This window comes from Nyctereutes procyonoides, unplaced genomic scaffold (assembly GCF_905146905.1).
Source record: "Nyctereutes procyonoides isolate TBG_1078 unplaced genomic scaffold, NYPRO_anot_genome, whole genome shotgun sequence".
Taxonomy (NCBI): domain Eukaryota; kingdom Metazoa; phylum Chordata; class Mammalia; order Carnivora; family Canidae; genus Nyctereutes; species Nyctereutes procyonoides.
The window spans coordinates 30,261,941-30,322,888 of record NW_026575046.1 but is presented as its reverse complement, the minus strand read 5'-3'; the positions used below and the strand labels follow the sequence as shown (position 1 = coordinate 30,322,888).

Sequence of the window (60,948 nt, the reverse complement as noted above, 5' to 3'; positions counted from 1 at the left end):
CTCAATCGCAAACCAGTCCTGTGATCCTGTGCCCAGTTCTGAGGCTGGACCTGAAGAGCACCACGGCAACTTTGAGCATTGCTAGAGGGCAGCCGGGAGGGGTGGGATTGAGGGCTCACAACTATGTCCAGCATGGAAGGGCAACTGGAATTCACCAGACAATGGTAAAGGAGCTGTGAGCCTGCTCACTTGGAGGGCCATGGAGGGAGGTCGGGCCGGCACAGCTGCACCATCACATGGGGTTTATCAGGGCCTAACAGAGAAGGCCAATGTATCTTCCAAAAACTGGAGTAATGCTCTGGAGGGGACATGTGAGGTCTTGGGGGGAAGACTTAGGCCATGGCTAGAACCTCAAAATGAGCTTCCCAGGTGAAGAAGAGCAGAGCCCAAGGCCTTGGGGAGGAAGAACATTCTCTTTTGGACTGAAGATTATGGAGATTCTGAAAGATAAGAGTAGAGAAAAATGAAGTATATAAAGTTTTGAGATATGGAGTGATTTGCCCAAGGCCAGTGGCTAGTTTTGTATAGAACAGGTGGCCCATCCTGAAATCCCATGGTGAATGGGTAAATGCCAGCCTATGAGGGCATCTGGGCCCAGGTGCTAGACAACAACCCATACTTCAGTGTCTAAAGACATACTTTAGAAGACCTCTAAAGGTCTTCTGATAGCTCTGTCTTGAGGAGAGGCACAGAAGGTCTCACCAAGTAAAGAGCAAGAACTTTCTCAAGGTCCTCGCTGGGAAAAGACAAGCCTTTAGAATTTTCTCAAGATCCCTCAACAAATCTATAGGGTGAAACCAAGGAAAGTGCTTGGTTAGACTGATAGAAAACAAAAAGTAAATGCAGTGAGTCAACTCCTTAGAGGATAGACATCATGCTCTACTAAAGGAAATCACACTGAATTTAGTAATCAGCTAATTCCAGATACAATATTAGTCCCACAGCCAGGTACTGGGAGATCAAGTCTGATCCGAACAATGCCTCCAATAGCTCATGATCTAGGGAGTGGCCAAGTAGTCACAGATGTCTAGCATAAGCAGAGATGAGGCTAACTGGAGAAGAGATGTTATTGCTCTTGAGAAAGGAGCCATAAATTATGACTGACATAGCCAGGGAAGGTTCTAACGAGCAGCCATCTGAGCTGGATCTTGAAATTGAGCTTTCGGCTTAGCACAGAGGGAAGGGCCAGGCAGGCTAAGGGAAAAGCTCAGAGTGAAGGCCTAGAGGTTTAAAGTATTTGGGCAGTGGTGGGTAGTCCCAATATGTTGGGGTTGGAATGTGGCGGGGGCGGTGGGGGGGACTAGGGCCCCATTCAGACTAGGGCCTGGAAATGTTCTATGTCCACTGAGGGGTGTGAGTGATGGAGTTAGTGGCAGAGAGGCAGATCTCAGGGGCAGTATGAAGTTTGGAGTCAGACAGACCTACTCCACCACTTAGGAAATGTATGATCTTGGTTAAGTTATTGAGCCGTTTACGCCTCAGTCTGCAAAGTGGGGATATTACCAGCATCTTCCCTCACTGAACATTGAGTACTAGAAGAGATAATATAGGTGACATGTTTAGCGTAGTGGCATAGTAAAGGCTCAAAAGTTGTTATATATTTTATCACTACTATTAAAAATGCAGATCGTTTTGTAGTATCCATAACCATACACTTACCCTTGGTTCAATGGCCAAGATAAAAAAAAAAAAAAAAACCATCACTCCAGCTAGGGATAAGGAGGAGCTAAATGTATTATGGCTGTAGTTCTCAATAGGAGAGGGGGTGATTCCCCCCACCTAGCCCCCCACACAAGGGTACCTCTGGCAATGTCTGGAGACACTTTTGATTGCTACAACTGGCATTTAGTGGCTAGAGGCCAGGGATGTTGCTAAACATCCTACAATGCGCAGGGCATTCTCCACAGCAAAGAATTATTCACCCCCAAAAGTACATAATACCTAAGTTGAGAAACTGTTCTAAGGAAACATATGTGGGCTTTATGCAGTACTATAGCAGCTGGGAACCTGGGCTAAGGGAGAAGTATACTTTTTTTTTTTTTTTTTTTTTGTCTTCTGAACAGAGAAGTCTGGGACTCTAACCCAGATTCTTTTTTTATTTTTTTAATTTTTTTATTGGTGTTCAATTTGCCAACATATAGAATAACACCCAGCGCTCATCCCATCAAGTGTCCCCCTCAGTGCCCGCCACCCAGTCACCCCCACCCCCCCGCCCACCTCCCCTTCCACCGCCCCTAGTTCGTTTCCCAGAGTTAGGAGTCTCTCATGTTCTGTCTCCCTTTCTGATATTTCCCACTCATTTTTTCTCCTTTCCCCTTTATTCCCTTTCACTTTTTTTTATATTCCACAAATTATGAGACCATATAATGTTTGTCTTTCTCCGATTGACTTATTTCACTCACCATAATACCCTCCAGTTCCATCCACGTCGAAGCAAATGGTGGGTATTTGTCGTTTCTAATGGCTGAGTAATATTCCATTGTATACATAAACCACATCTTCTTTATCCATTCATCTTTCGATGGGCACCAAGGCTCCTTCCACAGTTTGGCTATTGTGGACATGGCTGCTATAAACATCGGGGTGCAGGTGTCCCGGCATTTCATTGCATCTGTATCTTTGGGGTAAATCCCCAGCAGTGCAATTGCTGGGTCGTAGGGCAGATCCATTTTTAACTCTGAGGAACCTCCACACAGTTTTCCAGAGTGGCTGCAACAGTTCACATTCCCAGGGAGAAGTATACTTATGCCAATAATAGCAGTTATGGCATGTGGTTTTGCATATTTACAAAGAGGCACCATTCTGGAGTCTACATTTATCAGATTAAATACCAGGGTGAACACAAAACAGTAGATAATCCAACAATGTATAAAAATAATAATATGCCATGACTAAGTAGGATTTAATCCAGATAAGCAAGACCAGTTCAATATTGAAAAGTCAACTTAATCCACCATATCAATAAGTGAAAAAAGAAAAACCATAGATCATGTCAATTGATGGAGAAAAAATTTGACAAAATTCACTTATTTGTGATTTTAAAAAAAATCTCTCAAGGATGGCTGGATGGCTCAGTGGTAGAGTGTCTGCCTTCGGTTCAGGGCATGATCCTGGGGCCCTGGGATTGAGTCTTGCATCAGGCTCCCCATGGGGAGCCTGCTTCTCCCTCTGCCTATGTCTCTGCCTCCCTCTCTCATGAATAAATAAATTCTTTTTTAAAAAAAATCTCTCAGCACGGAAATAGAGGGGAACTTCCATAAAAATCTTAAAGCTTATATCATACTTAGTAGTGAAAGACTGTATGTTCTCTCTATAAGATGAGAGACAAGGCTAGAATGTTCACTCTCACCAACTCTTTTTTTTTTTTTAACACAGTGCTAGAAGCTCTAGCCATTGCAATAAGAAAAAAAAAGTACATAGACTGGGAAAAAAAGGAAATACAACTATTTATATATGCAAACAACATGACTATATACACAGAACATTCCAAGTAACCTTGACAAAAACTCACAGAACTACTGAGTATAGATAGGTTGCAGGACACAAGATTAACATGCAAAAATCAACTGCATTTCTACAGACTACCAATGAACACATGGAAACTGAAATTAAAAACACATTACCATTTAAAATTGTTCCAAAGAAAATTAAACATTTAGGTGTACATCCAAAAAAACATTTACAAGATCTGATAAATAGCTAAAATTAAAAATAATGAAAACACCAAATGCTGATAGAAACTGGGTCACTCACACATTGCTGGTAAAATGTAAAATGGTACAGCCACTCTGGAAAATGCTTTGCAAATTCCTTTTAAAACTAAAAATGGGCTTACATACAAGTCAGCGATTTCACTCTTGGATATATATTCCACAGAAATAAAAACTTATTTTCATGCGGGAACTTGTACGTAAATGAATATTCATAGCAGCTTTATCTGTAATAGCCAGATCTGGAAACGATGCAGTTTAACAATTGTTAAATCAACTATGGTACATCCACACCATGGAATATGACTTTGCAATAAAAAAAGACAAACTATTAAAACAGGCAACAGTTTGAATGATCATCAACGAAATTATACTGAGTGGAAAGCAGCCAACTTCAAAAGGGTACATATTGTGTAATTCAATTTATATGACGTTTGTGAAGTAACATAATGATAGAGATGAAGAACAGATTAGTGGTTGCCCAGGGTTGAGGATGTAGTAAGAGCGCAGGAGGTATGTCCTTATACAGGCAGCATGAAGGAGTCTTGTGGTGATGGCACAGATAAGCATCTTGACTGTGTTAGTGGAAGCTATAAATATGATAAAATTGTTTACAGTCACACACACACATACACACACATACACATGTGCACATACAAATGAGTGCATATGTGACTGAAGAAATCCAAAGAGTTCTATATATATTGTGCCAACATCAGTTTCCTGGTTTTGGTCATGTACTATAGTTATATAAGATGTTAACATTGGGGGAGCCTGGAAGAAGGGTGCACTGGACCTCCCCATACATTTCCTTGCACCTGAATCCATAATTACTTCAAAGCAGAAAGCTTTAAAATTTCTAAGACTAAATTTTAAAATATATCACTAAAGAAGACTGTCCAATGGCAAGTAAGCCAGGAAAAGGTGCAGGACAACACTAATCATTAGGCAAATGCAAATTAAAACCACAAAGAGGTATTACCCTATACCCATTAAGCTGGCTAAAATTTAAAAGACCATAATATCAAGTATTGGTGAGGATATGGAGCAACTGGAGCTTTTATAAACTGTTGGTCAGAATAGAAAATAGCGGAGTCACTCTGGAAAAACAATTTTCCAATTTCTTATAAAGTTAATATACACTTACCATACAAACCCACAATTTCACTTCTAGGTATTTACCAAGAGAAATGAAAACATATGTCTACATAAAGGTCTGTACATGAATATTTATAGCAGCTTTATTCATCATAGCCAAAACCCAGAAGCAACCCAAATATCCACAATTTACAAATGAATAAACAAATTATGGTTCATCCATACAATGGAATATTATTCAGCAATAAAAGGAAAGAAACTACTGATAACAAGGCACGATACAGATGAATATAGAAAGGATTATGCTAAATGAAAGAAGCCAGATATAAAGGCCTATATATTTAATGGCTGCATTTATGTGACATTCTAGAAAAGGCAAAACTAGAGACAGAAAAATCAGATCAGTTGTTGCCAAGGGCCAAGTGTAATGGGGATGGGATTGACTGCAAAGGAGCACAGAGGAACTTTTTAGGGTAAAACAAACATTCCATATCTTGATTGAAATGGTAGTCAAATGCATTTGTCAAAACTCATCAAACTGTATACTTTGAAACAGGTGAATTTTATTACCTGTAGATAATACTCAAATTTTTACCCCCAACTGGGGGGGGGGGGAGACCAATGACCAAGGATCTAGTAGAGTGCAGTTACCAGTTAAAGATATGCACAGTTTCTTGCATATGTCTGCTATAGGCAGAGTCTAAGGAAGTGTGAGCCTACTTAGCAAACAGCCCCAAGTTTAGGGTCCCAATTCAGTTCACTGTCACTCAATTTATGCCTCCAGCAGTTCAGCGGGTTTACTTTGAGGGCCCTTGTTACCTGGAAGGGGAGATTATAGCCATTAAGTGTGAACATGAGCGGGAACAAAAATGTGAAGAAGTAAACAATCTAAAAAGTTTCAAATGCTCTCCACAAAGGAAGTGAGTAAAACATGATTATAGTGAATAAATGCAAAACCACACAGCAAGTAAAACTGCTTTGGAGTCTTGGTTTTCTTCAATTCGGCTAATATTTCAGAAAGTGCTTCATAAGCTCTCATGCCCGGGTGGTTTAGAACATTCTCTCTAACCCTCACAATAATTCCTAAAGGCGGACCTCCCTCCTGAGGCTGTAACAGAGAGGAGGCGGCAGCCAGTGCCTTTGGGAAGTGCTTGTGTCCTGGAATAACAAGGCTTGCCTGTGCATCCTAATTCTGCCACTCACTGGTTGATGACTTGGAACAGTCACTGAATCCCTCTGACCCCACAATTCCAGAAATATTGATAATCAAAAGTAGTCATAAAGCATTCCCTGCCTTCCTCTCTGTAAAGTGCTATACTTCAGAAGTGTGCCTCAAGGGCTCTGCTGTTGAGTGGGTATAATTCAGTAGCCACCCAAGATTGGATTTCAGATCGTCTTAGAGGCAGCTAACATAGTCTTGTTTTCCCTCTTAATGTGACAACAGAGGATGAGAGTTATCTCTTCCACTGCCCTAAAGTCAATTTCCCTGCTTCAAACATATATACATGCATGGAAGGGGTGGGATTTCAAGGAATTGGCCTATATGATAGTCAGGGTTGGCAAATCCAAGACTTACAGGGTAGGCTGGCAACTCTTGTACAGGAGCTGATGCTGCAGTCTTGAGGCAGAATTTCTTCTTTCTCATTGAAATGTCAGTTTTCCTCTTAAGGCCCTTCAACTGATTGGATGAGGCCCACCCACATTTTGAGGATTAAGGCAACTGATTATAGACATCAACCACATCCACAAAATACCTTCAGAGCAACACTTAGAATAGTGTTTGATTGAATAGCTGGATTATTCAATATTACAGCCCAGCCATGTTAATACAGGAAACTAACCATCATACCTGTCAAGTACAATCATCTGACATACACAGACAGGGTTGAGAGTTCTTAATCAAGTTTTTAGGAAAAGCAGGAGTAAGCTAAGGAAGGGCTGAATTGTCTAACAGAAAAACAACTACCTGGCCCCTTTCTTGGGAACTCTCAATTCCATAAGTGGTTCTTTTATTTGGACTACTCCCCGGATCAGCTCTGTGACGTAAACTACAAACATTTTGACCTAGTCAGATCTAGTAAAGACATCTGAGTGATATTTTTTTAAAAAGGCAAAAACAAAGATGCAGACTGCAACCTCTCAAAAATAAAAAATAAAACTCATTTATTGATAAAGGAAAAGTTTAACACATGATACATGTGCATAACACAAAACAAATTCTTCTATGAGCTCCTGCATGATCTACATCTCTACACATACCATGCGAGAAATAGAAATTCATGTAGGCACATACACAGTATAATATACACGGCACTGTCTGGTTACCAAGACCTGGGGATGGTAGTTTCTCATATTCATCTTATTCACACATTCATTGACGTGGTTTACAAGAGAGTCACATAATTTTATTGTTCACTAAAACAAAACAACTTCCCCAGCATCACCTTGATTGAAACAAAAGAACACGGCTTAAAACAGGCACCCTCCACCCTCATCCCCCACTCCTCCTTCCAGTAACCACATATCAGCACCACTTACATCCACTGGCCTGAGAATGGCCCAGTGCTACAAAGAACACGGAAGAAATATCACAAGCTGATGCTGTCAGAGCAAACAGCCTTGCGAACAGCAGGACTAATTAAATTATCTAAAAGTATTGATCATGATTGCAAGCACAAACTACACCCTCTCCTTTTCCCCTAATGGTCTTGGAGATTTGTAATGTACTTTGGAAAATTTAATTCTAAGGCAGACTTTGGAGCCGACTCCCTAATCACGTTGTGCCATTTGGACTTTGTGTCTCTGCTGGAAGGAAGTGGCTTCGTGTTCTGACCAGGGCCAATGTCGGGGTCTGCCTTAACATCTGACTGGCTATGAAATAAAACCCACTGATGTGGACTCCTCTTCTGTGAGTAGTGAGTAGAGAGAGCTGTAAACAGAGATAAAGTGAGATTTTGCACTCCAGAAAACATGAGGTGAATATGTAGTGTCAAACAGAGATGATATTCTATAATTCAGGAAGGGAGACATTTGAGAAGAAAAAAGGAAGCCAGAGAACAGGGCAGGGGGACAGATTTCCCTAAGATCCCTTTCTGGGATCACCACTTTAAGACAACTGAAAAAAACTGCAAATTGTACCTTTCATGGGGGTAGAGTAAGTAGTGAGCACCAGCCAATGAATGTGGCTGGAGAGGTGAGGGGAAGAGAGGGATAGCATGAGCTGCAGGTTCTGAGCTAAGACACACCACACATTCACATACGGCTGGCCTGCGTTTGTGCAGGTGAAGGGCTCCTAGCCAGGTGGACAGCAGCACAATATAAATAATGACACTTGTAAATGTTGACAATGGCTAGAAAAATTAAATAGAAGACACCAGATCACATTCTTCCCAATGAATACCTGCATTCCGACTCTTCCCAACAGAGTGGGAAACCTCTTGACAGCAGCATATGCAGGAAGGAACAAAGGGCTCTGAGAAGCTACCTCTAGGCTAATGGAAATCCGAGGCTGCACTGGGGAGGCTGGGGAACAGACACAGCGCCTAACAGTATGGGGCCAGAAAATCCCACGGTTTGCCTTTGGCCCCGCAGATGCAGCCTCACACTCCAGAGAGCCTTGCTCTGTTGCTCCTTGATCAGACTTCTGCTTATGCTGGGCCTTTTTTGCCAGGGACCAGAGCAGGAAACAGGGAGAAGCTGGGCTGCTGGTTCCTAAGGGGCAATGGGAAGAAACCAGGGAAGGCTCTCCGACTGAAGAAGCCTCATGGGCAGAAGAGTAAGCTTCCCTGAGCTGGCCCAGAGGGCTGCTTCCAGGAGAAGAGAAAGGGCTTCCTCTCACTTCCGTCTTCTGGCTGACCCTTTACTTGACACCTAAGTGCTAGCAGCTGCACACTGAGAAAGGCCCACTCACAGGATGCCCTCACCCCCTCGGCCTGGGTCTTCTGAAGCAGCAAGAGCACAGGGAAAAGAACAAACAGGGAGAAGGCTGTGTCAAATTAGCTTCCAAAAACCCCAAAGCTAGCGCCATCTCTCCTCATTTCCCAGGCTAGGGACCCTGAAGCAATGAGGCTGCATTTTGCTAAAGACTTGGGGCCAGAGGACCACAGTTATGCACCACCCAGTCCTCAGGTCCAGTCTTACTATTCACCTGGACAGGACGGCCTCTCGCAGCTTCCTGAGTCACAGACACTTCCACCACAGAAAATGTGGGGAGGACACACATCTGATCCCCTTCCTCTGGCACACGCCTTCTCACTGAAAACAACTCTAAGGACTGCCATGGAAAGACAGCTAGACCCTGGGGCTTGCAAACAGAAGAGAACAACCCTTGAACCCAATCTGGTAACTTCTAGGCCTGAGACTTCATGGGGCAGGCTGTTGCCACCTCCAGCTGGAGTCTTGGTCCTATAAGCCCCTATTGGTAACTACAGAAAGGGTGGTGAAGAGTATCGTTCTCCTCAGGGAGTCCAAGTCACAACTGATCACATCTCCCTTAGTTAATAAATTATTAGTAGGTTGGGAGTCACTGTAATGACAATTTGGCTTTGGAGCAGAAGAGAAAGGTAGGGCTGGGTCAGGGGATCACAGCCCTTACGAGCTTTGGTGAAACACACAAAAAACATGAGCCCTGATGACGCATGCTGTTCTCCAACTTTCGAGGTGAACTGCATCTCCAAGTAAGCAAGAGGCTGGTAACAGCAACGGAGGATGACCTTGTTCCACATGCATGAACACACACATACACACCTCACCACACACACACGCACACAGCTCAGGGGATGGAGAGTTCATGAATGCCCTTCTGAATAGTTCTCACACTAAGAGGCAAGAAGAGACAGCTCAAACCAAGGCAAAATGCACCTTTCTCTGCTTTCTCTGCAGTCTGTTCCCAAATCTCAAGGCTGACCTTGAGGTGAGCCATCACTGAGACTATTTCTGACACTCAGGGAGGCATGCAGGGGAGGGACGGGGTCATAATTAGTGTTTAGAACACAAGGGACCAAAGTCCCTACTGAGTGGTTCCCTTTAGAAGTCTAGATCATGGAGGCAGCTCAGGGCAGGGCACTGCTTCTCCCTGTCCCTCGTTGATTGTAAACGACCAAGCACCACACATAGTATCAGACCAGCTGCTTCTTAATTCTATGAACTTAATTTCGCACTCTCTGTGCACTCTGGCCTCATCTTCTCATGCACGGCAAAGTGTGGGTGTCTCCCCGACATACTGGAGACTGAACGCTACTGTGCCATGTGTCTGTCAGGGGCTGAGGCTGCAAAACAGGCCCAAGTGCACAAAGCACCCATCTTGTAAGACTCCTGTGGACAGAAGCACATCCCACTTGGCCATTTTTTCCTTGGCCTAGTGCGCCGGCAAACATATCCTGAGTCCTTCATATCTTCTCAATATAAAATCAGGCTGGTCGATGGGAGGCAAAGTCCACGCCTCCCCACAGAGGTACACATTTAGATGATCCTGATTAAAACCTTTGGAGTACTCAGCCAAGAGTGCTGAGTACCAAAGCACACATTTCCTGGACCAAGTTTCTTTTCCGCAAGAGAAGCCTAGTAAAAGTTTACTAAGGAAGGAACAATTCATAATAACCCCAGATCTAGAGACAGAGTCTAAAAACAGAAGCTAATTTTAAATAAAATATAAATATTTTCAATTTAGGCAGCACTTGATATCTTTCAGAAGCTAAAGCAACCAAGAATATAACATCATGACCCACACAAGGAATTCAGAGAAGGTGTTGCTGAGGGTCACAAGCCAGAGAGAGTAAAAGATTAAAAGCTCCAGCTTTGGGGGCTGGTTTTAAACTACTAGGTAGGTCCAGGCACCTCCTGGATACTTGGATAGCTAGGAGGATACTGAGGTAAAATATTTGGGAGAGGTATGACAAAGAGAGAGGCCTAGCCTTATAAAGAGAGGGTGGTTCCCACTCATTTAATCTAGGCCTGGGCCTGGAAAAGAGAAACCATGAGGTGGGGGATGCTAAGATTTTTAAATAAAGTGAGCTGTGCAACAGGAATAAATCAAATGAGGTGGGTCAGAAGGCGGGGGGGTGAGTAAGGGAAGAGACATCATAAAGGAAAACAGTTGAAAAGTTCTGGGTTAAATAAGTACAAATGCACAGGGATGGCACTGCCACTAAGAGGGACTTCTGCATATCTGCTACCCATCCTCTCCTCTGCCCTCAGCCCCACCTGGCCCAGGGTACCTAGGTGTCAGCTAGAGGGGTTCCCCGACAGCAACACTGCCTTCCCCCAGAGCCTGAACCCTACCCGAGGCTCTGGGGCCAGGTGCTGGGGAACACACAGAGGTGGGGTGGGTAGCTGCAGGGAATGCACCCAGATTGCTATACAAAGGCACTGGTGGAGTTGATGAAGATGGGAGCATTGCTTGGCTGGATCAGCTCGTAGAGGGCTTCATATGTCCCCACCACAAAGCCCACGAAGCCCAGGATGCTGATCAGGGCGTCCTTGGCGATGGTGAGGGGGCTCATGCCCTCTGAGTAGTACGTGGTGATCTCCAGGAGGGGCGGGATGATGAGGGCCAGGGCGCTGCTGCTCACAGACCCCACCAGAGAGATGACCAGGTCCAGGCGGGGGATGAGGATGGCCAAGACACCTGTAGGAGAAGAGGACACACCTGTTCAAGACTGCCCAGAGCTGGGGATCCCTGCGTGGCGCAGCGGTTTGGCACCTGCCTTTGGCCCAGGGCGCGATCCTGGAGACCCGGGATGGAATCCCACATCGGGCTCCCGGTGCATGGAGCCTGCTTCTCCCTCTGCCCGTGTCTCTGCCTCCCTCTCTCTCTCTCTCTCTCTCTCTCTATCATAAATAAATAAAAATTAAATAAAAATAAAAATTAAAAAAAAAAAGGACTGCCCAGAGCTGGATGAGACCTCCTCACTGCTGAGCACATTTAGCAAGTGTTCTTCCTCTAGAATGGAGAGCTCTGTAGAAACCCAGACATTATCGAGTCCAATCTCTCATTCCACAGGTGAAAAAACAAATGCCTATAGGTATGGAACAACCTGGGTCTCACTGCAAGGTTGGCAGAACTAGGACTAGAACCCAAATCACCTGGCTTTTGGCTTTTCCTGCCACAGAACAGGACTTCTATCTTTCTGGAGCAAAGGAACTAAATTACATTCCAGGATAGTCTGGTCCCCACCAGAGGAGATAGGCTAGAGCAGAAAGGGAGGTGGACTTGAGTGGTCATTTTTGTACCACTGAGGGTACCTCCAACACTAACATTTCTACTTAATGGACAAATAACAAAATGGCGGGGGGGGAGCTGTCCTTCTGAATGGTATCACTATAACCCCATTTCCTCACAGGGCAGGGAGAAGCAATTCAGTGTGTAGGCTGACCTGAGAAGCCAGGCCCCACACAATGACTGCATGCCTACGCCAGGACAAGCTAGTGGCTCCCACACCTGAAACTTAGCTGCAGGTGTATGTGAGGGAAGTAGAAATGATGAGAAGAATGGTAGGCTGCATTAGGAAGCCTAGCTTCCACAGCATAGCCATGACTGCCTCGCTGTCCAACTAAGAGAAGGAGGCTTCACTAACTGCCCTTACTTTGGTGGCCACTGATTCCGCTGTTCCCATCTGACTCAGCCTTCCACGGGGGGTGAGGAGTGAAGGCCAATGTTTCACAAGTTTATGGAGGATTATGGGCTCTGGAATTAGGCTCTTGTGTTTAAATCCTGGCTTTCTCTGAGTGACACTGGGAGAAGTTATATAGCTGCTTTCTATTCACTGGTTTTCTCGTTGGCATGATGAGGATACAAATGGCTCCTGTGTCACAGAGATATCATGATGATGAAATGAGCTGACACAGGCACTTAACAAAAGGCCTGACGTACAACAGGCTCATAATATAGCTCATATAATCATTGCTAGTATATATACTGTTGCCCAAGAAAAGTGCACTAATAACTCAGTAGTAATCAAATGTATTTTGATGAATTGTCTTCCCCCCTGCAGGCTCCAACTGGAGATCCTTAGCACAGCCTGACCTTGCTGATTCCCACCAGTTACATCTTATATGGGGGCTTCAGTTCCTTTGCTCCAACCTCATTTCATAGAGCAATTTAGCCAAGTCGTTCTGAGGAAGGCACCACAGTGGTGAGATTGCCAGAACATCTCAGTCTAAGGCAGCCAGTTTTATCCTCAGGTCAATTCTCCTCCTCTGATGGACTGTCCGCATTGATCACTGCTTCTTTGAGCACAAGGGCTGGGTTGCATTTAGAAGCCAGGTTTTATGAGAAGCGCTTGCTTTTGAGCTGGAATAGCACTCCGTTGCAATAAGAGGAGAGGCACATGGGACCAAGACTCACCAGGGCAGAGAAGGGTCATGCCTCCTTGTCTCACATTTACCCTGAAAATGTGTCAACTTAAATGAATTCAGTTCCTCATTCACACTGGCCACATTTCAAGGATTTAACAGTCACCGGTGCCTAAAGGCTACCATCCTGCACAGCACAGACCCAGAACACCCCCATGAAGGCAGAACCTTTAGTGTCTGGTAGACAGCACTGTGAGGCAACCAATCATGGGCTGAATCTGCCTTGGGTCTATGGGAATATAACTCGGCAACATTATTACTATTGTCCCCAAAGAGGTTAAATGATAGAAAGTGACAGAGTTGAGACTAGACTCCAGGATCTCAAGTCCCTGGTACAGTTACATCACAGAGCTGACAATTAAAAATGCAGAATGATACTGCAGGAGGGAGAACAGAGGAGCTGGCTCATCAGCAGAAAGATCCTGCCTATCAAGAACTGCAGAGTCAGATGCTGGGTTAACTTTTTTTTTTAAGATTTTATTTTTTTATTCATGAGAGACACACACGGAGAGAAGCAGAGACAGGCAGAGAGAGAAGCAGGCTCCATGCAGGGAGGTGGGACTCAATCCCGGATCCCAGGATCACACCCTGAGCCAAAGGCAGACACTCAAGCACTGAGCCACCCAGGTGCCCCCCTGGGTTAACTTTTGTAGGAAAACGTTGCAATAGTTTAGCAGAGAATTGGTATACAATCAGCCCTGACCTCTCTCAGCTTTGTAAAGAAGTAAGAAGGTTTTGAAGCCTGATGACAAAAGGGAATACAAGGATATTGGGTCTCAGATCTGCCTCTGCCATGGTTTTACAGCCCTGCGGCAGGCAATCCCTTCCTCTTTCCCCATTCTAGTGTCTGGCCATAATGACAATTATCCACTAACACCTTCACTGTTCTGAGGCCTTGAGAGTCCACAAAAAAATGTAGGCTTTTAATTTGCCCTCCAAGTTAAAAATAGTCTGTTTCAGCCCTTAGCTCTTTCTAAATACAGTTGGTGATGCCCCTCAGATCTTCAGGGTTGAATCTGGAGGAAAGTTGAAAATAAATTGTAGGCTGATGACAAAATGGTTCTCATTGTGGACAACCAAATGCTCAATAAGAGTTGATCTGCTGTGTGACCCAGAAAAGGACACCTGCCCTCTCTGAGGTCTGGGTCTACATCTGCCTAATGTCAACCTCAGTGATGGCTCCCATAGTTCCAATACAAGTGAGTAGCTGGCAACAGCACTGGGGCAGCAATCAGAACTGAGCCCTGAGAGAAGCTGGTACAGGAACATGGTAAAGAGTGTAGGTTATGGACTCAGAACCTGAGCTCTAATACCAGCTCCATCACTAGCCAACCAGCTACTTAATCTGCCACTGAATAGCGATGGTCATGAAACCATTCACATAAAGAACTTAGAGCACTGAGTGCACAATAAATGCTTCATAAATGTAAGCTAATACAATCACCAGTCCTAGCACAAATGAGCTCACCATGCAGAGCCTCAGCTCAGTCACCCATGAGGTCTGGCAACTGTATTAACACTGCATGGTCACTGAAGTCTCACTCAGCTCTGAAACACTAAGGAACTATACAATGCAGGTTAAGTCACTTAGCAATGTGTTCTGGGAGATGTCCCTCAGCTCACTGTCAACTGGGAAGCGCCATGTACAGCTTAATGGTGGCACAGCAAAGCAATGGGGTTCCTCTCCTAGAACACATGGTCGTGCCAAAAACACAGCCTCCAGCCTGCCTGGTTTTGTGCCATTACAGGGAGTATGAGTTTTTCTTCCAGTGCCAGCGCCTGGTCTCCATGGATGCTTCAGCCCACTCAAGAGAAGGGAGGCATTTCTCAGAGACAATGAGCCCGAGGAGAGAGACATCGGATGACCTGTCTGGGCCCTCCCAGCATTGAGTCTGCCATCCCCTCTCCCTCCCTCACATTAACCTGAAGGACATATGGTACTTAATGATACGACTTAAGTGAGATCAGATATGCTCAACTCTCTGATAAGAATTAAGAGGAAACAGCAACAGAAGCTTGTGTGATTGCAATCTTTTCTCAGATTGGACAGAGATGTTCCACTTCATCATGACATTTTAAAAGCAATCTAAAAACTTGTTCTTATTTTTACTACAAAGAATATACAAGATAAGCTTGCTTAACAAAAATATCTTTAATAGAGATTTTTTAAAAGTGGCAAAACATTTCTCTTAAAGTCAGGATCATGGGGCTGCAAAGGGAAGGCCCTCTTCCTGTTCTGGCAGGACCAGACACCACAACTGAACCTCAAATAAAGCCTGACACTGGAGAAAGATAATGAGGGGTGAGGGGAGAAGGCAAGAATTGTAAGCCTCCCACTAATATGCTGCCGGGAGAGGAAGACAAAAAGACCCAACCAAAATAGCCCAAATAGCCCAAGGGCTCAATAGCAGGGGTACCTGTTTTGCCCCTACACAAAATGTAGCAAACTAGTTTTAGCTAATTCCAAAGATGGGAATCAGATATTTAGGAAAAATGTGGGAGCAACCAAACCCTCTTCTAGCATGGTGTCTTTACTCTGAGTTAGAGCCCTCTAGAAAAAGAAACTCAAGAAGGAAGAGACCTCAGGAAGCAGCCAACCAGGAATATCCTGCCCTTACTCTCTCCCTGCTTCCCAACAAGAACAGCCCATAGAAAGAGGAGGACAGCACGCTCCTCACTGGCAAGTCCACTGCCTTCTGCAGCAGCCTGGCTGTGGCATGCACAGCAATGGGGACTGAGGACAACCCTACTAGCCCACGTGATTAGTCAAGAGGGCTCCAATGGTATTACAAAACATCTTCCCTTTGGGTTAAGAGATACTAAAAATACGATCTTTTAACTGCTGAAGCAACACAAGGCAATGTTCAGAGAAGGAACTGACTGGGATTCTGGAGGCTGTGGCTTTAGACCAGCAACAGAAAAGCTGATTGATGCGCCAGAAGAAAAAGCACTTAAGAGAACAAACACACACTTCCAGAAATATGTTGGACACCAATAGCCCTGTGTCCGGAAGCTCTTTTTGCTATTTCATCGTGATTGATGCTGGTGAAGCCTACCTATGTTACTCTAAAACGCCTAGAAATCTACCTTTAAAATTAATAACAGTCTTGAACACAATATATGTAACGGGAATATAAATTAAAAAGCACAAAAGCAAGGAAAACCACTTACATGTCCAACACTAAAAGAGAGTTTAGTAGATATGACATACCAATATACTGGAATATCATGTGATCATGGTAATATTTATGAAGGATATGCATATTCATGATATAACATAAAAAGCAAAAGACAAAGTTCTATGCATACTATGATGACAACTATTTTTTAAATGCACCCATGATGATTAACACCAAAGATAAAATGCAAAAAAAAAAAATCACTTTGTTAAGTCCATGAGATATTCAGAATTTCTTCAAGTAACCCCAGATCTAGACACTCTTAAAATGTTTTTACATTAACTTTTTTTTTTGAGCAATATTTTGGTAGAAATTTAAAATCAGGCTCAAAGCAGATGTGCAGAATCACAGAATCACAGACTTGAGAGAAACCTTAACAATCAGATACCCAGCATGTCTCTGTAGCTGCAGGATAGAGAAATGTGAAAGGCCAAAAGGTGCTGAGGAGCCACTCTGTTTGGACCTGGAGGCTTTATGTTCGATAGGGTCTGGCTTCCTGGAATGTTCTACAGCTGTGTATTACAGTCCAGACAGACCTTTTTAATACGGTTTTATGGTTTTCCATCTTCAACAACACGTTTTAGAAATGTTTATACTTCAGCAAAGTAAGATGCTTCATGTGGCAAATGCCACAGAGTTAGTACAAACCACTGAAGGACAGGTGAAATGCCTCGTGAACCCCCAAAAAACTACTTTTTCTATACCTCTGTGCTCCCTCTGGAGCCAGCCTCTTCCAGCCTCTCCTCCTACACAGACTCTGCACACAGGTGACCTGCTAAGTCTGCAATGCAAACATATGGGCTGGAAATAAATACCATTCCATATGCAATCACAACAAAGTGAGCACCATTCCCTGACACATGTATTCCCCCTACCCCTCTTCTCCAACAGTCTAAAATTAAGCACCAAAAAGTAGACAGCAGTCTTTGGGGAATGGGGGAGAGTGGTGAGAAAGGTGAATTACAAATGGAAAGAAAAAATGAGTCTGGACCAAATTCCCCTGCTCCCCATTGGGAGTGGAAAGTGAGGAAGAGGAGGAAAAGTTGGGGAAAAGGACAAGAATACACCATAAATAGCAATAAAACAAACTGCTGTTGAAATTTATGGGTATAATTGAAAACAATCAGTTCTAGCAAAGTTCTAAAATCATACGCCAATTAACCTTAGGTAAAAAAGATCTGAACGTACAGAAAAAAATAAAAACAAAATGAACTCACATAAATACATTTAAGTTGGTGCTACAGTGAAATGCCTCTACTCAATCCCACAATCACTTCAAAGTCTCCGGGGAAGGTAAGAGAAGCCCGAGTGCTCAGAGATGAAGAGGCTGCATCATTTAACAGGCTGACCATGCAATGCTAAGTCACAATAGATCACAGAGGGGAAAATAACTGAGTGTGTTTAAAGATCAAAAACAGCTTATATCCTTTGAGCATCACGCTCTATAAGAGAGATGAAACCCTCAGACAGAGTCAGGAGAAGCAAAACAAAAATCAAGAGACATCTAAGGATAGCATGAGGTCTGTGAATCAGAGACTGCTGGCTCCTGTGGGGCACAGTGGAAAGAAACTTGGCAGGAAGCAAGACATATGCTACCGGAGGCTAAGCCAGGCTTGAGAAGAAAATGGGGCCAGGAGAGAAATCAGGCCCAGCATCGCTGTCCCAGCTCTTCAGGCAGGAAGAAATTGGTATCTAGGCAGTTAGAGCATATGTTACCTAGACAGACCTACCTTTTCTAGAGGAACCACTGTGAAAAAAGCCAATTATCTGAACTATCCCCACCCTTTCTTTCAGTGCCCTTTGGATTCCAGAATGGGAGCAATGAAAGCTATCATAAACACTACACACATGAAAGCTGTCTCTTCCACACTTAGAGATGATCCATCCACAAAGAAACATATACATCTGAGTCAAAGCATCAAGAGTTGGAGGCAGAAGATAGGAGCAAAATCCAGAGTACCTCAGCACATATTAAGGCAAATTACTGGAAAAGTAAGATACATTATATTCTTTCCTTCTCAGTTGCTCTGGGGTAGCAGTGGCCAATAGATAGCTCCAGGCACTGGATTAGCAGCTAAGTCGGCTTCTTCTATAGGCTGGACTAGATAGGGCCAGAAGGTCTAAAGGCTACATGTAAGAAGTGAGATTCTTGGTTGCCATCAATTTGTTGGAGTCAGCAAATTCAAGCAGTCCACCCTCTGCCTGGGTCCTATTCAAGCCTATCCTATAATAAACAGATAGAATGCTGCCCAACATTAAATCCAAAGGTCCTGGGGATCCCTGGGTGGCGCAGCGGTTTGGCGCCTGCCTTTGGCCTGGGGCGCGATCCTGGAGACCCGGGATCGAATCCCACGTCGGGCTCCCGGTGCATGGAGCCTGCTTCTCCCTCTGCCTGTGTCTCTGCCTCTCTCTCTCTCTCTGTATGACTATCGTAAAAAAAAAAAAAAAAAAAAAAAAAAATCCAAAGGTCCTGAGAAGGCATTCGGCTCCTTAGCTCTAGGAAGTCCCTTCTACACAAAGATCCATGACACTGAGCTTTAACCCACAACCTTGAAGAACAATGAGAAAGAAAACTGCAGGTAGCTTGAAGAAATCTCTTCTAGGACAGGTATTCCCTCAAGGAAGTTCATTTTGGGATGGGCACCAGTTTGTTCTTTGAAGAGATGTATTCTGGGGTAGGCACTATTCAGTTCCCTTAAGAGGGTCCTATCTAGTATAGCCACCAGTCTATCCCCTTGAAGAGGTCCATTCTGAGATAGGCACTAGGCAGTTCCCTGAGGAGATTTATTCTGGGAAAAGCACTAGGCTATTTTTGGAAAAGGACCATTAGTCTGTTCCCTTGAGGAAGTCCATTCTGAGGTAAGTGATTTCACTTCTACTGAGAAGACTATTTTGAGATAGGTACTAGTCTGTCCCGTTGAAGAGGTTTACTCTGGGATAGGCACTAGGTTACTCCCTGAGGAGTTCCATCCTGGAATAGGCACTAGTTGATCCCCCATGTCTAACCTCTACTTCCCTTCTCTTGCTATCAGTCAACTCACAAGTCATTTCTGATTTTCCAGACTATGACCAAAGGCTAGACAACTTTCACATCATTCATCTCTAAAAGACTCCATTCTGGTTCATTTTAAAAATTATATAGACCTATCTTTACTCCAAAGACAGAGGCTTGGACTGGATAATTTAAGAAGCTACCAGGGAAGTCTCAATATAATAAAACCAGGACATTTCTTTTCCAAAAACAATACAATTTAAAAAATGAAATAAAAATTCAAACATAGCTAAAAAGTGAAGCTAGATTCAAGGAGTTCGATCTGGAAAGAAGTTGCAAATCTTCTAGAAATTTAAATTAGATATTATAGACCAATTTATTTAGGGGTTTTCTATCAACTCACAGAAGCTACCAAAGAAAAGATGAAAAGAAAAAGTTACTTTTATTTTAAAATTTATACTTGTTTCAACCAACAGCAAATATTACTACATCTTGTCTCCTAACTCACACTCCTGGGGATGTGGTCAGGGAGGAGGAATAAAAGACAAAGTAAAAAATCAAACATCTAGATTAATCCATACAGATTTTCTAAGAAATGCTTTTAGTAAATGTCTAGTATAGTATCATGTAGGCTCAAAATGAAATCTAAGGAATAGATTGTCACACTGGAAAACTTCACACTGTGAAAACACAAATAAGCATGCACCTGCTATCAAAGTAACTTGCACTCATATGCATAGGAGTTAAATGGCTCTCTTTAGACTCTTACCTTATATTATCCCAAGGACATGGGATAGAAATTTTACATCTTTACTATGAATTATGCCCATCACCATAGCATTTTATGCCATCTCTACAAATAAACTACTTTTCTCATTTCCATGTTCCTGAGAGCACATATATAATCAATTCACTTCACCACCTGGCCAGGCTTCAACTCTGCATCTGAGACTGCAGGCCAAGTTTTCTGCTCACACATGACAACTGTTTCACTCCAACAGGCTCTCAAGAAAGCCCTGGGGACTGGGTGCCCTTTGGGAAAAGAAATAAACAAAGCAATCATCTTGTCTTCTACTCACACGTCAGGCAGACCAGCATGGTGCGCACGAACAGGTCTACCACCAGCTCCCAGTGCTCGGGCACACGGGACACGAAGAAGGGGATGATAATCTCAGCTGGGACATAGAACTGGAGGGCGTACGTGAAGAAGATGCCGATGGAGTACAGCAGCTTGACTGACTGGTACAGCCTGGAGAGAGAGACAAGACAGGGTCAAAAGCCTGCTCTGCTTCCACGTGCATGAGCAGTGAGAGGGCTAAGGGTCTCACTGTGATGTGGCCATATCTCTCCAAGTCACAAACACATGTGTCCCTTGGACCGAGCAGCTTCATGTCTAGGGATTTATCCTGCAGATATACTTGCAGGTGTGCACAAAAATTTTACATTCAAAATGTCACTGCAGCATATTTTAAGTATGAAAGACTGAAAACAGTTTAAATGTTAATCAGTGAGGAACTAGTTAAATAAATCATGGTGTCCCACACAGCTGTTCAAAAGTATGAGGGAGAACTACAGGTGCTGATAGGGAACTAGCTCTGTGATACACTATTAAGTGAGAAGCCCATGAAGTGGAATAGTGCCTACAGTGTGCTACAAATTGTCCCAAAAAAGAAAAAAGGAAAAAATACACACACGTACAAGATGGCATTCTTACATCTAAACATTTCCAAAAGGGAAATACAAGAAATGTGATTGCCTCTAAAATGGGAAACTGTAACGTTGGAGACTTGGGAGAGGCAAATGGAAACAAACATATTCTATATACACCTTGAACATCTGGAATCTTTGCCCGGGACATATACTCTTTTGAAAATTAAAACAACTAAGATATAACAGGCCTTCTTATATTCTTCCTCTCCAATTCAGTGTTCCTTAGAATCAGATAGTGACCACACAGGCAAGAAGCAGGAGCAAAACCCATCTTTCCACCCCACTGTGGCCATCTCTCTACCAGTGCTTCACATGTGGCTTCTCGGGGAGACCATTAAGTCACCATCCACTAACTCTATCTTATCTCATGCCTGGGACTATGCAGAGTATAAAACAAGTCTCATCCCTAAGTACACATGGAACTGACACAATCATTAAAGGGAAGGCCACCCTGTCTCTTACCAATGCTCCAATTCAAACAAGACCCTCATGCATTATGGCAAGATACATGGGCCTCTCCCATCTTGTTGAAAATCTATTTAAAAGTGGTAATTATATTGTATATGATGTGCACTCAATTTCTTTGTGGTTGAACTTAATACCTAGAAGATGCTCTTATGCTATAAACAGGAGAACACCCTGGGAGAGACTGAGTTTGACAAAAAGTCTTACTTGCTCCAAGAACAGATAATAAAACCGCTTTGGAAAAATCAGCTGGTGGCTCTATAATTAAACTCAGTAAAACACCAAAGCCTTCTGGAGTGCTGGGCAGTCTGGAAGCAGTATAGTCACCTGCAGGGATGGCTAAATAAATTGCACCCAAATGGAGATGGAAAGATTAGAGTAGCTGGGATTGGAGTGTCAGAGGAAAGAAGACAGGTGCTTATCTATGGTTTTGGATTACGTGGGCTGCTTCTGTTCCTGCTGATATATTTATCTTCAGTTATGCCAAGCTACCACCTGGCTCTTGAAAGGATAAGAACATTCGGAAATTTAAAAGCAGGCATCAGGGGAAAGAGAAAGACTTTCTGAAAACAATAGCCCATTGCAAGGCTACCACTTGGCTGGCCACCCCACAGACCTTGTGCCCAGACACCCCCCCCCCAGACCTTGTGCTGGTTAGGGGGTCTTGTGCTAAACACTTGATGGCACTGCTGAATCAGTGCTTTTCTCCATTTTCTCCACCTGTCCTTGCACAATGCCTCACTGATTAGAGCTCTGAAAACATGCACAGACAGGTCAACTAGGCCAGCCCAAAAGGTCCTACTGATCCCCAGGGCACTCAACAAACTTCTCAGTGTCTGCTCAGCTGCCCTCCACAATGAAATTCTAATCTTCAAAACAGAACAGCTGCTCTCAGACACAGCCTGTGACAGCTACCTTTTATTTTTTTAAAGGTCTTATTTATTTATTTATTTATTTATTTATTTATTTATTTATTTATTGAGAGAGAAAGAGAATGTGTGTGTGTTTGTGTGTGTGTGAGAGAGAGAGAGAGAGAGAGACAGACAGAGAGAGAGGACACACACAAGTGGAGGGAAGGGGCAGAGGAAGAGGGAGAAGCAGAGTCCCCGTTGAGCAGGGTGCCTGATGCAGGGTTTAATCCCAGGATGCTGAGATCATGACATGAGACAAAGGCAAATATTTAACCAACTGAGCCACCCAGGCGCCCCGACAGGTACCTTTTTAGTTAGCATTTCAGTGTATCTCAGTGTTGCCCTGCAATACGTAACCACGAGCTATGCAAGGTGAGATACAGAAGGGCTCTCCACAAGCCTTCAGCCAGGGGCTTGCACATCAGGCCAGTGACTGCTACAGGAGAGGCATAGAAGAAGCTGGGAACTTCGCTGATTCGCCCTCCTCTCTCCCTGTCTTTTTGGAATGTTTAAGGGGAACCGATGGGATACTTGGCCCTTCAAGGCTCAGATTTCCAGGGTAGAATGGCATTTCAGTCACCTGATCAACCAATCCATTTGGTGTACACCTCCACAGGACTTCCTCCTCCAAACAAAGAAGAAAGCTCAGGGCAGGGTCCTCCTTCTGATCGCACCAGGATAGTATTACAAAGTGCTTTCTCATGCATAGCATTTGGTTTTCCTGACAATCCTGGCAGGAAGAAATGACTACTCCTGGTTCCCAGAAGTGGGAGCTGGGGCAGTGAGCAACTGTGACATGCCCAAGGCCAGGGCTGGAGATGGCAGTCCGCCTCTATCCTCTATGTATCAGGTGCTCCCTGAGAACACCTCATTCCTAAGATGCTCACAGTTCCTGCATTTAGTCCTCCTATTCATTCAAAAGTCATCCCCTGGGTGATGAACATGTGCCAGACATGGTGCCGGGTGCTGGGGTGCAATGGAGCCCCACCCTCCCAGAGCACACCATATAGAGAGATCACACTTTGGGTAAATGGACAATTACAGCACTATGAAATAAGAATTAGGCTAGGGTCTGAATGGGGTCCCACAAGAGCAGAGGGAAGGGGCATCTAACCTAGAAGGGAAGTTGTAGGTGAGACAGCAGAGAAAGTTTCTCAAAAAGAGTGACTCCTAGACTAAGTTTTCCTAGCCGAGTAGGAATGAGGTACAGGAAGGGCTAGAGCCGAAGTGGGACTAACAGGCACCTTAGAGGTTTTGCCTTTATCAGAGGAGCAAAGGGAAGCCCCTCAGGACTCTCAACAAGGGAATGCACGACTGACTTGAGTCTGAGATGGCTCGTACAAGTCATGGGAGAACAGGTCTAGAGAAGTAAGACTGAGGTAGGTGGATGAGTCAAAAGGCTCAGTAGGTGGCCAAGGAAGGATGGTGCTGGCCTAGGGCAGGGGTCAGGCTTGCAGCAGTAGGCTAAAGTGAAGTGAGCTGATTTAAGGGATAAGAAGGAGGAAAATCCACATTCTCACCCATTAATGTAAAAAAAACCCCAAACATCCAGTGCTCCCTGGCTTCCATCCTCCCCCACGTACCAGCAGTTGGGCAGGTTGAGGGTTATGCTCCCTTGGATATTAGCTCCAAATTGCAGGTACCCCAGACACCCCAGACTGATGTAGAGGGCAGTGATGATGGTCATTCCCATGTATAGGATGAGTGGAAATTTCTGGGGATCCTTCATTTTGTTTTCAAGGGGCAGAACCTAGGAGAATAGCAAGAGAGAAGAGAAAACACAGGAAAAAGCAACATTAATGGCCAAAATAAACTAATATTTTCAGAAAAAGTAACTGCTTTATCCCCAGGATTTCCCCAAAAGCACATCTATCTTTTACTAGACAAATAAACACAGGCAAGTTATTTCCTTAGAGCTGGAGGAGACACAAGAGCCTGCTGTGGAAGCAGAGAAATCCTGAAAGGAGAAGGCAGGCCAGAGCTCTGCCTCCTGCTCCAGGATCCCCACGGGCTGGGGGTGCTCTCTGCTCCAGGCACAGCCACATGGCAGCTGCATCAAAGGGGAACAGACCTTGTCTGAGATCACAGCTCTGCTAACCGGCTCAAAGAATACAAAATGTAGGTAAGGGAAAACTGCCACTCTAGTTTCCAGAAACTGTTTCCTTACCTCCAAAAGGGCAGGTGCCAGCAATGACATGTTAAACCTCCGAGTTAGAGAAATAGAGGTGCTAGGGGCGTCACGAGGTAGACCATAGGGAGATTCAAGTTGGCAAAAGTACAATAAAACCCACTTTCCAGATTCCTATTCCAAACCACTGATCTTGCCACCCTCTCCCTCACAGGAGTGGACATTCCAAAGCAAAGCAAAGGCCCTTTTGAAGATTGGTTCATTTAAGGAACAGGGAAAATGGAAGGTATGTTTGATAAGCTGCACAATCTGTTATCAACTACATTTGGCATGGCTGACAAGGAAAAGCAATGCAGAGCAATAATGAGCAAACCATCTCTGATCTTGTCATGACACTCCTTTTCCTTGAATACCTGCAGCCATGAGGCAGAGTGGGTCTGTGCCAGACATACCCTGGCAGATGCCACGGGCCTGCTACAGGTCCAGAGCTGTGAGGGATGCCATGGCTCCCTATTTCCTGCCAGGGCCTGAGCACCGCACCCCCTCCCCCACCAGCTCAGGGGGCTCAAGCTTGTTGATCCGCATCCAACTAGAAACAGCTTCTATGCTTTCCTTCCATTACCTTTTATGGAGAGTCTAGAGAGCCAGGGGGCAAGCAGCCCATCTCCTCCATGTCTGCCAGGCCTGGGCCAGTGGCACAAACACAGAGGAAGTACAATGACAGTGAGCAGGGGCCCTTCGCCTGGACGCACTCAACAGCCCTCAAGTCCAAACTAAGAGTTAGAACAGCAGTGTTCTCTCCCTTGTAAAAATAGAAAGCACAGAGAAATCTTGAAGTAACAGATAATGATTAGAGAATGAGTCCACAGCCAAACCTGGGCTATTGAAATGAAGCAAAGAGCATCTCCTGCATTGCACTGTTGAGGAAAAGTGATAAATTCAGTACAATGTTATTCAAGAACCCAGGGTCTCCAGGCAGCTTCCCACATTTAACTCAATCTTTTCTTTCCAGTCCCACATACTTGCAGCCTCTTTCTCACTGCTGCAATATGGGCCATTTCATGCTGCGGCCCCAACAGCAGGGAAACATTTTTGTTTGTGAGTCAAGGAGAGACACTCTTCCCGGGCACTGAGCAGCCCCAAGAAAGAGCAAAGGGAAAGGTGCAGAACCTCAGGTCAACAGCTTACACACTGATCCCTAGAGAGCCTCCCCTGTGAGGTTAGAGCCCTAACCCATTCCTCAATACCACTGGGCCAATTCCTAAGTATTTTCACAAAAAAAAATCTGTCCAACTTCTAGGTTTTCTCAGAAGTGTATAAAGTGATAGACAAAGCAAAAGGGGATAAAAAGATATTCCATGAAAGGAAGTGTCTTCCCTTTCCCTACGCTCTTGCCCAGCAGTACTAATAATTTTTTTCAAAGAATAACTCCAGACTTTTATTATGAAAAATATAAGTAAAAATCAAATTAGGTACAACTGAGTGGCAGATTCCTCTCCTTAAGGAGAAGAATTGGGTGAAATCACAGCAATGATGGGGGAAGCTAAGCCAGGAGTGAAGGTGAAGGTTATCTACACATACAAAAATACAACACTCCAGTGTTCCAAGGCAGAGAGATGATTTGTGTGTTTATTGATTTAATAATAAGTCAATACTATTATTACTAAAAAAATTATTTAATGCACACTATGTGTCAGGGACTACATGAAGCAATTCACACATATTTAATCCTAGCAACTACTAATCATTAAGCTTAACTCTCAGAAGCAAACAATGAATGTGTAACAGAGGGGGTTGAATGTAAACATTCTCAAATCACGTTCAATTTATTTTCACAAGCTAGAGCTGGGAAACTCCAGTGAGATCCCTGAAATGCTGTCCATTAGCTGGCCAATAAGTTTCAGGAGATATTTTCTAATAGCATTTCCTCAGCCTTCCATAAAGCAGACCTCAAGGACACCAGGGACAACAGATGATCACAGTGCAACTCTTACCATCCCAATGCCTTCAAATGCAAAAATGGCTGTGCCAAAGAACAGAGGATAGGTCTTCCAGGATGCCACCAAGGGAAGGTGGCTGGGGTCTGGGATATTCTGAAAGGAAAAACAAAGTAAATGTTATACAGAGATTCAAGATTTAAACTCCAACATTGGAGAGGTCGTATCTTTTCCTAAATCCAAGATCTTCTGAAGGAAGAGAGTCTGATATCTGACAGATGATTTGAGGACATTTAGCGTTTCTATTTTTTTCCCCTTCAGGCTGAGAAAACCCTACTTGCTTCAGGGAAAGACTATATAGCCCGTTTTGTACTACAAAAAACTCAAATATTGAATTTTGCATAAAAAAGTCACATTCTTTCATTAGGTAAGCTCATCCCCAGAAATGTAACCTGAGTAGGAAAAAAAATCAAGATATAAAAAGAAATAGAACAAAGTTATTTAATAATAACTAAAAACAACCTAAATATTCCCAAACAAGTGAAACAGGTTTAGCTTACTGCACATCAACCATACCACAGAATATTATACACTATTTTAAAAGTAAAAATTGAGATAGCTAAGCAGCACATGAAAAATTACTTATGAAATAATAGTGAAAACATCAACTTTTTAAATTTACATATTCACTATAACACAACTACATAAATACTCCACACAGATAAAACTGGAAGGAAAGTTGGAAGATTTTTAAGAGAGTTCTTCTTTTTCTTTCTTTCTTTCTTTCTTTCTTTCTTTCTTCTTTCTTTCTTTTCTTGTGAATGAGTTTGGACACTTGAAACGTTTTATTTATAAACACATTAACAGAAGTACTGGAACATTTAGGAACAGAACAGCAAAAAAAAGCATTTAAAAATAGAGGCAAACAAAAATCATGGCAATTGTTAACTGCGGATACAATGTAAAGATGTACAAACAAGCAAGGAGGTGCAGACACAGAATCCTCCATGGCTCACCACTGAACAATAGCCCCCATAATGGATAGCATCGAAGGGACAGGACTCAGTGTGGGACAGAAGCTTCTGTCCACTCAGAAGTGGTTTTTTCAACCACGCTCATGCATTGCTTACATTAAAATAAGAATTGATTTTAAAACTGCCTTTACAATGTTTTAAAACTGATTTAACTGTACAGGCATTTAGATAAATATGGGGCATGCTATAACAGTATAACAGAATCATATCAGTGAACGAAAAGAGATCTAATATTAATCTCTGTAACAGGCTTCTCTTTGAAAGTTTTCAAAGCGATTGCTTTGTTATACCATAGTCTCCCTAAAATAGAAATAATTTTTAAAATACTTTTTTCCCCTGAACCCCTGCTAATAAAGATATCTTTATAAGAAGTATTTCAGTATTTGGAATGAAGACAGACTAGTAAATATTTTTGCTCTGCAATGAGACAAAGAGTGAAATTGGCCTGTAATTATTCTATTCTTGAGTCACAGTGCAACCTAAGTTCTGGAAACAGGAGCGATCTGTTGGTTAGTGGATGACTATTGCTCAGGTTCATACATCAGATCTGGCTGAGTTATCAGAGAGAGAATTTCAGAATACATGTCTGGGAATACTAAGGTGAATGAGAAAAACAAAAGGAATCTGTAATTCTACATACTTAATGATTCCTACTAACTTAGAGCCCAACCCATTAAATGAAAAAAGTTTAATGTGCAAAGAAACATACATATTAAAATCAGCTTATTATCTTTTTTTAAAAGATTTTATTTATTTATTCACGAGAGACATAGAGAGAAGCAGAGACATAGGCAGAGGGAGAAGCAGGCTCCATGCAGGGAGCCTTATGCGGGACTTTATCCCGGGACTCCAGGATCATGCTCTGGGCCAAAGGCAGGCACTAAACTGCTGAGCCACCCAGGGATCCCATCAGCTCATTATCAACAATATTGTCTCCTCAATTCTATGATACTATTAATTTTAGTGATAACAACTTTTTGAGAAAATGCTGTCAAATGTACATAAAAACTGCAAGATATACTCCAATTTTGGAAACACTGTAACTGTGAAAAAATTGCATCTCAGAATTAAGGAAATGCAGTGATAAATACAATTATTGGGAGCCCCCTCTGGGTGAGGCACTCTGCTCAGAGCTAGGCCATCTGTCAGTCCAGGTGATGAAGATATGGGGAAACCTGAACAGGTGGAAGACGACCTGAGTCAGCTTCCCGGGATGGCACATGCATGACGAGCAAGAGCACCAGTTACACACATGCTCAGGACTGGGAAAAAAAATTCAGAAACACCGGACAGTGGGAGAAGATGCCAAAATGAGATAGTAGTTAAAACAGCATCAGCAACAAAAGTGACCCGAAGGGAGCATCTTCACCTATGTATCACATCAAAATGAAGCTGCTCAACGCACAGCCAAACCACTGTTCTCCCAAGCTGCCCGCAGAGCAGAGAGCACTGTGTAATCACACAGGCAGCTCTTGACTGAGTCCAGAGGCAGGCTCATACTCACTCTCAAGAAATCAGCAGGGTGCCTCATCTGCAAGTGCAGGTTGCATGATCCACAGACAATGCTCTGAATGAGCACTGCCTTCACCTGGGTCTGAGACACTGTTGGAACCCACATTCCCATTCCAGGCTTCAGTTCATGGCAGCCACTATTGTCCAATGATCCACAGTGCTTTAAAACTAAATGTAGCATGTGTACACATCTGTGTGAGGTGACCTAGCTCATTTTAATGTCCACTGCAGTGTGTCCTAAGCACTGATTGAGATCTCTAATTACAAAGTTAAATCATGCATTTATTTGCCCTCCTTAGTTTAACTTAATTTGCCAGAGGTAGAGAAGGAAACTCTCTAGAAATGGTCAATCATGCGTTCACAGGCCCGCCTTCCATTCCCATAAAAAAAAAAAAAAAAAAAAAAAAAAACAGGACAGGGATAGCAATTTATTCTGTTTTTAAATACTAGTTCTGTAGAAGAAGAGTCAATATCTGCCACCCATTTGACTTCTTAAGACAGGGAAAAATCAGTAAATGCTCACTGAGTACAGTGTTAATCTAAATTCATTATGTCATATCCTGAGTTCAGGAAATGTTATTTTACAACGCACCGTTTTCCTAGAAACCATATCAGTGATTGACCGGGTCACTGTTCAGCAGACTGTGTGAAAATGAGTCAATGTTCATCTGTCAGGCTGACCAAAATTAAAAAGATTGATACATCTAGTGTTGGCTACATACGCACTATGGGAGTCTATATGAAATTGGTAAATGGCTTCAGGAAAAAGCAACATGGTAATATAAAAATTCAAAAGTGCAAACTCTTTAGCAACTACATGTCTAATAAATAAATACCCTGGAGGAGTATTTATACATGTCTACAGAAAGGAAGGCCTGAGAATATTCACTGTCATAACACTAAAAACTATAAGTAACATGATGGTCCACTAACTGGGGACTGGTCCAATGAACTATGGCACATCTATTCTCTGAAATGCTATGTAGCAATGAAAAAGGAGGTAAAACCGTGTGTATAAATAGGGAAAGCTCCTTGAGGCTCTGTGAGGGAAAAAAAGCAAGGTAGATGAATACTACATTTAATAATTTTAAAAATTATGTTAAACACAAGACAAAACATACTTTTATGTATTTCTCTACATACTAATATAGTGTGTAGATATATTCATAGGACCTAGACAAAATCAATCACATAGAGTGAATCCCTGAGAAAAAAAGACTCAAGGTAGACATGTGGTTTTCAACACTTGTGTTGCCTGCATTTTAATGAGTATGTACTGATGAGTTCTTGGGGGAATTAAATTTAAATACCTTTTTTTAAAAGTTATGCTTCTATTCACTGGATTTCACTTTTCCTTTTCTCAAGTCTTGGCAAAAATGCACTGTCTTGTCCATAAAGAGCTACAGTGTTTGAGGGCACACTTTCTCAGCCTGGTCTTCTACCCAACGACAAATAGATGTCCTCTCTTGTACTACTCTACACGCCTGGCCACATGGGCTATGCAAGGGGAGGTACAATAACTGAGTTTATAATTTTGACAAATAAATATATAACTGGACTGGTAAATAATTATTTTATCTAAATATTAAGTTAGAGAACTTGATTTTTATTTTTATCTTAATATTTTTCTATTTTCCCATTATACAATGATTCATGTATTAACATGAAATCTAAACCAGTTTAGATGTTTTAGATTTAGTGATCTCAATGGGGGTGATTTTGCACACACACGCATACCAACCCCACCCCCAGCATATTCTTCAATGTCTGGGGACATTTTCGGTTGTCATAACTTGGGGAATGGCTGCTACTGGCACTTGGTGTGTAAAGATCAGGGCTGCTGCTAAATGTCCCATGATGCACAGGACAGCCCCCCATGATAAAAAGTGACCTGACCCAAAATGTCACTAGTGCCAAAGCTGAGAACCCCTAATCTAAATATACCACATGTAAATAACATATCCTTATTTATGTTCCACTTACTTGTTTGCTGCTTTGATTATATAATAGGCAGAGGGAGAGCCTTGGCTCTTCTTACCTGGACAATGAACTGGTAGAGCATAACCAGGCTAACTAGCATGGTGATGTTGGCCAGCAGAGAGAAGATGGACAGGGCTCGGAGGTTCCTGACAAAAACAAGCAGCACCAGGAAGGGCAGGAAGGAGAGCATGTAGAGTCTCGAGTCCATGGTGGGCGTCAGAATCACCGTCTCATTGTTATGGCAGTTGTTGGTGGTCCCATTGGCCGCTTCTATCACCTAAAAGGAAGAGAAGAAATGCAACAGGAAAGGCCTCTCAAATAACAAAGGCCAGTGGACCTCCCACCAAAAGGGTTTCCTAACTGAAGACTTAGTATGTGAACAAGGCCATATAGAAGTCTGTAGTAAGAACCACTTTCCAAGATCTTCATAATTGTCATCAGCAACCCAACTATCTCAGCTGGGTTTGATCATATCTTACCTTAAGACAGGAGAATGGACAAGATATCTTGAAGTTTCGTAATGCCCTAGGTCTTTAGATGAAATTAAATAAAACACACTTTTCTATGTAAAATGTTAAAATCTTAATTCTTTTGTTGACCAAAACAGGCTTAGAAGGAATCCTAAACTCAAAGTCCACTCATTTCTTGCCATTCTCTCTCTCTCTCTCTCTCTCTCTCTCTCTCTCTCTCTCTTTTAACTGGGGCCCTACCTGTTTAAAGTTGTCAGCCAAAAAGACAAAATAGACACAGCAGAATCCCAGCTGCGTGACAATCAGGAAGAAGTCCACAATGTGCCTGCAGATGGGGAAGGGAAGAGAGTACAATGATCAGAAGGATAAAAAGCAAGATTCCCAGACAGATAGGTGTTTGAACGGTACTTTTTCCCAGGTCATCACAGACCCTTCCTAGCAGGTGACAAGAATTAGTGTGCCTTGATGAAAGGAGAAACTGTACTAGGTGCCACCAGTCTGGAGCTTTGGAGGAAGGTGAAGAAGGTCATATCTGTGTGGTGACTGAGGTTCCCTTCCTATGTCAAGAATGCTGCATGGGGTCAGGCAATCCTGAGATCAGAATGGCCAGAACAAAGCACACACACCAGGACCACAGACCAATCCCTTGGCCTCCCCCTCCCCATGGCCTGCCTATGCCATCTCATACTGTATGTTCTAAAGCTACAGGGAGCCCTCAGCATAAAGCCAAGGAAGTGGACTTCTTCATAGTCTCTGGATATGAGAATCAACCTGGATCTGAGAATCAACCTACTCTCACATAAGTACACAGGAATAGATGTACCAGAATAGACTGCTGGTGGAAGCAGTTACAACAACCACTGGTGACAACCTAAAGGGTCATCAAAAGGAAAATGAAATGACAGACCATTCTTAAATGGAGTAGTATACAGCAGGGAAGAATATGTTAAACCTACATGTACTGATAGAGATATGTCTAGGATCTCTAATAGAAAAAAACAAATTTCCAAACAGTATGCACAGTATGGTCAATTAATATTAAAAAAGGTTAAGAACATGTGTACATTTGTATACACACAGAATATTCCAGAAGTATACCCATGCAACTATGACCAGTATGTACTTTTAATTTTCACTTTATAAATGCCTATCTTGCTAAAAAAAAATTCTTTTTTACCATAAACACACAATAACCTCATTAAAGATAGAAAGTAAGGGAATAAGGGAGGAGGGATAGAGAGAGAGAAGAGGGATTGGGGAGAAAGAGAAACAGGGAAAGACAGGAGAGGAGAAAGGATGGAAAGGAGGGAAGAAGGGAAGAAAGGATCAATCAACAACCAACCAGCCAACCAATCAACCTGCTAATCAGTGTTGGCCACTTGGCACTATGGCTTCTCCCAGTCACAGAAAATGATCCTGCTGAAAAAAATCACAAAATAAACCTGCATCACAGGAGGAAGCTGACTTTGTGTGGAACTATAAAAAAACTCTGATGACTACGAGGAGTTTTCCTGGAGAACAGAGTTTCAATGTAGTTCAATTTAAAAAGAATAGAGAGGAGCCTGGGTGGCTCAGTTGGTTAGTATCCAACTCTTGATTTCAGCTTGGGCCATGATCTCAGGGTCATGAGATAGATAGAGCCCCTGGTCGGGCTCTGTGATCAGTGGGGAGCCTGCCTGGGATCCTTTCTCTCTCTCTCTTTCTCCCTCTGCCCCACCCCCACCCCATGTTCACCAGCTCACTCTCTTTCTCTCAAATAAATAAATCTTTAAAAAATAAACAAAAAGAATAGAAAAGGATTCGGTCTCTGATATCAATTCTTTATCTTTAAACATATCATGTCCTCAAACAGGAAACAAAAATTAAGAGTATTTCCCTGTAGGCATTTGAAAAGTTACCATAAGGACAAATTTCCAAACACCCTCATCTCTTTCTTTCCCCATTAAACCATTTGTTCTAGCTCAGCTCACCCCTTCCTTGAGGCCTTCCTTCTCCTGCCCAGTGCCCCGCCCTTAAAGCACCTATCATGTGGACTTCTCATCTGGCACAGGCAACAGTCCTTAAATCTCCTCCCTGTCTGAGCTCCTAAGATGTACTTCGATGCTCTCTACTGGGATAGACTATTCCTGATCTCTTGTCCTCTTGATCTCAAGCTTCCCACACACCCTTTTCCTTACAGAGACAATAAGTCCCTAGAGGGTCAGGACCACATAATTTACCCCAGGGGGATCCCCCTTCCCAATACCTAGAATTGTTCTGTACCACGTATAAGAAAGTGCTTAAATATCTTTACTAAAAAAATGAGTGAAATAAAAAATAATCACTGGTCATGGACTGCCAAAGCATGAGGAAACCAAGGACCAGAAAGAAAGGGGTCACACACCCAAAATGACTGCTGGCAGAGCTGAGGTAGAAGCCAAATCCACAGACTCAGTGCTCTTTCCACTGCTCACACTATATGCCACATTTCCCCACTCTGTCTGAAGGCCTCCACTCTGGGAGTTCACAGCAGCAACAACAGAAGAAACTGGTCACAAAAAAAAAAAAGAAAGAAAAGAAAGAAAAGAAAAGAAAAGAAAAGAAAAGAAAAGAAAAGAAAAGAAAAGAAAAGAAAAGAAAAGAAAAGAAAAGAAAAGAAAAGAAAAGAAAGAAACTGGTTACCTTCCCCAGTGCGCGTGGTTCCGGAGCCAGGAGCTAGGGCTGGATTCCAGTCCATACATCACTGTGTCTCCATAGTCCACAAAGGGCTTGTTCAGTCTAAGACGGGAGAGAAAGAGGAAGGGAAGAGTGTATGAATTCAACAAAAAGTGACAGAACAAACGTAGTTCACCGATACCTGGGCCAATTCTCTACTTGCCACCCTGGTGAAACCACTGAGTTCTGTTTCCAATACTTTCAAGGATCAGAAATGTTAAGTCGACAGGCCAGTTACTTTCTTATAAGCAACAACCATTTAGTAGAATCATTTCAGTGGGGGTAAATACTACAAAGCACACAAAAGTAGAATGTGGTCTTTGGCCACTGCACATAAGGAAATACGACAGATGGCAACAAACTAAAAAAGAACAAAACTAACCAGGGAAAAGGAGTACTGCAATAATTAGCAGTCACCTTCAGTTAGCACAAACAATTTAGAGTGGTCTGCTTAAGTCTTCTCTTTCACTGCTGGTAACAGAACCCAAAAGGACAATTTGGCAGCTCAGAGGGCTCTCACCTGCGGCAGAAGTGGTGAGCACATCTCACCAGGATACTCATGCAGTGCACAGCAACGATGCCTATCACCAGCAGGCTGAGGGGACCCATCTGGAGACAGGTGTTGCAGACAAGAGAGAGAGAGAAGTAGATTGAATTAGGAGTGAGCCCAACAGAGATTGGATTTGCAAATGATCAAAACTCTACTAAGGCACCTTCCAGTGACAGAACTTCTGGCACAGCATTACAGAGAAAAATGTGATCCCAGTAGAGATTAGTTCGGTGAGAAGGCACCATCTGAACCTTAGCATGCCTTCAAAAGAGTTAACCTCATGAAGAAGAACGACACAAGGCTATTCCAAGACAGTTATAAATCAGCAGAACAGAAGGCTCCTGTGGTCTGGGAATAAGAGAGAGGTCAAGAGGTGGAGGGAAGGGGAAAGTTCTCATCAGGGTAATACCAGTTCAGGATAAATAGCCCTCAGGTAAGAGCAATCCATATCTATGAGCTATCTCCAACTCAAAGAGAAACCAAATGGCTTTAGATTATAGTCTATAGGGGATGAATAATAAAAGATAAAGTAAAATTCTCAGAGTTGGCCTCCTATGGGTGAGGCATGGAAGGACTATGTAGAAAACAAACAGGCTTCTGTTACGAATTCATTAGTTAATATTGATAGAAACTCCTTGAAACATTTTAAATATATCCTCCTCACCACAGAGTAAGCTCCACGAAGGCAAGAATCTTTCTCTTTTTTATTCACTGTTAATATTCAGAGCCTAGAACAACATCCAGCACACAGAAAGCCCTCAATAAATATGTTTAAGTGCATGAACACCTGAATTTTACTTTCTCGGCTGAATTAAAAAGCTTTCCATTTTTAAATGTTGTAAATGAAGTAAATTAAAACACACACACACACACACACACAACCATCTCCTAAAATTTGTCATGATACTTCTCTTCACCAATGCAGACCCTTACCAAGATGCCTGCATTTTTGACTGCCAGAGGCAGCCCCAGGAGTCCTGTGCCAAGGTTGCCTTTTAACAGGTGAATCAAAGTCTGGAACCATCTGAAGTGGGAAGAAAGTAGACAAGAGCATGTTAACAATAATGGCAGCTAACATTTATTAATCACGTAGCACTGTGCTAGGTGCTTTCATATGTCAACTTCCCACTCAACTTCCACAATAGCCCCCAGGAGATATGTATTAACTTTATTTCATGGAGGAGGAAGATACTTGCTCAAGGTCACACACTTAGGAAAGAGTTCAGCCAGGATTCAAATCCAGGCAGACTGACCCTTGAGTCCTCTCCTGGCCTCTGTGCTATAAGCTCCACTCCCTGTGGCACTCTGTCCTCTCCTAGTAGCTCTGGCCTGGGTTTCACCAGAGCTGTCCACTGTAAAGACCTAGATCCAAAATTGCAACAGAGGATGACAAGCAGGAAGGACAGACACTGATAGGAGAGAAAGATGAGCAAAATAAAAAAGCCCAGAACTCTAACAGAAAATTTTATGCAAAGTAAAGAGTAAAAGGAATATGGTCTCACAATTGGTCAGTCACTGGGATACTTTGAGTTAAAAAAAGGTCAAATGCCAGAGTCCTAGGATTAGAGAAGCCCTCTTCAAATGTCTGTCACCTAGTTTAACCTGTTGCCTTGAGGATAGATTTTCCCCTCTCCTGTTATACAGACTATCCACTTCAAGCTGTAATTATAAAGCCTCTTGTGCATCCTCATTCATTTTTTCACTCAGCAAATACTATGTTATGTGTAAAACACTGTGTTAATACAGTGGTAGAAATAAGTATGAATCAGATATGGACTTTGGTTTCTAGAAATTAATGACTCAATGAAAATAAAGCAGATACATTAATGCCACCCAGGTAGAAAGATGCCTTATTAAGTGCCTGGGAAGAGTGCTCAGGCAGGGGAAGGCAAAGTGGGGGTTTGCAGAGGGGAGACCTGAGCCAAACCCACCAGGACAGGCAGAGCTTGCAGGTGTGCCCAGGGGGAAGAAAGGCCTGTGTACACAAGCCCAGAGAGAGAGACCCGGGGCGCCAACAGAGAGGAGTATGTCAGTTTGGTGGCCATGTGGGTGGGGATGAAGGTGAGCATCCTGTAGACAATGAGAACTCAGAGAAGTGCCCTCATCTGCTGCATTTTCTATCCTCTTACTTCCAGGATACAAAACAGGTCAAATATAGCATCATTCTGCCTCCAGCCACAGACTCACTCAAGATTTGGCCCCTGGCACTGTCTGGAAATTCTCCTGCACAAATACCCTAAATCCCTCCTAAATGATGCTTCCATGTATTTCTCCGAATCTGCAATTCAGTAGAAACTGAAAGCAAATACTACGTGTTAACTTGTAAGGACCACAATAACTGGGACCTATCTATACTCTCTGTAATGAAATTTTACCTCTGGTGACCTTTCTCCTTCTACCTCCAGGAAGAAAACCTCTTGACCCTTCTGCTGTCCTGAAGCTTTTCTTTCCTTTCCTTTTTTTTTTTTTTTTAAAGATTTATTTGTTCATGAGAGACAGACAGAGAGAGATAAGCAGATACATAGTTCAGAGGGAAAGCAGGCTCCTCACAGGGAGCCCGACATGGGACTTGATCCCCACACTCCAGGATCATGCCCTGAGCTGCCGAAGGCAGATGCTCAACTGCTGAAACACCCAGTAGTCTCTGTCCCGAAGCTTTTCAGTAAAGATCCAGAAAATATCTTTGAATCTAGATGAGAAGAGGCTGAGTGCTCTCCTGCACTACCCTAAGGAGGAAACGGCCTAAGGACCACAAGGGTACAGAGGTGACTCCTTCATTATCAATGGCCAGTGACCAAGAGATTACGGGCAGGATGACAGGCCAATCAAATGTCTATCTTAGCGAATGTTTAATCCACTCAAGGCAAAGGTAAGCATTGTAGCAAACCCACCTGCCCACCAAAGGCTTCCCCAAAATGCCTCTGGGCTGGGTTTTGTAGATCAGGTCCCTTTTAGCCCTTGCTTTACTAGGCTTTACTAGCTTTACTAGGCTAGGTAACTCCATAGGACAATTCCCTTCCCTTGTCTGGACCTTTGTCTCAGCTGTAGAGGGAGGGGACCGGATAGGACAGCATACTTTCCAACGTGACTTCAGGATTCTAGGCAACTGGCCAACATTATTCTTTCTAATCAATGGCTCCAAGCTTGGATCACCCAGAACCATAGAGTATCACAGACTCAGCTCCATGGACTGCAGAGTCTTAGGAGGGGTATAGGAAGGGAATCCTGCAAATCTCTGTAGCTCTGTTTATGTTCTCATCAGTAGTTCTTACACTTTCTGGTCTTGAGAGCCCTTTACACACTTAAAAATTATTGAGGATACTAAATAGTTTTTGTTTATATGGATTATGTCTGGTGATATATATTACAAATTCAAATTGAGAAATTAAAAACATTTTATTAATTAAAACAATAAAATTACATGTAAAATAACAGATTTTTAAAATTGTTATTTTTGGTGATCCCTGGGTGGCTCAGCAGTTTGGCACCTGCCTTTGGCCCAGGGCACAATCCTGGAGTCTTGGGATCGAGTCCCACGTCGGGCTCCTGGCATGGAGCCTGCTTCTCCCTCCTCCTGTGTCTCTGCCTCCCTCTCTCTCTCTCTCTATGTCTATCATAAATAAATAAATAAATCTTTAAAAAAATTGGTATTTTTTGAAGGTTTTATCCATTTCTTTGAGAGAGAGAGTGAGAAAGAACACTCAAGAAAGCACAAATGGGGGTGGGGGGTAATCAGAAGGAGGAGAAGTAGGCACCCTGCTGAGCAGGGAGCCAGATAGTGGGCTTGATCCCAGGACCCTAGGATCACAACCCAAGCCAACTGAGCCATCCAGGTGCCCCTTAAATTGTTATTATTTTTTAAAATAATGGATTTTTAATGAAAAGTAATTCTATATTCCAAAATAAAAACTGGCATTTACTTTTTATGCAAACCTCTTTAATGTCTTGATAGATGGATTATCTACTTCGCATTCAATCTGTTGTGATATGTTGTTTTGGTTGAAGTACATAAAGGAAATCTGTCCTCATACAGACATGCAGTTGGAATGTGTTTAAATAGTCTCTCTAGATAATTGTGGTAATTCTCCTTCGATACTATACCGAATTTGACATGTGGTTGTTTCTTAGAAGTTGTAATGTGGAATCTGAACTTTTCAATATCCTGTAACATTAAAATCTACTGGTAATCTTGCTCTTCAAATGGATCTTTTACTCATGCACACTTTTCTAATATCACACTGGCCATTTGGAAGATACTTATTCCCTGAGTTATGCAGATCTTTGAAATGCTGGCACATTTCATTATACAATGTCTGAAAAAAATCATATTAATATCACTGACTTTATCAGAAGTCTTTAAGTAGAGGGAAGCTGTCAAGCTCACAGTGTTGGATACTAGTTTTTTCTAGTTTTGCTTGAAAGCTCAAATTTTACTATGGGCAACAAATACTATCAATTGTTTTTCTTGAGGTGATGGTCTCATTCCTCTCATTTTCAAGAAATTAAGTACTTGGTACTGCCAAATACTCAGGTGTGAATTACCTACAATTTGTTAGTTCTTCCTAGCAAAAAGAGTATTCTACGAAAAATAAAAGCAGTTGGGCTCACAATTTCAATAATCACTCAAGGTCTTGTCCTTAAGACAAGCATCATATACTTAGGTATGCAGTAGAACTATTTCATGTGTACGTCCCATTTTGTCATGCAGGTTATTTTAAAACCTGTACTGAAAGGTTAAGTAATAAAATGAATAATTTGCTTCATCAAGGACCTACTTAAGTGAAACTGACTTATTCTTTGTACATGTGCGGCAGCAAAAATACGATGATTAGCATACGTTGGTGGCACTGCCTTTATTTATGCTAATATACCCACCATGCTGCTGAACCATCAGTGTAAACGTCAACACCATGAAAAGACAAATAACATCTTAGTATTATTATGAAAATAGTTTCAATTTCACAGACTTCCTGAAATGGTCCTGGGAACCCCTAAGGGTCTGAAAATCACATTTTGCAAACGGCTGCCCTAGATAACCTAGAGAAAGCCACTTTCAGTGAACTGGTTTCTTAGCCTGACAGCCTGGGAAAAAGTACCAAAGCTCAATCAACAGCTGGTACAATGTGACTCAACAGGGCAACAAGAAGACAAAGTTGCTCAATAGAATAAAACAAGGCTGTTGTCAAAGCAGTCAATAGCTTGACAATATCAAATGTTAGGAAATAACTTCACTAAAACAGCATTATGGAAATGTCTAGGGTTTCAATTTGCACACCCAACTAGGGATTTTTACTGACCCTTAACCATTAGAAGAGCCAGTTACATGCATGTATGTACTTTATTCCTTGCATTTTGTTCCTTATACTTTGTTCAGCGTTCTTTGGTCCTTGGTAAACTAGATAACAGGGTAGGGCAAGGCACAGCAGACAAGGAATACAGCTCAAAAACTTGTCTCTAACACTCTGATATATTAGAGATTCATGTGAGCTAACAAAGTCACCTGAATCAGTTTACACCTTAATCACATCCGCATATTTTCTATACATAAATGCTTATGTGGATCCAGGCTCCAGTAAGTACTAAACCAATTCTCCAGGTCCAACGAAGTATTTTCTCTAGGTCACTTGAGGTAATTGACATCATTTACAGATGGGCTTTCCTGGTCCCATATATCACAATATCAGAGCAGGATGGGCCCTCACAACAAAGTACACCCTGGAAAATATCCCAATACAAGCCCAATGAAGGTATCTCCCAATTTTCTCAATTTCTAACAAGCAAGGAGAAATCATTTTGGGTTGACTACTAGTTATAACCCAATGTGGAAAAAAGAGATAATCAGAATAGCTAGCAGGCACACATTACTTTTAATATACACAAAACTTGTGTGAAGTTGCTAGTGGTTGGTTTTAAACTTCAGAAAAGTCCCTTTAAAAATGAAAATCTAGACCCCATATAAGGATTGCACAGACAAGCTGATGCCTGAGAACAAGTAGGAGCAAAAACTGGAAGGGAAACTATACAGAGAGAGGCTCGGAAGAAGTATTTCACAATGAGTATGACTTCTGAAAGGAAAGCTATCACGTGCCATTGGCTGCATCTGGAGTTCCTTCTGCCTGGGGGGAAGTCAACTGGGTAGATAGGTTGAGGAAAACGGGAGAAATGGTCCTCACTGCTGCCAGTTGTTCTCTGTGCAATCTTTCCCGTCAGCCAAGCAAATGGAGAAATCTACAAAAGCATGCCACATGAGAAATAAGCTAAAGAGACCAAATCTTGAGGAGCAGAAGTCAGCTAGTGGTAATGTGGACAGACCATATCCTCTGGTTCTACCCTAGTTCTATGCCCTGCCCCAGGAGAGATGCAGCCAGGGGGAGCTTTACCAGGAATGACCTCCAAGAGAATCTTCAGTAGTCAGCTTGGGCAGTCACACAGGACAGTGTAAATCTAGCACAGGAAGGATCCCTCGATAAGTCACACCCAACCCACAAGGAAACATAGAAAGGATAATAGCTAAGCTTGGGGAATAAACAGAAGGGCCAAAAAAAAAAAAAAAAAAAAAGATGGAATGCTGGGATCTAGAGAAAATATAGAAGTCTGCTGATATTCAGGACTGAGTCAGAAAACTCAGTAGGGTAGAAAACTCTCCTCTGAATCTTCTAATTCAAGTGAGTGGAGCACAGTTTTCATAGAGGACTCCTCAATTTTCTCTTACATTTGGGGAAACTAAGGCCCGGAGAGGGCCAAACCACCCAGATGAGTCCTGGGATTCAGTTTCCAGAGATAAGACTTAACCTTGCCTAGGAGTTGTAAGGCAGAATCCCTCCACCCAGCCTCCTGAATTTTATTTTATTTTTATTTTTTGAGAAGAAGGGGGGAGAGAGAGTGGGGAGGGAGAGGTAAAGAGAGAATCTTAAGCACACCCAGTAAGGAGCCCAACATGAGGCTTGATCTCACAGCCAGAGATCATGACCTGAAGCTGAAATCAAGAGCCAGATGCTTTACAGATTGAGCCCCCAGGTGCCCCTTAACCTCTTGAATTTTTTAAGTGCAAGAGAAATTATTCCTTCCTCCCTCCCTCTTACCACTTCTTCTGCCAAATGAACTGGCTATTAACTGATGGGGGCAGAAGTCTAAGCGAGACTCGGCAAATGAAGCTTCCAATTGAGCCTAGAGGTATTTGAGGTTCTAGCACAGATGACCCATGGTTCTGAGTTAAGAAAATGTTCTCTCTAGGAGTTTCTCTTATGTTCAGCACCAGCCTTCCTGGGACCAACACAGATGAAAGGAGCAAAGAATATAAAACAAACGGGAGGGAGAGCAGACAGCAAGGAGCTCAAATCTCAGAGCTGTTATTCACCCAGTCTTCCTTCCATCTGTAAAATGGGGAATTGATAAAACAGGGGAGCAAAAATACCTCTAAGGGAGACTATGTTACTAATGCAGAGCTTAAGTACATGAATCCCACCCAGGAGAGAAGAAGAAATAGCTACTTACGTTGTGCTGTTGCTTTCCCCAAACCGCTGGTAGGAGCCAGGGGAAGAGAAGTTGTTTAGGCCTTCAGATGGGCTCTCCTCAGGGCTCACGTCTGTGGAGCTGTAGTCATGGTAGTCCTCATTCCGAAGTCTCTGCGTAGACATGGTAGCTGGGGGGACAGGGTCAGTGCTAAGACCCCCAGTGGCTGGGGCCTTTAGCTCCAAGCCTGTAGTGGGCTCTGGGGCAGAAGCAGCCATTGTCACAGCAGCTCAGGGACAGCTGCACTATGAATTAAGTACAGTGACAGTGCCTGATACCAAGGGAAATGGGAAAAGTGCAAAGTACACATGGGCGGGCTGGGCTCACTTGGCTTCTGTCTCCCAACCTTCTCAGTGACCCACTCATAAATTTCTAAATTTGTCACGGCACACCTGGACAGAGCAAAGGTGAGGCACTGCGTGGGACGATTGGGGGAAGATGCAGACAGGTGCTTCCCGGAAGCCTTTCCTGCTCCTTAAGTTGGGAGTAACCATTCTCTCCTTTGAGCTAATTTCTTTGAACCTTGAACAACAGTTATATTGTATCTATGTCCATCTTCCCCAGAAGTAAGGTCTCAGAGGATGGGAACTTGAATAGTCCTCACAGAATCTTATATTTCTTCAGCATGCATTAGAAAAAAGACCTTGTTGCACTCAAGAAATCCCCTCCAAATCATCCAGTTCTGTGCAGATTCCCCCACCAGGTTCCAGAGCCACAGATGAATTCCTCTCTCTCTCCACCATGACCTCTGCCTCCATCCTGTACTGTCTGGAGGTCACCAGGGACTCTCAGCCCCTGACCCCAGGAGTCTTACCTTGCAATAAGTCAGAATTGTAAGCAGCTCAGAGGAAGAGCAGGAGCATGAGAGGGCTCACCACTGGCCCTCATTTCAATACCTCCCCTATACAACCCTTCTTTTTTATTTTTACGGATTTGCCAATTCCATAAAGATAATGAAAGAAGGAACCTTTTCTGTTGTGTGCTGGGGAAGGATGGTGAGGGTATTTTCTCTAGGGTGGACTTTTTCAATAATGTTACTACAGAAAAGAGAAGAACAACAACTTCTCAGCCACACAAAAGCATACATTTTGGGAATTCTGTAAGCCCCCAGAACCCTAGACAGTATTGCTAAAAGAGTCCTCAGAGGTCACTCCAAACCGATCATTTTACAGATGAAGAATCAACCCCCAAAACGATGAAGGAACCTGCTCTGCTACAGGCAGGTAGCAGCAAAGCAGTAAATATATATATCCTGCTGCCCTGCCAGACCTGGAAACCTCTACTGAAGGTACCGCCACTTGCAATGAGGGAATATTATAATGGAAGAGAGTCAACATCCTGCCCTCCAAGAACTGGCAACCACGTGAGGGAAGAAAAGTACATGTACCTTAAAAATTACAAATAAAAATCCTCCTGGCACTTGTCAGACTGGCATACCTGCCTGCCTATAAGCAGGCTCTCCCCCAGCATGCAGCTGAAACCCGCAGTGAGTCTGATGCACTGTCTCAGATACCTGGTGAGAGACAGGATCTCCATCGCTCATCACAACACATCATCCTGCCCAACCCCCCACTAGCTGCCAGAGGATCGCTCTGTGGGACTTTTCCTACAGGTCAAGTCCCAGAGGACTCTTTGGAAACTGGCCCTACTCTGCCCCTAAATGTGATCCAAGGGATCTCACTTTCCCTCACTGACTGTAATGAAGAGAGGACCTACATAATCCCACAGGGAAAGTGCCTCCAGAAAGCTAGTAAAGTCCCAGAGAGGATTCTGCCCAGATTCACCACCATAGGGACTTTGTTAAATATCAAAGAGGACATTATTTACTCACATGCTAGAGGGATTCAAAGCAGTCATCTAGCTCTGTGGTAATTAAACTCATAAGAGGGCCGGGGGGAAAAAAATCTATAAATTATCTTACTATGAGCAGTTGAAAGCTGCTATCCGCACAGAGCTAAAAGGTCAGTGTCTACGTATGTCAGAAGGCCTGGGTTCTGAGACTGCTTCTACCACCAGTTTCCTTAGTAACTTGGAACAATTCTCTTTATCCAAAAGGTGTAGAAAGGGGTAAGGGACAAAGACTGAAAGACCTCTCAACATCTCTCTAGCTCAAATATTCCAGGATCAACTAATGTAATTATCTATGCAAACAACAACTAATTTCTAGTCTTTTCCAACATACCAAAGTGTCTGAGGAATAGAGTCTTCCAGGTGAATCGTGCATATTTCTGAGGGAGAAGGGACAGGATACAGGGACCAGCAAACTCCTCTATCCCTCCTCAACAACCAAGAAATCACTCAATCGCTTACCTGGCCCAGATGCTCAATTTATTTCAAATATTGTAGAGAGACTTCTTTATGTTGTATATGAAAACTGAAGCTACCCCTCCAGCAGAATATTACTAAGAAACTGCTCAAATAGAAGCTAAAATCTATAGCTCTACTGTCTGAGAAACAACCGCAGGATGTGGCAGATGTGGCTTGGCAACTGCATGCATGTTGAAAAGAAAAAAAAATAACAGTACTTATAGGCTTTAGCTGATGATAAGCTGAACAGAAGTCAATGATTTAATAATAGATGCCAAATAAGCTAATTCTAGGTTGCATGAGGATGAGAGAACCACAGGTAGATGACAGCACCATTTGTTTTTGCCATGCCCTGTATTCTGTTCCAGGCAACATACTGTTAAGGGAATAATAAACAGTGGTATAGCCAGGGCTCAGCACCAGCCTGAGAAGGGATGACTAGAAGCACTGAGAAGGCTCAACCTGGAGAAAACTGGCAACTTGGCAGGTGTACAAACTGCTTTTAAAAGCTGTCCCAGGGGTGCCTGGGTTCAGGTTGGATGTCTGCCTTCGGCTCAGGTCAGGATTCTGGGGTCCTGGGATTGAGTCCCACATCAGGCTCCCCGCAGGGAACCTTCTTCCTCTGCCTATGTCTCTGCCTCTCTGTGTCTCTCATAAATAAATAAAATCTTAAAATAAATAAATATCCTATGGATATTCCCCTTGTCCTGGGGAATGGCAAAGATGAGTCAGAAATAGGATCAGTGTGTGTGTGGGGGGGTGGCGGGAGGGAAGTAGAGGGAAGCAGGTGTTTGGCTAGACATAAGGAAGGACCTTTAACAAAAGGAGTTGTCCAATGGAACAGACTGCTCTGGGAGGGAACGTGTTCTCAATCCCTGGGAAAGTCCAAGCAGAGGTCCTTCTCAGAGCTGTGAAGTAGGAATCTAAGTACTATAGTGAGCGCAGTCCCTCCTGGAGCTCCTGCTATGGCTCTGTGACCAAGTCTCTCTCCTCTTGTTCCCTTGCTGGCCTCCAAGGCCACCCTGCCCCTGGGCTCCCTTTGATAAAACCTGGTTTCCAAATCTCTTGTGCAATTGTGGTTCCTCCCCTGTGGGAGATTTTAATAGCACCTGCTAACTGTTAACATGAGGGATATGATACGTGAAAATTCAGGACAAGCTTGTCCTTCAGGTTCTTGGAGACAAAGAAGAGAGTTTATACATTATGTGTGGCCCCATCAACACAAACTCAAAATTTTTGTTAAATATTTAGACCCAAAAGGGTTAACTACTACACAGTAAGAAATGTCTACATGTTTGGTGGGAAAATATTTTTTTCTTCAAGTATAGATTCAACCACAATTGCACTAAAATATCAGCTATTTATATAACCTTAACAAATTTTTTTCTTACATAAGTTATTTTTTAGTTATCAATATTCTCGTTATTTTAAGGTTTTTCCCACTTATTTCGTATCTACTCTTCTTTTGATCAGTAGAGTACACATAATAATGATTAGTTGCAATATAATGGTCCATTGTTTGGATGGACCATTATATCAATTATTATATTATATATATAATAATTATATTATATATATGCCATTATATTATAATGATACAATAATCTGCTTCTCTAGCTCCCAATAGCTGGATATGAGGATTATGCTTTTTTAAAAATCTCTTACATCCCAGCTAAAAAGAATTTATACAAATAGTTTTTAATTTTTGAGACATATCTTTGGTGAATAAGCTCATTTTTATGGTTCCTGATATACAAATGGTTGAACTAACCTACAGTGTCATTAGCAATATATGGAGGTAACTGTCTCTTCATAACTGTGCCAATGTTGGCTTTTATCATTTTAATTCTTGTTCTTTTAAACAGACAGGTGGCTCTTTGTACTTGTTTTATTTTATGTTTCTTTAATCTCCAGCAAAATAAAAACAGCATCTTTAATCTACTATCAGCTTCATATTTACTTTTGAAAATACATATGTTCTCAAAATAACCATCTAGGAGTTTACGGATCGGTTTCTATTCCAAATTCAGTACAATTATCAAGGCCAATGCCAACAAGAGGAGGAGAATCCATTTACAGATCCATCGATATATATATCTTTTGGGGTATATGAGAAGGTCAGGGGAGGAAAAAGGAATGAAGGGAGAGAGAGGCAGTACTAAAGTCTTATTTTGCTTTCTCACCAAAAACTAAACAATACTTTTAAGGGTGACTTGTAAACACATAAAAAATATTATGCCCTAAAAACTAGGAGAATTAGTAAATTCAGCAGAGTTGTAAGACACAACATCAGTATACAAAAAAAAAAAGTTGAATAATCTGAAAATTAAATTGAGAAAACAGTTCCATTTGCAATAGCATCAAAAAGAATACATTACACAAAACAAGCATGTGTAATGTACATGAAAACACAAAATATTGTTGAAAGAAATTAAAGGCCTAAAAAATTGAAAAACCATTCCAAAGTTCATGGATTAGAAGATTCAGTGTTTTTAAGATGGCAAAATTCCCCCAAACTGATCTACACATTCAGTGGAATGTCTATCAAAACCCCAGTTGCCTTCTTTGCAGAAATTGACAAGCTGATTGTAAAATTCCTGTGGAAATTCAGAGGCTCAGATTGGCCAAAACAATTTTGGAAAAGAACAAAGTTGGAGGACTTCCCAATTTCAAAACTTAGTACAAAGCTACAGTAATCAAGATAATATGGTACTGGCTTAAGGAAAGACATATAGATTAATGAAATAGAACTGAGAGTCCAGAAATAAATCCTCACATCTATGGTCAACTGAATTTTCAAAAGGGTGCCAAGATAATTCAATGAGGAAAGAATCATCTTTTCAATAAATTGTGCGGGACTACCAGATACTCATATTCAAAGAGCGAAGCTGAACTCTACCTCACACCATAGGCAAAAATTAACTCAATATGGATCAAAGACCTAAACACAGGAGTTAAACTATAAAATCCTTAGAAGAAAACATAAGCATAAATTTTCATGACCTCATACTAGGTAATGGTTTCTTACATATGACAGAAAAAGCACAAGCAAAAAAAGAGAAAACAGGTAAATTAGACATTATTCAAATTAAAAATGTCAGGACGCCCAGGTGGCTCGGTGGCTGAGCATCTGCCTTTGGCCCAGGGTGTGATCCCGGAGTCCCAGGATCGAGTCCCACATTGGGCTACTTGTGTGGAGCCTGCTTCTCCCTCTGCCTATGTCTCTGCCTCTCTCTCTCTCTCTTTCTCTCCCTCTCTCTCTCATGAATAAATAAAGCTTAAAAAAATAAAAAATGTCCTCAAAGGACACCATCAAGAAAGTGAAAAACAGCCCACACAATGAGAGAACATTTCTTCAAATCATTTATCTGATAAGACTTATATCCAGAAAATATAAAGAACTATTACAACTGAATAATAAAAAGAAAATCTTGCTTCAACGTGGATGGAACTGGAGGGTATTATGCTGAGTGAAGTAAGTCAATCGGAGAAGGACAAACAGTGTATGTTCTCATTCATTTGGGGAATATGAATAATAGTGAAAGGGAATATAAGGGAAAGGAGAAGAAATGTGTGGGAAATATCAGAAAGGGAGACAGAACATAAAGACTTCTAACTCTGGGAAATGAACTAGGGGTGGTGGAAGGGGAGGAGGGCAGGGGGTTGGGGGTGAATGGGTGACAGGCACTGAGGGGGACACTTGACGGGATGAGCACTGGGTGTTATTCTGTATGTTGGTAAATTGAACACCAATAAAAATTAATTTATTTAAAAAGAAAGAAATAGGGAAAGGGAGACAGAACATGAAGACTCGTAACTCTGGGAAACGAACTAGGGGTGGTGGAAGGGGAAGAGGGCGGGGGGTGGGGGTGAATGGGTGACAGGCACTGAGGGGGGCACTTGACGGGATGAGCACTGGGTGTTATTCTGTATGCTGGCAAATTGAACACCAATAAAAAATAAATTTACTATTAAAAAAAAGAAATAGGGAAAGCATTTGAACAGCTATTTTGCCAAAGATGTAAAAATGGCCAATAATCACATGGAAAGATACTCAATATCATTAGCCATTAGGTAAACGCAAATCAAAAACCACTTCATTCTCACCAAGATGGCTAAAATCTAAGACAGATAATTAATAAATATTGATGAAGCTATGGAGAAATTAGAACCCTCTAACACAGTTGGTAGGAATGTAAAATGGTGCAGCCACTTTGGACAACAGTCTTGCAGTTTCTCAAAATACAGTTACCAAATAACCCAGCAATTCTATTCTGAGGTATATCCTGAAATGAAAATGTATATCCACAGGAAAACTTGTACACAGATGTTCACAACAACATTATTAATAGCCAAAATGTGGAAATAAATCTGATGAATAGATAAATGATATGTGGTATATCGATACAATATTATTTAGCAATAAAAAGCAATTAAACACTGATACATGTGACAATGCAGGGTGAACACTGAAGACATTATTCTAATTGAAAAAAAGTCAGTCCCAGAGCACCAAATAGTATACAATTTTGTTCATATGAAAGAGTAGAACAAAAAACAGATTAGAAATTGCCAAGGGTTTGGGGTAGGGAGTTAAGAGGAATTAGCAAGTGACACCGAAGGAACAGTTTCTTTTAGGGTGATGGAAATGTTCTAAAATTGATTGTGGTGACAGTTGCACACGTCTGTGAATATACTAAAAGCCAATGAATTGTATACTTTAAATAGTTGAACTGTGTGTCATGCCATGTGAATTATATCTCAATAAAACCGCTTTAAAAAACCAGATTTCTCAGCCCAATCTGATTCAACCTGAGCGCTTTATTTTTAACCAGCTTCCTAAATGATCTTGATTACAGGTGGATTTATATAAAGCACTAGAAAAAAAAAATACAGGGATCCCTGGGTGGCGCAGCAGTTTGGCGCCTGCCTTTGGCCCAGGGCGCGATCCTGGAGACCCAGGATCGAATCCCATGTCGGGCTCCCGGTGCATGGAGCCTGCTTCTCCCTCTGCCTGTGTCTCTGCCTCTCTCTCTCTCTGTGACTATCATAAATAAATAAAAAAAATTAAAAAAAAATACATGATCTTATGATAGGTACACCCCAGGCCTCATCTCCTACTAGAGTTCATGGATTGGTGATATTTGCAGACTGTAAGTGCCGCCCATTATTCCGAAACAATTATACTGGGTTAGACTTTGGAACCCAGAGAAACAGTGAATTCTCTAAATGCATTTTCTCTTTTCTGTTGCTGAAATTCCAAAGTCATGAACAAGGACACAGACTGTGTAGCTATATGTGGTCTACAAGGAGGGAAATGAGCATTTCTAACTTCCACATGATTTTTTTCTGTTAAGATTTTATTTATTTATTCATGAGAGACACAGAGAGAAAGAGGCAGAGACACAAGCAGAGGGAGAAGCAGGCTCCATGCAGGGAGCCCAATGAGGCACTCGATCCCAGGACCCCAGGATCACACCCTGAGCCGAAGGCAGACGCTCAACCACTGAGCTACTCAGGCGTACCCTACATGATTTGTTTGTAAAGGGCATCAGATAAAACTCCATTTAAACTACCACAGAAGTACATTCCATAATTTGACTCCTGCCTAAAAGAATCTGGTGAGAGGGCAGCCGCAAAGCAGTTGCTGACCTCAGCAGGCTCTGCATAGCAGGAGGTGATGAGACAAATACACTTACTTTTTATCCATAATCATAAAAACCACTAAATGTTAGGACCAGGCAAGACTTCCAGAAGATAAAGCCGCAGCCTCTCATTCAAAGGTGAGAAAACCAAGGCCCCAGCTGGTTAAGACATGGGATTAGAATACAACATACCAGATTCTCAGTCCTTGTTTCTATCATACCATAAATTATCCTCCCTGCAGTCTGCTTGGAACAAAACTGGAGCAGGATTAGATGTGCAGGGGGGAACGGTGCATAACAGAGAGTACATGAGTTCACCACAGAGAAATTCAGAGCAGGAAGTCAGAAAGTTGACAATGCAAACTTGCAGTTCTGCAGTTCTCTATCACTCTGGAGAGTTGCACCAGGTCCCTACCTTAGAAATGGTGGCTATGTGCCTTAAGCATCGCAGTACCTCGGACACACAGATTCCCAGCTTCACGGAATAGGGAAGCACAGAGGAGTATTTCCTACTAGAGAGGGTCATTGAGACCTGGCCCTGGGTGTCAAGGCTTCCAAGAGAAATGTCTGGGGGATAAAAGGGACAGAGCACCAAATGCAACATCATGTGGTTTCTATTTTGTCACATTTACAATGTCCCATCCATGAGACCCCATACCTACAAAGCAGAGCTAGCTTTGTGTACCTAGACCCAGTAAGGTTTGGCTTAAGGAGGGAGGCTCAGGACTCCTCCAAGGCCTGGGTTGAGGTAAAAAGACTCAGTGTGAGTTTCCTCTACGAGACAAAGAGAAAAGCTAACCCAGGTGTTAGTGGTCGGTCAGCCACACACATCTAGAAGGGACCATCAGAGCTGCCAGCCAAAGTATAAACCAAAGTCCATTTACTCAGCCCATTTCTAGGATCTTGCTTTCAGGTCAGAGTGTAAAGAAGAAATGTATCATTAACAGTGCAATGACTCTTTAGCATCTGACCTTGGAAGAGACAGCAAGTATTTAAAGAATTGAGACACTCCCTGGGGAGGCGAGGAGGAATTAAAAAACAAGCACACAAATGAGTACTTAACACAAGAGAAGGTAGTTTGGGACAAGGGGGAGAATAAAGCATTCACAAAAAGGGGACATCTCATCTATTCCACCTACCGTACTTCACAGTCTACATGCTAACAAGTCCAGTCCTAGAATTCCACAGAACTCCTCGAGTTGGAAGAAAATTTCAAACTTATGTAGTCAAGCTTATGTAGTCCAAAGCTCTACTCAATAAATAATATAATCATCTATAACATTCCCAAAAGTAACTGCCCAGTGACCATGATCTCCAGTGACAGGGACATCCACAGTCTGTGCTGCAACATGAAAGAGCTCTTGTTCTTTGAGAGTTCTCATGGTCACCCAAAAACCACTTCCCTCTGGGCACTTGCATCCATTGGTCCTAGTTGTAGTCTCTGAAATACTGCAGAAGAAATGGAATCTTCCTTTAAAAGAGACAAAGATAGCTCTGAGCACCTCAAGCTGCCAAAGAGATGAGGCTGAATGAACAACTACATGGTCTAAAGGGAAAATAAGGATCTAAAAGCAGAACACTATAAATGGCACATTCAGAAAACAAAGGATGAGAGACTTAATACTGTCATCCTAACAGCCTCTTCTTCATACAGCCTCCACCTAGAGGTCTCAGACCAGAGCAAAAGACCAAGTCTTTTGTGTCCCCTTTACTTCTTGACTACAAAAACGTCTCTAAAGAAAACATACTCTAAATGCGCAAGTTAATTCCTGTAGACTACGCTCTGGCCTGGAGCCACAGAGGGCCTTGAGCATGCTTAAAGAAATTAGAGACCGTCAAAATCATTTTCAGCCGTCCGCGTTTAGCTTGGACTTCCACAGAGATAAGAAGACAGAGGAGGATTTCGTAGCAACCTAGCAATAAGTGAAGTAGGGAGACTGCTTCTGGACAGCTGGACTAACCCTTGTTGCAAGGTGACAGCAATGCACACGGGGGAAAACCTGTGCACTCAGATTAGAAGACAAACAGAGCGAGCTGCACAGAAGGTCAGCGTGGAAGAGGTCCTTGGGGATTCAACTCCGTGGTTCTGCAAGCTGGGAAACCTGAACCCACTCCAGGATGGGAATCACCTAAGGTTGCAAAGCCAAGTCGGAGTCAGAACAAAAAACCTCCTCATTCCCCAATCTCGGTTCTTTCCATTACGCCATGCCGCTCTCTCATTTCAGCAAGCTTCGGACGACTGCATCCAAATAACCAGCATTCCCCCAAACGAGACCAGCTACAGAATGAATGAATGAATGAATGAATGAATGAATGAATCAAGCAGCCAGCCAGCCAGCCAGCCAGCCAGCCCAGGGCTTTGCATTCTTCAAGTTAATGCCAGGGCTCTCCACAAAACCCAGCTGGGAGCCACCTAGCCTCCCAGGAGCAGACTCCAATTCTTATTTCCTATTTCGGTGTGATTTACACAAAATTGCAGGACAGTCAGAAGCAAAACGATGAGGCTGCAGAAAAAAAAAAAAAGAATCGTGCACACTGAAACGGGGAACCACACCCAGGGCCAAGCCAATCCGGGGGATGGAGAATGCAGAGCTAAAAATGGGAGCGCCAGAGGAGACGAGGACGGGCAAAGGGTGTCCTTTCACAGGTCCAGTTCTCGGCAGGAGGCAGGGTGCTGAAAAGCAAGCGGCTGCTGGGGCTTGGGGAGACGCGGGCTGGGGTGGCAGGGCGCCCTCGGGCAGCCCCCACCGCCCGCCGGGCCTCGAGGTCCCCCGGCGGGGGATGCACCAGGTCACCTCCCAGGGCCCTGGCCCGGGGGTCTGTGACCCCCAGACCCACCACAGCAAGTCCCCGGCAGGGCTCCCGCGCGGGCCAGCGACCTGCCCGAGGCGACTGCGCCCCCCTGGGGAGCGTGAAGCAGCCCCGGCGGCTCGTCCCGGCGGCCTCTCCCAGCGGGGTGCCTCGGTGTCCCCACCTGTCAAACGGCGACGGCAGCTCACGGGGCGCCGGGCCTCCAGCGCCTCGTCAGGGAGGGGCGCCGGCACCTGGCGCGGCTGCCGCGGGACGCCGAGCCGACTGGGACCCGCACCGCACCCGCACCCGCACCCGCACCCGCACCCAGGCCGGCGGGCGCCTGAGCCCCGAGCACCGCGGCGCCCCCCACGGAAGGCGAGCCGGGTCCTGCAGGAGCAGCCCCGCCGCCAGCCCCGGCCCGCCGGCGCGCGGACTCACCGCTCGGGCTCCCGCTTCGGCGCAGCCCCCGTCCTCGCCTCAGCGCGGAGCCCCAGCCATCCCCCTCTGGCTGCCGGGGCCCGCCGCTTCCGGGCCCCGTCACGTGACGCGGGCGCCCCAGCCGGAGACCCGGGTCACGTGTCCACGCGCGGGGCAGCTCCCGGGGCTGCACGAAGCTCCGGAGCCCGGCGCCGCAGCACCACCTGGCGACCCGTGGCCGCCACTGCAGGCAGGGCCGAGCTGCGGGCGCGGGGGCGCGGGGACGCGGGGACGCGGGGACCACTGGGCGGGGCGTCGATCCCGGAGCCCGGTCGCCAGTCCCTGGAGCTCCGCCCCCTGGGTCGTGGGCTCCCGGGGCACGCGCTGTGTTTTCCTTAACACGTGTCCAGGAGGGATCCTTGGGTAGCACAGCGGTTTAGCGCCTGCCTTTGGCCCAGGGCGCGATCCTGGAGACCCAGGATCGAATCCCACGTTGGGCTCCCGGAGCATGGAGCCTGCTTCTCCCTCTGCCTGTGTCTCTGCACCCCCCCCCTCTCTGTGTGTGACTATCATAAATAAATAAAAATTTAAAAAAAAAAAAACACGTGTCCAGGAGCACATGCTGCTTGTTATCATTTTAAAAAATACATCTTTAAAAAAAAAAAAAGGTCACCTAGTCAGATTTTTTTTCGAAACTTACACAAATTCATTTGTGGTTGCTCCTGGAAATGGGAGAGTGTGATGTAAGGCAGGCAACATTATCTTTTCAATATATTTAAAAATTTGGGGATCCCTGGGTGGCTCAGCAGTTTAGCACCTGCCTTTGGCCCAGGGTGTGATCCTGGGGTCACTGGATCGAGTCCTGCATGGAGCCTGCTTCTCCCTCTCCCTGTGTCTCTGCCTCTCTCTCTCTCTCTCTCTCTCTCTCTCTTTCTCTCTGGGTCTCTCATGAATAAATAAATAAAATATTTAAATATATATATTTAAAAATTTAAGTGACATTTTAAAATGGGTGGCGACATTTCAGTATGTTTGAGGTGTGTTATCTTCTCTTGCTTCCTTCTCCCTGAATTTTTCCTTTAAAAACTATGTAACTAAAAAATAAATAAAAATTACATAACTACTCACACATGAAAAAAGAATAAACTATTGATATAGCTACAAAATGGATAAATCTTAAGATAATTGTGCTGAGTAAAAGACATCAGAAAAAATAGTCCATTTATTTCATATTCTAGAAGGTGCTAGGTCATCTTCAGTGAGGGGAAGCATATCAGCGGTTGCCTGGGAGTGGGTGGGGAGGCCAGAAGGGGAGAGATTATAGAGGGGCCTAAGGAAACTTTCCAGGTGACAAATAGTTTCACGAGTAAACAGATTTTACATTATCAAATTATACATGTTCAATATGTGCAGTTTAAAAATAAATTTTAAAAAATATGCATAGCTTATTGTATATCAAGTATACTTCCATAAACCTGTTAAAATAGTAAAAATTATATAATACATGAATGTATTTTTATTACTAGAAATGTTAGACAATATGTAAGTATATAAGCAGTGAAAATTTCCCTTCTCCCAAATTCACTCTTTTCTTCAAAGAATTATAGCTACTAGCATCTGAGTATCGTTCCCCATACCCTATATTATGTATTTATAGAAATATTTATACAGAGAGACATACATAGATTTGTGGTGTTAAAATCTAGAATTATGAGGATCACTGGGTGGCGCAGCGGTTTAGCGCCTGCCTTTGGCCCAGGGCGTGATCCTGGAGTCCTAGGATCGAGTCTCACCTCAGGATCCCGGCATGGAGTCTGCTTCTCCCTCCTCCTGTGTCTCTGCCTCTCTCTCTCTCTCTCTATCATAAATAAATAAATCTTTTAAAAATTTAAAAAAAGTAAAATCTAGAATTATGAATAACAGTACTTAGTGTTTTGCTTAAGACTTTTTACTCTTCACTGTCTATACTGTCTAAATTATTTCTTAAACACACACTACTTTATATTTAAAATCTTTATATGGGATCCCTGGGTGGCGCAGCGGTTTAGTGCCTGCCTTTGGCCCAGGGCGCGATCCTGGAGACCCGGGATTGAAGAATCCCACGTTGGGCTCCCAGTGCATGGAACCTGCTTCTCCCTCTGCCTATGTCTCTGCTTCTCTCTCTTTCTCTCTCTGTGTGACTATTATAAGTAAATAAAAAATTAAAAAAAAAGTTCTTTATAAATAAATAAATAAGAAAATGCAGTCTTTAAAAAAATAAAATAAAATCTTTATATGTTCTGTAAAGATAAAACATATGCATGTTTTCTTTAAAAATCTACCCCAGTTGGTTCATTTCACCAGGGAAAGAGAAAAGAATGCAGGTTCACGCTAGTTTAGAATAGGAAGGGCAGTAGGTTCATCTCATCCCTGGAAGAACCCACCAGTTCATTGAATGCTCAGTGCCAGAACTATGCTTGGAATGCTTCTGAGCCCATGTCACCCCCAGGCCTTGAATTTCATTGATTGTATGGCAATTTCTAAAGTCTTACTCAAGAAAGCCAGATCTTATGAGAATCACAGAGCTCCCTGTTGGAATTACTGATGAAGTGAGAATTTGCCTTCACCAGTCTGCTGCTGGGATGCATTGATTATAATAAGAATTCTTTTTTATACCTGGCCACCAGACTCTTACTAGAGACAACCTTGAAATAAGTTCCCATAATTTTCAGATATTGTTAGGATTCCATCAACCTTATCATTATGAAGTCCCAATTAGAATTAACACAATTACATATCCTTCCAACTATACAAATCTCCACCTCTGCTTCCACAGTTTATTCAGAAATACAAATTAAGATTTCCTGTTCTTCATACAGCAATTTGGCAGTGTGGCAGGATACAAAATCAATGCCCAGAAGTCAGTGGCATTTCTATACACTAACAATGAGACTGAAGAAAGAGAAATTAAGGAGTCAATCCTATTTACAATTGCACCCAAAGGCATAAGATACCTAGGAATAAACCTAACCAAAGAGGTAAAGGATCTATACCCTAAAAACTATAGAACACTTCTGAAAGAAATTGAGGAAGACACAAAGAGATGGAAAAATATTCCATGCTCATGGATTGGCAGAATTAATATTGTGAAAATGTCAATGTTACCCAGGGCAATTTACACGTTGAATGCAATCCCTATCAAAATACCATGGACTTTCTTCAGAGAGTTGGAACAAATTATTTTAAGATTTGTGTGGAATCAGAAAAGACCCCTATTTTAAAATAGGGAATTTTAAAAAAGAAAACCATAGCTGGGGGCATCACAATGCCAGATTTCAGGTTGTACTACAAAGCTGTGGTCATCAAGACAGTGTGGTACTGGCACAAAAACAGACATATAGATCAATGGAACAGAACAGAGAACCCAGAAGTGGACCCTGAACTTTATGGTCAACTAATATTCAACAAAGGAGGAAAGACTATCCACTGGAAGAAAGACAGTCTCTTCAGTTAATGGTGCTGGGAAAATGGACATCCACATGCAGAAGAATGAAACTAGACCACTCTCTTTCACCATACGCAAAGATAAACTCAAAATGGATGAAAGATCTAACTGTGAGACAAGATTCCATCAAAATCCTAGAGGAGAACACAGGCAACACCCTTTTTGAATTTGGCCACAGTAACTTCTTGCAAGATACATCCACGAAAGCAAAAGAAACAAAAGCAAAAATGAACTATTGGGACTTCATCAAGATAAGAAGCTTTTGCACAGCAAAGGATACAGTCAACAAAACTCAAAGACAACCTACAGAATGGGAGAAGATATTTGCAAATGACGTATCAGATAAAGGGCTAGTTTCCAAAATCTATAAAGAACTTATTAAACTCAACACCAAAGAAACAAACAATCCAATCATGAAATGGGCAAAGGACATGAAGAGAAATCTCACAGAGGAAGACATAGACATGGCCAACATGCACATGAGAAAATGCTCTGCATCACTTGCCATCAGGGAAATACAAATCAAAACCACAATGAGATACGACCTCACCCCAGTGAGAATGGGGAAAATTAACAAGGCAGGAAACAACAAATGTTAGAGAGGATGCGGAGAAAGGGGAACCCTCTTACACTGTTGGTGGGAATGTGAACTGGTGCAGCCACTCTGGAAAACTGTGTGGAGGTTCCTCAAAGAGTTAAAAATAGACCTGCCCTACGACCCAGCAATTGCACTGCTGAGGATTTACCCCAAAGATACAGATGCAATGAAACGCTGGGACATCTACACCCTGATGTTTCTAGCAGCAATGTCCACAATAGCCAAACTGCGGAAGGAGTCTCGGTGTCCATCAAAAGATGAATGGATAAAGAAGATGTGGTTTATGTATACAATGGAATATTACTCAGCCATTAGAAACGACAAATAACCATTTGCTTCGACGTGGATGGAACTGGAGGGTGTTATGCTGAGTGAAATAAGTCAATAGGAGAAGGACAAACTTTTTTTTATGATAATCACAGAGAGAGAGAGAGAGAGAGGGAGAGAGAGAGAGGCAGAGACACAGGCAGAGGGAGAAGCAGGCTCCATGCACCGAGAGCCCGACATGGGATTCGATGCCGGGTCTCCAGGATCGCGCCCTGGGCCAAAGGCAGGCGCCAAACCGCTGCGCCACCCAGGGATCCCAGGAGAAGGACAAACATTATATGGTCTCATTCATTTGGGGAATATAAAAAATAGTGAAAGGGAAGAAAGGGGAAAGGAGAAAAATGAGTGGGAAATATCAGAAAGGGAGACAGAATATGAGAGACTCCTAACTCTGGGAAACGAACTAGGGGTGGTGGAAGGGGAGGTGGGTGGGAGGTGGGGGTGACTGGGTGACCGGCACTGAGGGGGGCACTTGATGGGATGAGCACTGGGTGTTATTCTATATGTTGGCAAATTAAACACCAATAAAAAATAAATTTATAAATAAAAAAGATTTCCTGTTCAATATGGATGTATAAATAAACATTTTGATTCTTTACTCCTAGAAAACTATGCAAAAGCAAAAAGGAAAAACTTTGAAAACTCTATTTTCAACAACAGTGGAAGATAGAATCCACAGGTACCAAAACACGTGTGAAGGCTAACAAAAAGCAGCTGCAATCAGACAGAAGCTATAAAGGAGAATGGAAAAGAAACTCCAAGAGAAGTAAAGGGACCCAAGTGGGGACAGATCTCAGAATCTCAGAAATGCATCGGTGAAAACACTCTTCTTGAAGATGAAGAGCTCCCTTAGAGCTGCATGGCTATATTTCTTTTATTTGCAACAATGGACTTGGAAACAGTTCAGCAAGACTCAACAAAAGCCCTCCTGAATCTGGTTTGGATTAGGGAAGCCAAGAAGATGAGCATAACAACAAGAATCACAGAGATGAGCCATATTTAGAAGAAGCAATTGGTCTGTGGCATTAGAACAGAAAAGACTGGACATATACTTGTTGGTGAGAATGCAGAGCAACTGAAGTCTCATCAACTGCTGGGAAAGTGTACAATGATGCAACCACTTTGGAAAACTGTATGACAGTTTTTTTATGAAGCTAAACACATAGCTCTCCTGTGATCCAGCAACTCCACTCCTAGATATTTACCCAGGAAAAATCAAAATGTTTATCCACACCAGGGCCTGGACTAGGATAAGGCAAGAAAAGTGCAGCAAGTGGGAAATTTAAAGAGGCACTCACTTTCAGGGTTGTACAGGTGCAGAGTTGGCACTTACATGAACACAAGGGTGAGTGCCTCCTTAAACTTTGTGACCTAGGCTTCTTGGCTTTCCTCACCTTCTTCCAGGCTGTTGTCCACACCAACTTGTATTCAGATTTTCACAGCAGAGAGCTCAATAAAGGTAAATAATTAACAACCCACACATTTATCAATAGGTGAATTGATAAACTGTGGCATATAGAGCAGGAAGGAATTATTGACATATGCAAAAATGTGGATGAATCTCATTATGCTAAATGGAAGAAGCCAGACACAGAAAACTGCATACTATATGATTTGATTTGTATAAATTTATAGAATGAGCAAAATTGATTCTTGTGACAGAAAGCTGAACAATGACTGTTTGGGATGTGTGGGGTGAGGATTGCCTGTAAAGGGACACAGAGAGCTTTTTGGAATGATGCTAATATTCTATATATTGATTGGGATGCTCGTTATGTGGATTTAAACATTTGTCGAAAGCCATTACCTGGACAATGAAAATATATTAACTTGATTATAAATAAACTGTACCCCTAAAGATTAATTTCGAAATGTTAATGAGATTACCAGACATCTGGGGAAAGTCTCTAAGATAAAAGAAATATCAAATGCACAAACCCATGAAGTACTTTGGAGGAGACTATGCAAAAAAACAAGCACACAAACAAATACCCTCAGAGAGATAAGATGTTACAATCATGACATAAGAACCACAGCAAAAAATATTGCTTTTAAAAAAAATTCTGAGGGAAAAAACAACTCTTGGAAGTTAAAAATATAATGACGGAAATTAAGAATCAAATGGAAGAGTAAGAAGATAAGGATAAGGAAATTTGTTCTTTTCGTTAATAAATATTTATTACCTATGTGCCAGGCACTGTGAATAGAACAGAGAACAAAATAAACAAAAATCCCTGCCCTTATGAAGCCTACGTTTTAGTGCGGTGAGATAGACAACACAAATAAATAAGTAATATACATATCATGTCAGCAGGTGTACTGTTAGGGAGAAAAATCAGGAGAGTAAGAAACAGAGTCTAGGGACTGAGAGGAGGGATTGCAGTCTCTTTAAATAGGGAAGATACCACTGAGAGGTGGTATCTAAACAAAGTCTTAATGTAGGTGAGGAAACAAGTCCTGTGGATTTCTTTGAGAAGAGCATTCTGGGCCAAGGGAATAGCATGTGCTAGGGCCCAGGAGGGAATGTGCCTAGCCTATTTGAAAAATTAAAAGGAGGCCAGTGTGTATGATACTATATATAGCAAACCTTAAAGACTCCACCAAAAAACTACTAGAGCTAATAAATGAATTCAGTAAAGTCACAGGACACAAAATCAATATACAGAAATCTGTTGCATTTTTATACAGTAATAATGAAGTAGCAAAAAGAGAAATTAAGAAAATAATCCCATTTATGACTGCAACAAAATGAATAAAATACCTAGGAATAAACTTAACCAAGGAGATGAAAGGCCTCTACTATAAAACATTGGTGAGGGATCCCTGGGTGGCGCATCGGTTTGGCGCCTGCCTTTGGCCCAGGGCGTGATCCTGGAGACCCTGGATCAAATCCCATGTCGGGCTCCTGGTGCATGGAGCCTGCTTCTCCCTCTGCCTAGGTCTCTGCCTCTCTCTCTCCCTATGTGACTATCATAAATAAAAATTAAAAAAAAAAAGAAAAAAAAAATAAAACATTGGTGAAAGAAATTGAAGATGACACAAAGAAATGGAAAAGCATTCCATGCTCATGGATGGGAAAAACAAATATTGTTATTTGTTCCTATCAAAATACCAACAGCATTTTTCACAGAACGAGAGCAAAT

General features: G+C 42.8%; 1 protein-coding gene across 1 annotated transcript; it reads right to left on the bottom strand.

Moving 5' to 3' along the window:
• Window positions 1-6,954: 6,954 nt before the first annotated feature.
• On the bottom strand, window positions 6,955-53,512 carry SLC36A1 (solute carrier family 36 member 1). The gene is made up of 11 exons (XM_055325219.1): window positions 53,418-53,512; window positions 42,217-42,364; window positions 35,656-35,746; window positions 34,693-34,781; window positions 34,140-34,235; window positions 31,719-31,803; window positions 31,067-31,285; window positions 26,540-26,638; window positions 24,001-24,167; window positions 20,411-20,580; window positions 6,955-11,433 (listed from the first exon to the last, which is right to left on the bottom strand). Exons 2-11 carry the CDS (start codon window positions 42,357-42,359, stop codon window positions 11,162-11,164), a joined length of 1,431 nt encoding a protein of 476 aa, XP_055181194.1. The 5' UTR covers window positions 42,360-42,364; window positions 53,418-53,512; the 3' UTR covers window positions 6,955-11,161.
• Between the last annotated feature and the right edge of the window lie 7,436 nt (window positions 53,513-60,948).

Excerpts from the sequence above, each read along its gene's own strand:
- SLC36A1 (XM_055325219.1), bottom strand. The coding sequence starts at position 42,359 with ATGTCTACGCAGAGACTTCGGAATGAGGACTACCATGACTACAGCTCC. Across the intron at positions 35,747-42,216 it reads GGGGAAAGCAACAGCACAAC|ATGGTTCCAGACTTTGATTC; the intron begins GTAAGTAGCTAT and ends TTCCCACTTCAG. Across the intron at positions 20,581-24,000 it reads CTCAACCTGCCCAACTGCTG|GCTGTACCAGTCAGTCAAGC; the intron begins GTACGTGGGGGA and ends CTCTCTCTCCAG.